This window comes from Anolis carolinensis, chromosome 1 (genome assembly GCF_035594765.1).
Source record: "Anolis carolinensis isolate JA03-04 chromosome 1, rAnoCar3.1.pri, whole genome shotgun sequence".
In the NCBI taxonomy this organism is placed as follows: domain Eukaryota; kingdom Metazoa; phylum Chordata; class Lepidosauria; order Squamata; family Dactyloidae; genus Anolis; species Anolis carolinensis.
The window spans coordinates 8828280-8900368 of NC_085841.1; the positions used below are offsets into that span (position 1 = coordinate 8828280).

At 39.6% G+C, this 72089-nt stretch overlaps 2 long non-coding RNA genes across 2 annotated transcripts; one reads left to right on the forward strand and one right to left on the reverse strand.

Moving 5' to 3' along the window:
* Nucleotides 1-3914: 3914 nt before the first annotated feature.
* On the reverse strand, nucleotides 3915-13985 carry LOC103280091 (uncharacterized). The gene is made up of 3 exons (XR_507164.3): nucleotides 13882-13985; nucleotides 4911-5070; nucleotides 3915-4132 (listed from the first exon to the last, which is right to left on the reverse strand). It is a non-coding gene; the product is annotated as an uncharacterized LOC103280091 (long non-coding RNA).
* Nucleotides 13986-29499: 15514 nt separating this feature from the next.
* LOC134296085 (uncharacterized) lies at nucleotides 29500-35251 on the forward strand. The gene is made up of 3 exons (XR_010002661.1): nucleotides 29500-29659; nucleotides 31663-31786; nucleotides 34881-35251. It is a non-coding gene; the product is annotated as an uncharacterized LOC134296085 (long non-coding RNA).
* Nucleotides 35252-72089: the final 36838 nt, after the last annotated feature.

Here is a 72089-nt window from a genome sequence, read left to right on the forward strand (position 1 = left end):
GCGCTTTAACACACTGAGCCACTAGGGGCCCCCTCTGGATACAGCTACAGTTCAGCAAATCTGTAATTTGTTAGCCAACCAAACTCATATAGAACTCTTCAATGGTTGTTCTTCATCCTGGAGAGAAGAGTCAAGTGAGGTGCCTCAAGGTTCCCTCCTGGTCCTGATGTTGTTTCAACATCTTTATAAATTGGGTGAGGGAAACTAAGGCATGCCTATCAAATTTGTAGGTGACAAGAAATCAAGGGGAGTCATTAAAATCCCACAGGGCCAGATCAAAATTCAAAATAACCATGACAGATTAGTGATCTGGTCCATAATTAGCAAAATGAATTTCCACAAGGAAATTCACTTGAACAGTAAAAAAAATGTCCATACACAAGCACATGATGGCGAACATCTGGCTTGAAAGCAAAACGTGTTACAGGCATTTAAGGATCTTAGTAGACCGCAAACTGAATATGGGTCAACAGTGACATGCAGCAACCAAGAAGCCAATGCAGTTTTCAACCAAATCAACAGAAATACAGGGTCTCATTTGAGAAGAACAGTAGTTCCACTCTATTCTACTTTGGTCACTTTTTTCTCACCTGGAATATTGTGCCCAGTTCTGGCACCACAGTTCAAGAAGGATATTGACAAGCTGGGACATGTCCAGAGAAAGGCAAATAAAATGGTTAAAGATCTGGAAATCAAGTCTTATGAGGAACACCTGGAGGAGCTGGGTGTTTTTAGCTTGGAGAAGGTAACATGATGGCTATCACTAAATATCTGAATTACATCAGTTGGAGCAAACTTGTCTTCTGCTGCTTCAGGGACTAAAATAACCCTGAGGATTCAAATTACAAGAAAAGAGATTCCACCTAAAACATTAGGAAAACCATGTTTACTGTAAGAGCTATTCAACAGCTTATTTATTTATTTATTTGTTTGTTTATTTATTTATTTATTTACAGTATTTATATTCCGACCTTCTCACCCCGAAGGGGACTCAGGGCAGATCACATTATACACACATACGGCAAACATTCAATGCCCATAAACACATCAAACAGAGACCGAGACAAACAGACGCAGAGGCAATTTAACCTTCTTCTGAGGGGATGCTCGATTCTGGCCACAGGGGGGAGCAGCTGCTTCATCATCCACTCTGACGGCACTTCCTCATTCCAGGTCGTAAATTAGTTAAACTTGCCTCCCCACTTTTTTATAAGTGGTACCTTATTTCCTACTTGATAGATGCAACTATCTTTCGGGTTGCTAGGTCAGCAACGAGCAGGGGCTATTTTTTTATTTTTAATTGATGGGTGCTCACCCCGCCATGGGCTGGCCTCGAACTCATGACCTCATGGTCAGAGTGATTTATTGCAGCTGCTCAACAGCCTGCGCCACAGCCTGGCCCCATGCAAGGCAGTTGCATTAACTACCTTGGAAAGTAATGGAAGCCTTTAAACAGAGGTCAGATGGACATCTTTCAAGGGTGCTTCAGTTGGTTCCATGGTGAGGAGTTGGACTAGATGGCCCTTGTGGTCTCTTCCAATTCTAAGATTACATGATTTGGCTGAGATGGAGTTTCACAACTGTAATTCTGTGATGATAAAATTATGCTCTTTCTCCTTGATGTAAGATTGCACCCAAAGCAACACTTGAAAGCTTCAATGTTAAGATGCAGTGGGCAGCTTTGGAAAGATAGGGGCCACCTAGGAAAACATGAAGAACCCTTCACTACACTATGTTGTATTTTTAAGTGTGGCATCTGAAAGGTATACTTTGCATGAAACGGGGCTTTTCTTTGTTCATAATATAAGAATGAATAAGTAAACAACTTTGACGCAAAAACATGAACTATTATTTAATCACAGAATCATAGAATTGGAAGAGACCACATAGACTATCTAGTCCAACTCCCTGCCATTCAGGAAAAGCACAAAGTACCTACCCCTGAGAGATGACCATCCATCATAATCATAATGAGATTAACCATGTTAGATAGGTCTATATTATTATTCCAGTATCAAAGCCTTGGGACTTTATCACATGATGCAAACAAACTGACATCACTGGTGGAATATCAGTATATTGAAAGACTCCTCATGAGGAAACCAAATTTATGAAGGCTCATGCTGGAAACTTTTTCTTCCAATAAGTCACAAATGTGCTACGAGAGTGTTTCTCATTCCTAAGAACCTCCGAACTTTGGGTGGCCATTATTAATCCCAAGACTTTCTATATAAAGCAGGAATAGAAATTATGCAACCTTTCAGATATTCTTGACCTGAAACTACTAGCCAATATAACCAAGGATAGGAGCTGTGATCCATAATCTGGAGAACTGCACTATTTCTATACTATAAAAATACTGAAAACTCCCCCATCATATCTCCAAATCAATAAATACCTAGCAGTGTGTGATGTCTCATGGGTCTCAGAGTTCTGATCCTAGCGCCATCATGGATAATGATGACGAAAACATGGGTTTTCTGCTGTCTCAGCAAGAGACGGATCTCTTCCAGATGCCTGTTGTTGACGAATCTACCCAGGACTTAATTAGAAGGGACCTTGAATCGGTTTCTCCCAGTGTTTCTCCCCCCTTTTCAAGAAAACATTCCTATGCGGCGAGTCGGGGCCAGAAAGAAATAACAAGGAGAAGTCTCCGATTAGCAGCCAAACAAGACGCCAATTAGCCAAGTTTCTCTTGGGAATTTGCTGGGAGGATTGCAGCTGCAGGAAGATGTGTTTCGCTTCTCTTTCCCTTGGGAAAGGAAGCTTTGAACACCTGCTTTGCAGGAAGATTGAAGCTCTTAAAAGTTACCCACACAGGGAAATCCATGCAGAGTCAACTGATCAACTTCAGGAGTAACTTCGGCTCCTTTTCTAGTGTAGACTGTGACCCCAGTTTCCTTGCCTTCGCCGTGCCTCGCTTTGCCTTGTCAAGTTTTCAAGAACTATCTCATCTTGTTTCCAGCCTTGGATTTTTGTCTCAAGTATCTAGTCTTTTCTCCAGTTCTTGCCTTGGACTTACTTTGAACCTCAGAAAACATTGTTGGACGTTTCCCCACTCTACGGCTTGAAAGTAGAGTGTGTTTCGGTTATGGGATTACAACTTTGAACTCTAATATAATATAATGGACAAAATATTTCTGGACTATATTTGACCTTCTTTGAAAGGTCTATTCCTGGACTACATTTTCTACTTGTTTTTAATTCTTCTATAATATTTCCTTAATAAAGATATTAGATTATATTTGGCCTCTGTGTCTGGTTCTTAGTGGTCCGCTGCCTGGGCGTGACACAGTGGTAGAAGGAAATGTGTTGCTTTTTACAGAACTATAGCATTTGGGAGGTACCCCCAAAGGATATCTAGTTCACCCCCACCATAAGGGCACAGCAAAGAGACCACATCCTGACAAATGCCCACCTGACAAATGCCTGTCCATCCTTTGTTTAATACCCTCCATAGATTGAAATTCCACTACACTCCAAGACAACAGCGTATTCCACTGCTGAACAGCTAATACCATCAGGAGGATCTTCCTAATATTTAGGTGAAATTCCTTTCCCAGCATTTGAATACATTCTTCCATGTGCTTATCTTTGGAGCAGCAGAAAACAAGGCAGCTCCCTCCTCACTATGACATCCTTTCCAATATTAGACATGGTTATCATGGCCCCTCTCAACTTTTTCTTCTCCAGGCTAAACATACCCAGCTTACTCAGCCATTACTCAGAGGGTATGGTTTCCAGACCTTTTTCTATTTTGGTTGCCCTTCTCTGACTACATTTCATTTTGTCAATATCCTTCTTGAATTGCAATAAAGTTTGCTAGAAAGTCCTGTGATAGACTTATTGTGATTGGGCACAATGACTTGTAGACAACTTGGAGGCACACAACAACAATAACCATGACAACAGACTAGTAGGACTCAATTTACTTTGATAGTCATTTGATAATTCATGCCTATTTGCGCTGACAGCATTTTATCTCACGGCTTTCTGCAGCAGTAGGCATCTCACTACTTTTTACAGCAGTAGGTGTCAGAAAAAACTTGGCATATAACTCTTGGACCCGGTCTCTCATCTTCAGCACATTTCTTCTTACAGGCACCAACGCAAAAAGCGGTGGAGTCATCTCCTAGGTATAGAAGAAAATGAGATTAGATCCAAGTGGCACTTATGTGGGATGCTAAAAAGCTACTAATTTCTTATCTCCTTCAACTATTATAGGTTGTGGACCAAACTGAAAATAACACGTCTAGCATGTTGGTTTCCATTTGACATCTGGTTGGGTTCCTCCTGAGATAGAGTTGTTGTATGTTTTCCAGGCTGTATGGCCATGTTCCAGAAGTATTCCAGAAGCTCGGAAAACATACAACAACCCTGTCATCCCAGCCATGAAAGCCTTCAACAACCTCCTGAGATAGTTTATCAGATTGAGGCAGATTATAAGAAGCACGTAACTGTCTTGTTGAAATGGCTTCCCTGGCTAATGATCAATTTCTGGGCACCATTCAAAATTCTAGTTATGACACACAGCTTCAGAAAAAGTTTAGCTTTGCCTTCATCTGAGGCAGAGAGAATGTGACGTGACCAAGATCACCCAATACATTTCCACGATTAAGTGTAGATTTGGGGGCGGGCTGTGGCGCAGGCTGGTGAGCAGCCTGCTGCAATAAATGTATATATATGTATATGTATATAATGTGATCCACCCTGAGTCCCCTTTGGGGTGAGAAGGGCGGAATATAAATACTGTAAATAAATAAATGAATGAATGAATTTGAAACCTGGTCTTCGAAGTCATAGTGCAGAATTCAAACCACTACAGCAAACTACTGTCATCGGCTAATGCATAGGAAAATCTAATGAAGTGGTCCTTCTCCAGGATATCGGTCTCAGTCTCTGAACCTTACCTGTGGCCTCCATGAGGAAGGAAGAGAAGAAGAGGATCGCAAAGATGAAGCAGAAGCACTTCATGGTAGTTGAGGTTTTCATGAATTTCTGAGATCCTCTAGTGATGGAGAGGGACCTTTTTATAGTTCTTGTTTATAGTTCACTGGAGGGTAAAACACCCTAGAAGGAAGTGAAGGAATATGAGAGGTAGGCTTGTAAAGAAAATGATGGCAATCAAAATCTAAAATCATTGAGGTCATTCTCATGGGAATGGCTTTGTGATTCTAGCATCAACCAATGCACAGACCCCTATTTTTTGTTCTACTAGCAGTTCGTCACAGAAAGTAGAGTCCAAGAATCAGAATTGTGTCAGAATTGTGAAAGGTAATTGTCAGGACCCAGGCTGCAGAGCACCAATAACCATGCGCAGAGACCAGAATCTATCTAATATCTTTATTAAAGGAATATATAAAGTCAATAAAAACAAGTGAAGAATATAGTTCAGAAGTAGACCTTTCAGGAAAGGTCATATATAGTCCAGAAAAACAATGTCCAATATGAGATATTAGAGTCCAAAGTTATAATCCAATAACCGAAACACACACTTTGCCAAGCAAAGTGTGGGGAAATGACAAGGTCCTTTAGTCCAATGGCTCGTAAACATTAGGACTTCGGCTCGTAAACATTGATCGATAAGTCTCTCAAGAGAGTTTGGAGGTTCCACCTTGGAGATTTCTTCCTGCATCTCGAAGTTGAGACCCTCACGAAACTGTCCTCTGAGGGCTATATCGTTCCAACCGGTGTTTTGGGCCAGCACCCGGAACTCGGCTATGTACTGGGACAACGGCCTGTCCCCTTGGAAAAGGCACCGGAGTTTATGGCCGGCCGCCTCCACGTTGTCCTCGATCCCCCATGTCGCCTTAAGGTGATTCAGGAAGTTTTGCGCGGAACTTAGGTGCATGGAGCCCGCATCAAAAAGCGCCGTCGCCCAATTGGCCGCTGGCCCTTCTAGGAGACTGTAAATCCACGCCACCTTGATTTCTTCTTGGGGAAACTCGGCTTGACGGGCTTCTATGTATGCCTGGCATTGGCGACGGAAAACATGAACCTTGGAGGCTTCTCCAGAAAACTTGGTTGGGAGCGCTAGACCAGGGAGCCGGATACCTCGTTCCTTCAAGCCCCGTATTTCTCCCTCCTGCGTATGGAGTGTATCACGGATTCTGTCCAATTCATCCTTGGAAATGGTGTAGCTGAGTGGTTGGGCTTCCGCCCCGGCTCCTTTAGACATCCTGGCCTAGGTTAATTGGTGCTTAGGTGGCGGAGTCAAACTGTCAGGACCCAGGCTGCAGAGCACCAATAACCATGCGCAGAGACCAGAATCTATCTAATATCTTTATTAAAGGAATATATAAAGTCAATAAAAACAAGTGAAGAATATAGTTCAGAAGTAGACCTTTCAGGAAAGGTCATATATAGTCCAGAAAAACAATGTCCAATATGAGATATTAGAGTCCAAAGTTATAATCCAATAACCGAAACACACACTTTGCCAAGCAAAGTGTGGGGAAATGACAAGGTCCTTTAGTCCAATGGAGCTTGACAACAAGGCTGGAAAACAAACTAGATTCTTGGCAAACAAGACTTGATACGAGGCATCAAGAGGCAAGGAGCAAGAACAAGGTCCGTGGCGAGGTCTGAGGAACAAGGCAGGCTTGGAACTAGAACAAGGTCCGTGGCGAGGACCTGGAAACAAGGAACTGGAGTAGCGTAGTCCACACACGATCTCACTCCTGAAGCTGACGAATTGACTCCGCAAGGATCTCCTTGCGGTAAAACACCTATATAGGATCCTGTTTTCCCGCCAAGGAACACTTTCCCTGGGGAACAAGAAGTGAAACCCAAACTGTGTCCAGATGCATGACTCCTTAAGATTTCCCAAGGGAAGCAGGCTTAATCAGCTAATTGTCTGGCAGCGATTCTGGCGCTTCGGCGATTCGCCTCCCTAGCGCCTCTATCTCGATTATAATTATCCTTGCGAGAGAACGGGGGAGAATTCTGCCCAAGGCTTGTTTGGCTGACTTCTTGAGGGCAAATATCCTGCAGGTGCAGGGGCTCCGATTCTGGCTGAATCGGTGGGAAACCCAAGTTTTCCTCCTCGTCTGCCACAATAGTACTAGGAACGGGACTACATGGCCCATGAGTTATCACACTAATGAACAATGACTAGTTGTGTGTGCTATAGGATGGATGGCAGTCTTGTCGAACCAAATACATGAAATGCACCAGCCCAATCTGTGTGGACATGAACATACTACATGGACATCTACATGTGTAATTGCAGCTTCTGCAACTTTGAACTCAATGCAGATTCTTCACATCAAACAAAAACGAGGCCTAGCAGAACTTGCAAATGCATAAGGTACCAACAAATCAATCTCAGTTCTATGACAATTTAAAACAAGGGTTGCCATGAATGGGGTCCATTTTTTCCCTGATGGGCTGTACCAGTGAGTTTCAGTGCACCCAAAATGACCCCGATGTCATTTCCATCCACAATTGTGGCCAGCTTTCAGCTGAGTTTTTAATTTTGTGTAGATTTTATTGCGCCAAATTGCTATGTGTGTGTGTGTAAAGAAATCCTTGCAAAGAAATCCTTGCAAAAGATCTCTGCAAAAGATAGCTGAGCTTTTTGCAGAGACTAGCCACACCTCAAATAATGTATCGGTTTGCTGGCAGATGGCTGTTTTGTCAGTTGGGAATTTGAGCTTGTAGGGAGAGCACAGAAAAAGACAGGCTCTCTCTAGCTACGGTCAAGTAGCAGTTTAAATATGCTATGCTAGATATATAGAATGCTGATTGATTAGTTATTGATCCTATGCAACTACAAGGACATTGTACGATTGCTGAACTGTTTACTTAACTTCAACTCAACAAGTAAAGTTCCTTTGTTCTTTCAATTCCTCTGCCTGGTCTGAGTCTTTTGCACATGGTGTTAACTGGATGCTGCTGGTTCCGCTATACACTCTCCTGGTAACAGATTTTGAGGGGTTGACATTGTTAGAGGAAAAAAACCACTGCACGTTAGGCAGTTTTAGGGGGAAATTGAGGATATTTTAAGAGAAAGAAATTGCCTTCAAATCAGTCCATTGTATGTCCATGGATTAAAGGGGCTGGGGTATCCCAAAGTGCCATACATAAGGGCCACACTTTTCCCATTCCTTTCTAAAATATTGTAACTTACTCCATTGTAGGGAGAGGCAAGTGTCCATTCTCATAAATTGGGAATCTGTCTCAATCCTGTAATCTGTAATCTTTATTAAAGAGAATTAGCAAATGCAAGCTCTCAAACTGAAAAGCATGCACAATGGAATTAATAATGCTCCCCTTAAACATCTCAGGAGGGGGAAAAACTTTGAGGAAACAGCAAGAACCAAGTACCTTAAGGAATAAGATGTCCCTTTGGATATCTACAATTCAAAAATTTATAGTGTAGTCAACCATGTTGTTCTAAGTAAAGTCACGGTCCAGGGGAAGAAAATGTTTTTTGCTGGATTGAAACCAGTCTGGATTTGGGTCAATCTGTCGTTGAAGCATGGCAAGACATCAAGAAGGAAGCATGTAACAAAAGTGTATACTCTGTTTGATATAAGTACATTTCATTTTCAAGCTTTTAATTTCTCTGCTCAATTTATGGAAGGACATACTATATTATGTTAATGTTTCTTCCAGATATTTTAACTCCGGCCTTGGAATCGTCAAGCCCCACACGTCGCATGATGTGTTCTGCATACAAGTTGAATAGGGAAGGTGAAAGCATGCAGCCCTGTCGTACTCTTTTCCCAATCTTGAACCAATCTGTTGTTCCGTGAGCTGTTCTTACTGTGGCTGCTTGGTCTTTATACAGATAGGTGAACTACAACTCCCAAACTCAAGGTCAATGCCCACCAAACCCTTCCAGTATTTTCTGTTGGTCATGGGATGAACATACATCCTGCCTATCAGATTTTTACATTACAATTCATAACAGTAGCAAAATGACAGTTATGAAGTAACAACAAAAACAATTTTATGGTTTGGGGGTCATCACAACATGAGGAACTGTATTAAGGGATCGTGGCATTAGGAAGGTTGATAACCACTGCTATTAGTATTAGTATTTATTTTTCTCTGTTAGAGACTCAAAGCAACTAAGATTAAAATCACAACAATGTGAAAATTAAGACCTAAAGCGTAAAGTCGTTAAGATAGGATTAAATATAAGACTGTTAAAATACATAATTAAGACTAATAAAGTCATTCAAACTATTAAACTAAATTAAAGCAGAGCACCCATAGCTCAGTCTTTAAATCTTTCTCCTTTAAAAGCCAGCCTGCTTTGATCCATTCCACCATCACATCTTCATAATTTTTGAAGTGGAACACTGAAGAATGGAAAAAAAATGTTCTACCTATAGGCACTGACAGTTTTGTTTGAAAGGTTTCCATGAGATAGCAGGAATTTTTTTTCTTCTGTTTTGTTTGCCAAGAGATGAAAATAGAAACTCAGTCAACCACTAAATTACATGGCCATACAGCCCGGAAAACATACAACAACCCACTAAATTACCGTTGAATAATAAAACCACAGAGTTACCACAAGTGTAGTTTTATAAGACAAAACCCCAAAGAATGCCAGGTTGAAATACAGAATTAAGAGGAACCAAGGAGAAAGTATTCAACAGATGTTTTATTTATGTTTCTCTGTTAATGCTAAAATTAAGGTCTCCAAAAGAGATCCAAGGAATGTTATGCAGTTATTAGTGGTGGCTGGAAAATCCAATATCTAAGGCCCCTTCTACACAGCTGTATAAAAGCCACATTATCTGCTTTGAACTGGATTATATGGCAGTGTAGACTAACATAATCCAGTTCAAATCAGATAATGTGGATTTTCTTATTTGATAACTGGGGGCCCTTCCACACAGCCATATAACCCAGAATATCAAGGCAGAAAATCCCACAATACTGGCTTTGAACTGGGTTAACTGAGTCCACACTGCCATATATTCCAGTTCAAAGCGGATAATGTGGGATTTTATTCAGCTGTGTAGAAGGGGCCCTGGATTATCTGGCAGTGTAGAGGGGCCTAAGGAAAAGCAAATAACTTCAAGGTGGGTTGTTCCTAGTTGAAAGATGCTGTCCAAAGTGCTGACGGAGGAGGCGATTCAGTGCAAAGACAGGTTTACATTTAAAACACTCAGAAAACAGAAATAATGATCACAAATTATTTACATTTCTTTAAAACTGGCAATGAAAATAGTGGAATAGCTAATAATTTTGCATGTCTTGGGTCAGCCATTAATCAGAATGAAGACTGTAGGCAAGAAATCAGAATACTAGCACTTGGAAGAGCAGCTATGAAGGAACTAGACAAGATCCTAAACTGTCAATATATATCAATGACTATTAAAATTAGGATTGTCCATGCCATTGCATTTCCCATTTCTATGTATGATTGCAAAAACTGGAGAGTGAAGAAAAGTGATAGGAAGAAAATCAATTATTGGGTTGCTGTGTGTTTTTCGGGCTGTATGGCCATGTTCCATGCTGCTGGAACATGGCCATACAACCCAAAAAACTCACAGCAACCCAGTGATTCCAGCCATGAAAACTTTTGACAATACAAAATCAGTTATACTCAGATGCTATACTAGGAGAAATGCAGAATAAAAGCATAATAAATAAAAATACAGTAGAGTCTCGCTTATCCAACATAAACAGGCTGGCAGAATGTTGGATAAGCAAAAATGTTGGATAATAAGGAAGGATGAAGGAAAAGCCTATAAAACATCAAAATTACGTTATGATTTCACCAATTAAGCACCAAAACATCATGTTTTACAACAAATTGACAGAAAAAGCAGTTCAATCCACAGTAACGTTATGTAGTAATTACTGTATTTACGAATTTAGCACCAAAACACCACAATGTATTGGAAAAAACATTGAGTACAAAAACACTGACTACTAAAAGACAAACTGTGTTGGATAATACAGAATGTTGGATAAGCAAAGGTTGGATAAGCGAGACTCTACTGTAAATATAAAAACAAACCTTTCAAAACATTAATATGCTTCTGGTCCCTGGGGGTCTGGAATTTATTCTAGGTATTTTTGCTATCCTGTCCATGCCCAACCCTATCATTGTCTTGAAGTGTGATATGTACTGTGTGCTTATCACAAGATGACTGCCTCAGTGAAAAGTGCCAACTAGCATGAGGAAAATCCCATGGGATGCTGTGTTAACTATATGGGGTCAAGTTATGACAAATTGGAGGTCTACATCCTGAGTTTCAAGCCTGTGGTCTCTGGAAGGGAGATCCAGATTCATACCAAGACATCCCAGTAGCTGCTCCACTGAAGATCCTTAAGCTTTATAAAGTTGTGGCCTTTTTTTGTTCAACTCTTGTAACTAGCATCAGCATTTGGGTAAGACGGCAAACATATTCCTTCAGCTTTCTGATGGTTTGCCCTCCCCAATCTATCACTCAAATGTCTCAATGGGGTATGCTTTCTTGCTGGTGTTGTGCCAAGATATGCTAGGTGATGTAAGGCAGTTTATCTTGACTCAACCTCTTCACCATTTCTGATCTTTATCCACCCTCATTTATATGTGAGTTTCCAAAGGCATTTCTGGTGTTGTGAACCAAAACTCCTTCCCATTTATCAACCTCTTTCCCATTGATAAATCCACTGACATGTGTTGGGAAACTTTCTGGCTTCCACTGATGAAATCGGAGCCATCGGCTAATGTCAATAACTCTCACCCCTCATAGGCATGGACCTTTAAATGTACAAGTACTTTGAACTAAACAATTGCAATTGTCCTTTTTTCTTGCCACTGGGGGAACTCCTACAGCCAGGAACATCAGGAGGAATCTCCAACCAAGAAAAGCCCAAACCCAACCAGGACAACTTCCTATGATAACAACAACAACAACAACTTATTTCTTATACCCCTCCTCCATCTCCCTGTGATGACTCATGGGTCATGTAGTCCCGTTCCTAGTACTGTTGTGACAGATGAAGAGGAAAACTTGGGTTTCCCACCGTTTCTGCCGGATTTGGAGCCCTTGCAGCTGCAAGATGTTTGCCCACAAGAAGTCAGCCAAACAAGCCTTGAGCAGAAATCTCCCCCATTTTCTCGCCGCCTTTATTATAATCAAGATAGGAGCGCTCGGGAGGCGACTCGCAGGAGCGCCAGGATTGCTGCCAGACAATTAGATGATTAAGTCTGTTTCCCTTGGGAAAGTTTAAGGAGTCCTGCATCTGGACACAGAATAGGTTTCGTTTCTTGTTCCCCAGCGAAAGTGTTCTTTGGCGGGAAAACAAGATCCTATATAGGTGTTTGGCCACAAGGATTCCTTGCGGAGTCAATTCGTCAACTTCAGGAGTAGATTGTGTGTGGACTACGCTACTTCAGTTTCCAGGACCTTGTTCCCGTTCCTGCCCTGCCTTGTTCCCTGGACCTCACCACGGATTTCGCCACGGACCCTGTTCTTGTTCCTCGCTTCTTGTTACCTTGAATCAAGCCTTGTTTGCCAAGAATCTAGTTTGCTCTCCAGCCTTGCATCAAGCTCCATGGACTAAAGGACCTTGTCATTTCCCCTCACTTTGCTTGGCAAAGTGTGTGTTTCGGTTATTGGATTACAACTTTGGACTTTAATATCTCATATTGGACATTGTTTCCCTGGACTATATTTGACCTTTCCTGAAAGGTCTACTTCTGAACTATATTCTACACTTATTTTTATTGACTTTATATATTTCCTTAATAAAGATATTAGATAGATTCTGGCCTCTGCGCATGGTTATTGGTGCTCCGCAGTCTGGGTCCTGACACTCCCCAAGGGGATTAGAGGTGGCTTACATGGGGACAAAGCCCTACAGGGCCGGGCTGTGGCACAGGCTGGTGAGCAGCCTGCTGTAATAAATCACTCTGACCATGAGGTCATGAGTTCGAGGCCAGCCCATGGTGGGATGAGCACCCGTCAACTAAAAAATAAAAAATAGCCCCTGCTGGTTGCTGACCTAGCAAGCCGAAAGACAGTTGCATCTATCAAGTAGGAAATAAGGTACCACTTATAAAGTGGGGAGGCAAATTTAACTAATTTCTGACATTGGAATGAGGAAGTGCTGTCACAGTGGATGATGAAGCAGCTGCTCCCCCTTGTGGCCAGAATCGAACATCCCCTCAGGAGAAGGTTAAATTGCCTCTGCGTCTGTCTCTGTCTCAGTTCTATGTGTATATGGGCATTGAATGTTTGCCCTATATGTATATAATGTGATCCGCCCTGAGTCCCCTTCGGGGTGAGAAGGGCAGAATATAAATACTGTAAATAAATAAAATAAATAAATAAATAAATACAACAGTTAACATATACATAAAAACACAATACAAATTACAAGATTAAAATACATAACAAAACAATTATTTAAACCTCTAAAATAGACACACAACATATCCTAGCCAATCCGAGAGGGTGTAAGTATTTTGAATGGCTGTGAAAGTGGATAAAATGCTTTGTATTTCTCTGTATACCTCATGTCAGTTCTTTTGGGCACAGACTCTGTACTGACATCCTTTCTGGCCAGAAACAATAAAATTTCTGTTCGTTGCTTTCAAACTCTGTTCATGTCTTGATCTGGTCTTTGGAGTAGTGAAGCGAGTTGGGCACCGAATCCACATTTGGTGTTTAGCTCAATGCTGGCTCAGTGGGCAGGTAAAGCTTTAGTGAGTGAAAGTCTGCTACTTAAACTGCAGTTTAAAACCAAAAGGCTTGAAATCCTACTGCATGCTTTTGTTGTAATTTGCCTCATTCGCACTTCAACACAGATTGAATCAAAGCCTAAACCTCCAATCCCAATGCAAGAAAGTCATTGTCCATATTACAAAGTCAAACAGGCCAGTAAGTAACAATATAACTAATTGCAAGACAGAAGCCAAAGTACTTGAGTTCAGTTCCAGTCCAGGGTTCACAAAGCTCATCACACAACGAGTTCATGATAACACCATCCAGGCAAGAGGCTGCCTCCAACAACATGACTGTGAACTCAAGAATCTTTCATGCTAAAACTACAGGTGTTACTCATGGATAGCCTATTTCTCAGCTAATTATGAAGACCTGCATAACTGAGCTTGCTCTCTATAAAATTGCACATGAGAAGCAGCAGTTAACCCTTCAGCAGCCTGCCCTGGAGTGCCTGCTTCTACTTGTTCCTTCTGCTGAGATGTGGTAGCTCTTGCTAAGGGTTCTCCTTCTGCAGCTACTACACTCTGCTGTGCAGACAGCTGAACGTTATTGGGCTGCAGCTCTGATCACTCGTCCTTGATGTCAGAGCTGACCAGGACAGCTTTCTCAAACCTGCTATTGCTCAAACAAGAGTGATTCGTGAGATGTGTGCACTATTATTATTAGTTGTAGTAGTTGGAAATACAAATAGGATTTGGATCTGTAGCTACCTCCTAGACCTCATGAGTTCACTTTTTGAGTAAATATTTCTCATTCTGAAACAATTACAGGTGCAGGGTTGTTGTATGTCTTTCGGGCTGTGTGGCCATGTTCCAGAGGTTCCTGACGTTTCGCCCACATCTATGGCAGGCATCCTCAGAGGTTGTGAGGCATGGATAAACTGGGCAAGGAAGGAAAAAATATATATCTGTGGAGAGTCCATGGTGTGACAAGAGTTCTTTGTCAGTTGGAAGCCAGCATTAATGTTTCAGCTAATCACCCTAATTAGCATTGGAAAGGTTTTTGTCTCTTGCCTGGGGGCATCCTTTGTTCAGTCATTAGCTGTCCTCTGCCCTCAGAGTGTTGGTTCCCATCTACTGTTTTGATTTTTGAGTTTTTTAATACTGGTATCCAGATTTTGTTCATTTTCATGGTTTCCACCTTTCTGTTGAAATTGTCCACATGTTCGTGGATTTCAATGGCTTCTCTGTGTAGTCTGACATGATAGTTGTTGGAGTGGTCAAGCATTTCTGTGTTCTCAAAAAATATACTGTGTCCAGGCTGGTTCATCAAGTGCTCTGCTATGGCTGATTTCTCTGGTTGAGTTAGTCTGCAGTGCCTTTCATGTTCTTTGACTCGTGTTTGGGCAATGCTGCGTTTGGTGGTCCCTATGTAGACTTGTCCACAGCTGCATGGTATCCGGTAGACTCCTGCAGAGGAGAGAGGATCCCTCTTGTCTTTTGCTGACTGTAGCATTTCTTGGATTTTCTTAGTAGGTCTGTAGATAGTTTGTAGGTTGTGCTTCTTCATCAGTTTATCTATGCGGTCAGTGGTTCCCTTGATGTATGGTAAGAACACCTTTCCTCTGGGTGGATCTTTGTCTTGACTCTCATGGCTTGTTCTTGGCCTTGCAGCTCTTCTGATGTCTGTGGTGGAGTATCCATTGGCCGGTAGAGCCCAGTTTAGGTGGTTTAGTTCACCTTACTGGTGAACTAAACTGGTAAGTTTACCGGTGCTTTGGCAGTGGGGGAGCAACCAGCCAACCAGTTCCTCCTTCCCCACTGTGATACAAAAGACAGGAGGCAGGAGGAGGAGGGAAATGGGGAGCCCCTGACTGTGCTTCGCAGAGCCCTAAGGGCTCCACAGAGTATACTTTGAGAACCATTGATCTAGACAATTGACGCCTTTGGATACAGGCCAAAATCTCATTGGCTTTTTAGATGCTGCATCACACCATTGGCTCATGTTCAACTTGTTGTCCAAGATCTTTTTTCACATGCAACTCTGTTGTGGAGCCAGGCATCACCCATCCTGTATCTGTGCATTTCATTTTTTCTGCCTGTGTAGTATTCTACATTTCTCCTTGTTGAAATTAATTGTATTAGTTTTGGCCTAGTTCTCTAATCTGTTGAGGTCATTTTGAATTCTTATCCTGTCTTCTGGAATATTAGTTATCCCTCCCAATTTGGTATCATATGCAAACTTGCCCTCTAAACTTTCATCTAAGTCATTGATAAAGATGTTGAGCAGCACTGCCCTTCTTTCCAGGATGAAGAGGAACCATTGAAAAGGAGCCCTCTTTGGGTTTGGTCACTTAACTACAGTAGAGTCTCACTTATCCAACACTTGCTTATCCAACGTTCTGGATTATCCAATGCATTTTTGTAGTCAATGTTTTCAATACATCATGATATTTTGGTGCTAAATTTGTAAATACAGTAATTACTACGTATGTAGCATTACTGCGTATTGAACTATTTTTTCTGTCAAATTTGTTGTATAACATGATGTTTTGGTGCTTAATTTGTAAAATCATAACCTAATTTTATGTTTAATAGGCTTTTAATTAATCTCTCCTTACTATCCAACATATTCGCTTATCCAACGTTTTGCCGGCCCATTTACGTTGGATAAGTGAGACTCTACTGTAATCACAATTCCCCTTAATAATAGCATTATCTAGCCCACATTTTGCTAATTTGTTTGCAATGGGGGACCTTGTCAAATACCTTGCTGAAATCAAGATATGACACATTCACGGCATTCCCTGCATCTACCTAGCTTGTTTTGTTGTTTATTCGTATAGTCACTTCCAAGTTTGTAACTCTATTAAAAAAAAGAGAGAGATAAGTTCAGTCTGGCATGACTTGTTTTTGAGAAATCCATATTTTGTCCCAAGACAGTGATCAGCACATCCTCCAAGAAAGGTGAACTTATTAAAGCGTGCAATGAAAGCTTAGCATAATTTCTTCTTCCCCTTGTATACTGATATTCTTGGGGAAAGGATTTGCCAATGTATTTACAAAACAGGACAAATTTCCCAAGGCTTCAAAGTTTGTAACATGGTGCAATCTCCGGAGTAGTATAAGCTAAAAAAAAAGGACCAGCGCTTCTCATATTTGCCTACTTTTTGTCCTCTGAAAAAAAGCAGAAACTCGAAGTGTAACATCTCCTGTGTTGATTTTCCCACTACTATGGAGATCTTTTATCTTCTCTTCTTCGCTCTCTACTTGATGGCCCTCCCTGACCCAGCTATGTTTATTCATTGGTAGGGAGAGATCTCATGTGGGAACAGAATCATCCTTAAAAATAAGCAGGGCAAATTCAACAAGAAGATTTTATTTTCCTTTCAGTCTTCCTCCCACCTTTCCCCTTCCCATACCCTCTATGAAGGGGGTGGCATTAAGAGAAGCAATTTTCCTGAAGATCTTAAAATTTGGGCAGGTTCATTTGAGAAAATTAATCCTTTGGATATCTGGCACATAAGTGCTATAGAGTTGACTAGCTCCTGTTTTAACCAAACTATGATTTATTATTTTAAAAGCTTTTGTACAATCAGCGTTCAAATGTACCCTGTTTGAATTGTTTGCAAACCACTGTGGATCATGTAGAAAGGTAGGATTATAATTCATTTATTGATAATTTGGTATTAAATTTATTTAAATTGAATTCCAAATTATCAATTGCCAATCACTGATATGAATGTGGAATGTTCTATAACCTCCCCTTGTCTTTCTCTGTACAGGGTCTGCCATAATCACAAATGAAAAACAGTGTAAATGTGAAAAAGGCTATTGCGCTTATATTCTTCCAAAACCTTGCACTTTTCCTTTTTCCTATGCTGGAAAGTGCAGCACCTGGAAGGCTTGCTGTAAAAAGTGAGTAGCTGCTAGTTCAGAGTTGGTGATTATGGATCCATACTTGCATTGCCATCTGTGTCTCTCAGCTTGGCCATTCTGTTTCTTTATCCTACCTATGAACTTTTACAACATGTATATTGTTTCTTGTTTTTAGGACCGCATCACACAAAGGGTGGCCTCCGTTTCTACAGACAGTAGAGTCTCACTTATCCAACATAAACGGGCCAGCAGAAGCTTGGATAAGCGAATGTCTTGGATAATAAGGAGGGATTAAGAAAAAGCCTATTAAACATCAAATTAGGTTATGATTTTACAAATTACGCACCAAAACATCATGTTATACAACAAATTTTACAGAAAAAGTAGTTCAATACGCAGTAATGTTATGTTGTAATTACTGTATTTACGAATTTAGCACCAAAATATCACAATATATTGAAAATATTGACTACAAAAATGGCTTGGATAATCCATAAGCTTGGATAAGTGAGGCTTGAATAAGTGATATTCTACTGTACTTCAAAGACGAAATCCTACAGATCCCATCAAATAATGGGATAATCAAACCTGTTCAACAGGTTGCTTATGGGATTCTGTCTCTACATTGTGTAGAAACTGGTGGATTTTAAAGACAGACAGGAATCAACTCCACTTGTCTCCCTGTGTCTAGAAATTTTTAGAAACTCACATTTTCCCATGGGATGGGAAATGGTGAATTTGTGTCAGGAAAATTGTTCACTGTTCTTATCTCAGCTGCTTTGACCTTCCAAGAAACTTCTTGAAGGCACAAAGTTGAATAAACAACTGACTTCATCAATTTAGCTTTCAACTGAAAGCGACACATTATCTTTATTTACAAAATATGTATACTGCATTCTCCGGTCATGTTTGTTCTCATCCAAGCACACTGGATGAAGAACACAACAAGCTTCTTTTGCTGGTCAGTCTCAGGTTATAATTCTTTATCAATAGTCCGTAGTCTTTAAGTATAGTTGTACTCGCTGAAGTCCATAATCATACTTGCATTTGCTTGCACTGAAGGCCAAAAACATACATGCATCCACCTCCACTGAGGTCTGGTGCAAGACTGAATACAAAATGGAGTCCTGAGTCTGAACATGATCAATACATGTCTATAACCCCTCCCACACCAAAGAGGTACAAACTGTCAAATCAACATACACATAGAATACAGGTTAGCAAATACATACATTAACAAATAAATAGTGAGAGGCTACCCATTCTGTCCATTCTGTTGTTTTAACTCTTGCATTACTGAAACCACACTGTTTAAACTATAAGCAAATTTCACACCAGATAACATTACATACTGACAATTTGCATGTTTTCAGTACGCTTTCTGACATTTCGGTGTGGGGAGTCTTTTCATGCCCCTCAATGCTCCTTCTGCCGCCATTCGTCTTTGGATGCAGGGAAGGACTAGCAAATAATTGTTTCTGCTTACTTTAAAAATATTGCTATAATTAAGCAATTTTGAACCTTTGAAATTTTGCAACTGCACATTTATTTTTAAAAAATGAAAAATGTCTGTGACATGTGCAATTGAGAGACAATGGAATGGGAGAAAACAAGAGCTGCCTCCTTCCATTTTATCATCTGGAGTGTGCTCACGTCATAGGTTTTTTGTCAATTTTGAAATTGCAGAAATTCAAAGGTTTGAATGTGTGCAGTTAAAGCAACATTTTTTTAAAAGGAGGATAGATGTGTGATGAGGAATGCTGTGCATGGCTTAACTAGATATGGACAGAGGTGCATCCTGTGTGATGGAGGTGAGTAAATTCTCTGTCTTCTTTCATGACGAGAAGCCACGAAGCATGACTAGAAGAAGATGCTACCACCTGCTTCCCCTCCCTCCCCCCAGTGTGACGAGTTCTTTAGAGATAATCACTGATATCCTACATTGGCTACTTGATTACAATGGTCTAACTATGGATTTAACCCAGGGGTCCCCAAACTAAGGCCCGGGGGCCGGATGCGGCTCTCCAAGGTCATTTACCTGGCCCCCACCCTCATTTATAATATAATATTTTTATATCAGTTTTAATAATATAATATATTGTATATACATATGGGGAGCCCCGGTGGCGAAGTGTGTTAAAGCACTGACCTGCTGAACTTGCGGACCAAAAGGTCCTGGGTTCAAATCCCGGGAGCGGAATGAGCGATCGCTGTTAGCCCCAGCTCCTGCCAACCTAGCAGTTCGAAAACATGCAAATGTGAGTAGATCAATAGGTACCACTCCAGCGGGAAGGTAATGGCGCTCCATGCAGTCATGCTGGCCACATGACCTTGGAGGTGTCTATGGACAACGCTGGCTCTTCGGCTTAGAAATGGAGATGAGCACCAGCCCCCAGAGTCAGACATGACTGGACTTAACGTCAGGGGAAACCTTTACCTTTTACTATATACATATGATATTGATAATAATATTATCATTTTATACAATATAATACTAATAATAATACCATATAATAATATTAATTATATGTTATATATTACATATAATATTACAGTATAGTAAATTAGTTCAATATAGTAATATATAATGCTAATATTGTGCTATGTTAATAATATAATATACTAGCTGTGCCCGGCCACGCGTTGCTGTGGCGAAGTATGGTGGTATGGGAAATAAAGTATTGAGGAATTGGTGGTAGTTAAGGTAAAGGGTAAAGGTTTTCCCCAGACATTAAGTCCAGTCGTGTCTTACTCTGGAGGTTGGTGCTCATCTCCATTTCTAAGCCGAAGAGCCGGCGTTGTCCGTAGACTCCTCCAAGGTCATGTGGGATGACTACATGGAACGACGTTACCTTCCCGCCGGAGCAGTACCTATTGATGCATTCACATTTGCATGTTTTCGAACTTCTGGGTTGGCAGAAGCTGGGGCTAACAGTGGGGGCTCTCTCCGCTCCCCCAATTCAAACCTGTGGCCTTTCGGTCCAGAAGTTCAGCAGCTCAGCGCTTTAACACGCTGCGCCATCAGGGGATATTATTTCCTAAAGGTTGTGAATATACAATATTTCTGATTGGTTTTTTTTTGTTTGTTGGAGGCAAGTATGAATGCTGCAATTAGGAAAAATGATTAGGGTGTAATGGCCTTGTAGCTTTAAAGCCTGGCTGTTTCCTCCCTGAGTGAATTTTTTGTTGGGAGGTGTTAGCTGGCCCTGATTGTTTCCTGTCTGGAATTCCCTTGTTTTCAGAGTGGTGTTGCTTGCGATATTTTATGTGCTTCTACTGTCTGTGGCCCTGAGAAAACAGAGGATTTTCCAGACTTTGATGATGGGAATACTTTGTTGGGAGGTGTTAGCTGGCCCTGATTGTTTCCTGTCTGGAATTCCCCTGTTTTCAGAGTGGTGTTCTTTGCGATATTTTATGTGCTTCTACTGTCTGTGGCCCTGAAAAAACAGAAGATTTTCCAGACTTTGATGATGGGAATACTTTGTTGGGAGGTGTTAGCTGGCCCTGATTGTTTCCTGTCTGGAATTCCCCTGTTTTCAGAGTGGTGTTCTTTGCGATATTTTATGTGCTTCTACTGTCTGTGGCCCTGAGAAAACAGAGGATTTTCCAGACTTTGATGATGGGAATACTTTGTTGGGAGGTGTTAGCTGGCCCTGATTGTTTCCTGTCTGGAATTCCCCTGTTTTCAGAGTGGTGTTCTTTGCGATATTTTATGTGCTTCTACTGTCTGTGGCCCTGAGAAAACAGAGGATTTGCCTGATTTTGATGATGGGAATACTTTGTTGGGAGGTGTTAGCTGGCCCTGATTGTTTCCTGTGTGGGATTCCCCTGTTTATTTACTGTCCTGGTTTTAGAGATTATATTGTTCTGCATTATTCTATCCCAGTAATTATTTCATATTAAAGAAGAATCTCACTTATCCAACATTCGCTTATACAATGTTCTGGATTATCCAACGCAGTCTGCCTTTTCATAATCAATGTTTTTGTAGTCAGTGTTTTAAATTCATTGTGATATTTTAGTGGTAAATTTGTAAATACAGTACAGTAGAGTCTCATTTATCCAACATAAACGGGCCGGCAGAACGTTGGATAAGCGAATATGTTGGATAATGAGGAATTAAGGATAACCCTATTAAACATCAAATTAAGTTATGATTTTACAAATTAAGCACCAAAACATCATGTTAGACAACAAATTTGACAGAAAAAGTAGTTCAGTACACAGTAATGCTATATAGTAATTACTGTATTTATGAATGTAGCACCAAAATATCACGATATATTGAAAGCATTGACTACAAAAATGCGTTGGATAATCCAGAACGTTGGATAAGCGAGTGTTGGATAAGTGAGACTCTACTGTAAATACTACATAGCATTACTGCGCATGGAACTACTTTTTCTGTCAAATTTGTTGTATAATATGATGTTTTGGTGCTTAATTTGTATAACGATTACCTAATTTGATGTTTAATTGGCTTTTCCTGAATCCCTTCTTATTATCCAACATATTCACTTATCCTGCTGGCCTGTTTACGTTGGATAAGTGAGACTCTACTGTATATTTCTAATCTTATATTATCTGCTCAGAACTGGATTATCTGAGGCCCCTTCTTCACAGCTGTATAAAATGCACACTGAAGTGGATTATATGGTAGTGCGGAGTCAAGATAATCCAGTGCAAAGCAGATAATATAAGATTATAAATGGGTTATATAACTGTGTGGAAGGGCCTTGAGTCTACACTGCCATATAATCCAGTTCAAATTAGATAATCTGTGGAAGAAGCCTAAGTGAGGCCTAAATCGGCCTGTCCCCTAACTGAATCCTGGCTGTCCCTTGGTTGCTAGGCAACTAAGTGGGCAGAGATTAGCCCTCTAAACTGGCAGCAATTGGATAAAAAAAATTATTGCTCTCCCTCTAATTAGGACTTTATTTTTCTTTTCTTTTTGTTGTATCAACCTTGAGGCGTGGATGATGGGTTGTGTTGTCAAATTTTGAGGTTGGGGGGCCTGTACTTTTGTTGTTTTGTGAATTGCCGTGATGCCATCACTCTTTTATATATATAGATTGTATGTACATACAGCTGCTCTGAGTTCCCTTTGGGGTGAGAAGGGTGGGATATAAATGTAGTAAATAAATGTAGTAAATGAATAAATAAATAATTTTGGACTTAGGCTTGCCCAAAGTCTGAAATGACTTGAAGACACACAACAACAACAATCCCAATTAACCTGACTATCTCATTGGCCAGAAGCAGGCTCACACTTCGTATTGAAATCCTGATAGGTTTATGTTGGTTAAAATTATTTTCATTTTTAAATACTGTATTGGTCTTTCATTGTTACTGTTGTTGTTTTGCACTACAAATAAGATACGTGCAGTGTGCATAGGAATTTGTTCAGTTTTTTTTTCCAAATGATAATTCGGCCCCTCCACAGTCTGAAGGATTGTGGACCGGCCCTCTGCTTTAAAAGTTTGAGGACCCCTGATTTAACCAAACACAGTTCAAAAAATCCTCAGGCAAAACATCCAACAAACATACCTTGATTTTGCTGCATTAGGTGCACTACGCTCACCTATAGGCATGTCCTGCCTAATTTAGAACTGGCTAATTCAATAATTCTCAAGTAAAGGTAAAGGTATCCCCTGACGTTAAGTCATGTCTGACTCTGGGGGTTGGTTCTCATCTCCATTTCTAAGCCGAAGAGCCGGCGTCGTCCGTAGACACCTCCAAGGTCATGTGGCCAGCATGACTGCATGAAGTGCCGTTTATATATCTCAAAGCAGATATATAATAGGAAACTAACTTTAGATAAAAATGGGGAAAAGATATATATCTTAAGGAAGACACAGAAAAGTCACTAACCAGAACTGCAATGGAAAAATTTTGGATGGCCCAGTGGCGAAGCATGTTAAAGTACTGAGGTGCTGAACTTGCAGACCGAAAGGTCCCAGGTTCAAATCCTAGGAGCGGAGTGAGCGCCCGCTGTTAGCTCCAGCTTCTGCCAACCTAGCAGTTCAAAAACATGCCAATGTGAGCAGGGCCGTAGCCAGAAAAAAAATTCAGGAGGGCTTTTGAAAATTTCGGGGGGTGGGATGAACCCCAGACCCACCCGCCCCCCGGGTTCAGACCTGTCAATATCTGTTTTTTTTAACTTGAAAATTTTCAGGGGGGGGGGAGTTGAACCCCTAACCCCCCCCCCCCCCCCGGCTACAGATCTGAATGTGAGTAGATCAATAGGTACCGCTTCGGCAGGAAGGTAACGGCGCTCCATGCAGTCATGCTGGCCACATGACCTTGGAGGTGTCTATGGACAACGCCGGCTCTTCGGCTTAGAAATGGAGATGAGCACCAACCCCCAGAGTCAGACATGACTGGACTTAACGTCAAGGAAATCCTTTACCTTACACTTTGATGAGTGAACATGAAGTTACTTAGGCAGAAAATTGTCTCACTTATTAAAAAAAAAACTATGATTAAAGTGCCTGAAACATATGTTTTGCTTTGCAGAATATTTGGATGAAAACAGAGAAAATATTTTTCCCAGGACCTAGAAAAAGATGGTTGGCTTTTGAATAAAAGCAAACTGCCCAAATCCGCACACCTAAATTAATACATTGAGACATGACATTTGTGTTTTCACACATCATAAACTCTTGCTTCCAGGAATAACTGTGAAAGGCAATGTTTCAAGGCAGCCAAAGGGAAACCTGTAATTGCCAGACTCTGATGGTAAACACCTCTGTGTCACAAGGGGTTGGACTGAGCCCAAAGAAACCTGATAATTTGGTGTGTTTGTTGGCGTGTTTGCATAGCAGCTGCTACTATACACCTTTCAGGGATTCTCTGCAAATGAGGCTGCAAAGCTCACTCGTTATATTTGAAGCTGTTTTGCCAGGTTGCCCTTGTTGCAAAACACTGGCTTTGAAGATTTAAAGGTGTCCTAGTTTTCTAGCACTGTTTAGACTTCACCTTTTGATCCTTTGGCATTCTGCTGAAAATGTCAGAAGATCAAGGAACTCACACATTCGGTGATCTTAAACCATTGAGGAATACTTTTCAAACTTTTGGTGTGTTTGTGGGTTTTTTCTTTCTAGAAGTCAGTAAAAGCTTGCTTGCTATCCTCTCTACACTACAGCTAATATGGGTATTTCTCACAAACACATATACACACTAAGTGCTTGTCTACACTGGCCATATATAAGTATGTTACTGAGAACCAGTGTGATATTATTGTTTGACCATTGAACTAGGACTTCCTCATTGACCATGGAAACCAACTGGGTGATCTTGGCCAAGTCATTCTCTCTCAGCCTCAGAAGGAAGCAATACCACCCCCTTAATAATAATGATAATAATAATAATAACTCAGCCGCTATCAGGACCTCAAGATTGAACTTCAAAGACTCTGGCAGAAACGAGTACAGGTGGTCCCAGTGGTGATCTGCACATTGGGTGCCGTGCCAAAAGATCTCAGCCGGCATTTGGAAACAATAGACATTGACAAATTACGATCTGCCAACTGCAAAAGGCCACCCTACTAGAATCTGCGCACATCATCCGAAAATACATCACACAGTCCTAGACACTTGGGAAGTGTTCGACTTGTGATTTTGTGATATGAAATCCAGCATATCTATCTTGTTTGCTATGTCATACAACATCATTGTGTCAATAATAATAATAATAATAATAATAATAATAATAATAATAATAATACTTTATTTATAACCCATCTCCATCTCTCTGAGGGGACTCAGGGAGGTTCATAGGGACTGAGCCCAAGAAGAAATCCAGTAAAAAAAACCCTCTGATAAATTCACCTTAGGGGCTTGTCGTAAGTCAGAGGTCACCTGAAGGCATGCAACACAACGACAACAACAACAATAGTAAACAGAGTAAGATAGAGTTTCATTGAAAACACTAACTAGGTTCCATTCTGCAGGTGATGGCCAAGATCTCACATGAGAGTTATGTACCCAGATCTCTGCATTCACACTTTTGCACCAATTACTTTGCGGTACATGAAAATGTTGTACAACAGAATAAACACCTGATTGTGGAACTGCATGCAAATGCATATTTCTATCTTCATATGCCTGCACTGCATGTTCTGAATACCGACATTCGGCACTAGACAAATCTGTCTAGCCATTTCTACAGCAGAACAAAGACATTCAGAAGATGCCGATATATTCAAGCTTGCATGTGTGAAAACAAAAATCTGCTTATTCTTCACTTTTACTTATGTGTTAGTATTTACTCTCGGGTTTGTAGTTTAGTGAGGCTGAAGAGCTCTCTGGCTGAGAATTTTAAACTTCCCTTTCCTAAACTGCTAATCCAGGTTTTCCATAGGATATTGCCATGGCAGAGAGGAACATAGCACAATAACTGTGTACTATGATAAAGATATAATAAACTCACACTGGATTGTTGCTATTCTTGCGTATCTTTAAGTTTTGAGTACTTCCCCGTTGCTGCAGAATTCGCACATGCCCAGAAACCTGAAGGTTATCATTAGGTGCATAGTTACACCAATGGACCTGCTAACTCTTGTATGGACCAGCAGATGGCATCAAGGTTCACTATGTAGATAAATAATCTTTTTTGAAATCTGCAGAAATAGGAAATGAGCTAGGACACTGAGTCCTAACATTCCCTGAATGATACCAATCCCTATTCTGAGAAGGAACGGCTAGCCCATTGAAAGCAACATAGTTTCATTATTTATAGTACCGTTCTGGTCCCTATCAGCAGCTGTTCCATAGCATCTAACTGTCCTGTTTTGTCTTTCAAGAACAGCCTTAAAACACTGTGGTAAGTAAATGAAAACTGCTGTACTTCAGCAAAACATAAAGTACAGCACACTCACTGGAATAATGCAAAAGGAAGCAAGGAAGTCTTAGGGTAAACACAGTTCTTAGTCTCTGTTAAATTCCCAAATCAAATAGCAGTCTTACTTCAGACAAAGAAACAGTAATAAATCCTTAGGAGCAGTTTCCCAGATGCAGACTTGAAGCAGGCACCAGGGGAGCGAAGTCATTAGAGTCAGTTTGTTACTAGCAAGAGCTGGCCTCGCCTGCTTCTGCTTTATAGCCCTGAGCAGCTGTTCTAGCTGAACGACGTCTCTGCTCTGTTTCCTTTCGCCTCTCCTGAAATGTGGGTACTTGCAAAATCTCCTCCTCAGATTCCAACTCACCCTCAGATTCATGACCACTTTCCTGCTCCCCTTACTTTTCTGAAGAAGAGGTATCCCTAACATTTACATTTCACAGATTTCAACCATGAGATGTGTGGCCAAGCAATATCAGAAAGAGGTGAAGTTGATGAAAGTTTTAAATGAGGAAGAGCACTCCAGCTAAGAGGGATTGCGGCAGTTTGCTGTTACCTGAGCCTACTGGGAAGGGAAAGATTTTACTCCCTTCCTCTGTTCTTCCCCTACTGAGTTAATGGAGTGCAAACTATTTTGACTCTTTGAACTCAGTTTGAAGTAAGAGGAGGATACAGTTTGAACATGGGAGGAGTGGAGAAAAATTGTGACATTTTTTCGGAAACTTGGGTTTTTTCCCTCTCTTTCCTGAAACCCTTTCCTCTTTGGTTAAATCTTTTGCAGGTTGTAAACCACACAGTTTCATGTATGAATGCATTGGAATCCTCTAATTGCAGTATAAGATCTGTTTCACATTACACAACTATAACATTTTGATGTTACTGTTGATGTCAGAAATCTCCGGGTTTGCGTTTCCTGGCATAATGGATCCAAATCTGCTTCCAAAAAATGACACGCAGAGGCCAACGGCAGGATCAGAAGTCAGTTTATCTTTTTTCTAATTTTAACTATTGCCATATGAATCTAAAAATTTAGTTCCATTTGTTAGTAAATTAATATTTTGTAAGTGAGAGTTTATTATGTTACACTGTCATCTTGACTGCTTTTTAGTTTTGAAATATCTAAATACAGCAGAGTCTCACTTATCCAACGTAAACGGGCCGGCAGAATGTTGGATAAGTGAATATGTAAGATATTTTTAAAGATGTTTTAAAGATGTTTTAAGATGTTTTTAAATTGTTGATTTTAGCCGGTTCTTGTAAGCCGCCCCGAGCCCTAGGGGAGTGGCGGCATATAAGTTTGAAAAATAAATAAATAAATAAATAAATGTTGGATAATAAGGAGAGATTAAGGAAAAGCCTATTAAACATTAAATTAGGTTATGATTTTACAAATTAAGCACCAAAACATCATGTTATACAACAAATTTGACAGAAAAGTAGTTCAATACACAGTAATGCTATGTAATAATTACTGTATTTACGAATTTAGCACCAAAATATCATGATGTATTGAAAACACTGACTACAAAAATACGTTGGATAATCCAGAACATTGGATAAGTGAGTGTTGGATAAGTGAGACTCTACTGTATTGCCATATGAATCTAAAAAATTAGTTCCATTTGTTAGTAAATTAATATTTTGTAGGTGAGAGTTTATTATGTTACACTGTCATCTTGACTGCTTTTTAGTTTTGAAATATCTTAATAACAAAGCATGCAAACATTTCTATTCTAATTAAAGAGTACTAACCAATCAGTTATCTAAAGTCTCTTGAATGTAAAGTATATAAATATTAGATTTGTGTATGGAATTTGTTTCTACTGTTTCTTTCATTTGTTCGGAAGCACAAAACAGGAAATCTCCTCCCTGTACGAAAATCAGCACAACACAAAAGCAAACTGGAGCCGATCCTGGCTCAAGGCCTGCTTTCGTCTGCAGCTGAAACTTTTAAACTCTTTAAATAAATCCATAATAATATGTGATGTTCAGCATGTCATTTCTACTCTTCTATAAACATTTCTGCCCCATTTTGCAGAATATGACATGCACAACTCAAATGTAAACTTGCCTGGAGGACCTAAACATTGGCCCAGATTTGTGTTTTATATTCCTGTTTTTAATGTTTTATCCTGTAAGATTGTCTTTTATGATTGTTTTACTGATATTGTTGATTTATTGTTGTAAACTTGTGTTTTTTGTTTTGTTTTTATATTGTGATGTTTGGGCAAGGCCCCATGTGAGCCGCCCCAAGTCCCTTCGGGGAGATGGGGCGGGGTACAAGAATAAAATTATTATTATTATTATTATTATTATTATTATTATTATTATTATTATTATTATTATTATTATAAACATTCCTAGAGAGAATGTATTAATCAAATCCACAAATATTCAAATGTGCAAAAGTTAAACCAGCAAATGTGGAGAGCCAATTGGGATCACATAGCAGCTGAAGACAGCGTCAGTAAGCCAAGGGGGCATCTACACTGTAGAATTAATGTAGTTTGAATCATTTTAACTGCCATAGGTCAATACTGTGAGATCCTGAGAGCTGTAGTTTGGTGAGGCACCTGCTCTCTTTGGAAGAAAAGGCAAAAGAGCTTGTAAAAGTACACCTCCTAGGATTCCATAACTTTGAGCCGCAGTGGTTAAAGCGATGCTAAAATGCATTAGTTTTGCAGTGTAGATGCACTCTAAGTCATCAACAGCCCTGCTCACATGTTGTAAACTCAGAATAGTGGCCTCCTTGTTTAAACATCCACCTATAATGGAGCTTTCCTCTTTTCCTGGTGTCTTTGACTTCGCCAAGTATCATCTTTTCCACTGAATCATGTGAACTCACAATATGTCCAATGTACAATAGCCTCAGTTTAGGCCATTTGACTTCCAATGACTTCCAATGAGAATTCACACACGATTTGTAGTCAGACCCTTTATTTTATCCTTTTTGGGCATACTGTGATAAATGTAGAAGTGTCTGGCAGCACCACTTTTCAAATGAGTAGACTCATTTTTGTCCTGTTAGCTTTTGTCCAGTTATAATATCCACTGAGAGAAATGAGAAATACCTTAGCACAGATGATCCTGACTTTGGTATTCAGTGAAGAGATTTGTGTGCATGTTGATCTTCATGTTGCCAATGGGCAGCATACATTCTTCTGAAGAACACGTTGTTCTTCTCCCACGAGATTTCACCTCCTCCTTCTCGAGTTATTGCCATTCCTCATCTTCTGGCCCCAAAGAAACTGTGGACGTTCTGAGGTTCAGCCATGAAGATCTTGTTCTGCTTATTTTTTGTTCTCATTCTTATGCTGCCAGGTAAGCTAACCTCTAATTCAACCTACAAGTAGAAAGGAAATAAAGGGGTTCCTCACCATTTTGATCACCATGGGAACATATGCCTTGTATTACATCCCAGTTGGGTTACTATAATATATTCTGAGTGGTAAGCCTTCTGAAAAGATTCAGAAAATTCAATGCATTTAAAACAGGCTGGTGACTGGATCTAGTTACAAGGAAAATATAGTCTATCTGTTGAAAAAGCTTCATTGTCTACTGGTTCACCAAACAGCTGTATTGGTTCTGTCTTTTAAAGCCCTAAACAGCTTCAACACTGGGTTGCTGTGAGTTTTCCGGGCTGTATATCCATGTTCCAAAAGCATTCTCTCCTGATGTTTCGCCCACATCTATGACAGGCATCCTCAGAGGTTGTGAGGTATATTGGAAACTATTCAAGGGAGGAGCATGTCTGGAATTCCCCTGTTTTTAGTGTGTTGTTCTTTATTCACTGTCCTGATTTTAGAGAGGTTTTTTTTCTAATTCTGGTAGCCAGATATTGTTCATTTTCATGGTTTCTTCCTTTCTGTTGAAATTATCCACATGCATGTGGATTTCAGTGGTTTCTCTGGGTCTCCTGACATGGTGGTTGTCTGTGTGGTCCAACATTTCTGTGTTCTCCAATAATATACCAGTATTAAAGAAAACTCTAAAATCAGGACAGTCAATAAATAACAACACTCTGAAAACAGGGGAATTCCAGACAGGAAACAATCAGGGCCAGCTAACACCTCCCAAGAAAGGATTCCCCCAGCCAGAAAGCAGCTAGACCTAGGCTGGCTACACCATAATAATATTTATTGGCATATTCCTTCAGGTTATTTTTGAACAAGGCAAATCTAGTACAGGATTTTATTGGCAAGATTTATTCGGAAGGGGTTTGCTATGGCCTCACTGCCGGGCTGAAGGAATGTGACTTGCCCAGTATTGCCCAGTGGATTCCCATAGCCAAGCAGAAGTTTGAGCTTTGCCCAGTACTTAAAATACTGCAACACACTGGCTCTTTATTGGGAGAATACTGAAAACGACATATATTTTTTCTATAGTGGGGTGAAAAAGGCACTATAATTATTCATAGAGGTAAAGATTTTCCTTGACGTTAAGTCTAGTTGTGTCTGACTCTGGGGGTTGGTGCTCATCTCCATTTCTAAGCCAAAGAGCCGGCGTTATCCATAGACCCCTCCAAGGTCATGTGGTTGGCATGACTACACGAAGAGTCATTACCTTCCCGCCGGAGTAGTACCTATTGATCTACTCACATTTGCATGTTTTTGAGCTGCTAGGTTGGCAGAAGCTGGGGCTAACAGTGGGAGCTCACCCCACTCCCCGAATTTGAACCGCCAACCTTTTGGTTAGCAAGTTCAGCAGTTCAGTGGTTTAACCCACTGTGCCACCAGGGGCTCCATAATTATTCATATTTCCATGCAAATACAGTAGAGTCTCACTTATCCAAGCTAAAAGGGCCGGCAGAAGCTTGGATAAACGAATATCTTGGATAATAAGGAGGGATTAAGGAAAATATCAAATTAGGTTATGATTTTACAAATCAAACACCAAAACATCATGTTATACAATAAATTCGATAGAAAAAGTAGTTCAATACGCAGTAATGTTATGTTGTAATTACTGTATTTACGAATTTAGCACCAAAATATCATGATATATTGAAAACATTGACTACAAAAATGGCTTTGATAATCCAGAGGCTTGGATAAGCGAGGCTTGGATAAGTGAGACTCTACTGTATGACATTATTGTTTATCTACCTCCATACTTGCGAATAAAGATGGCTTTATTCGCAAGTCCTTTCTTGGATTACAATTTTCAAAACATCCCAGGCATTCTGGCCACTGGAAATTATGGTCCAAAAAGTTAGATCAGTTGGTTGCTTAGGAACTGCCAACATTATCCATCTTTTCCTTATTGGAATGTCTTCCTACTCGGAAAGATCAGCTCTTGTTTAAGGTATTTTTATTTGTTCACAGGCTTTCTTTTCCACTCTCAAGGAACATGCTCAGATGGAGTTTGCAGGCGTAGATGGTGCTACAGGGAGGAACGACACTGGGGACGTTGCCGATATGATCGTAACCAGTTGTATTGTTGCTTTTGGTAAGCTGGTTCTCTCTGGAGGGGAAATCCATGATTGAACCTAAGTCAGAAACAACTCATGCCCTTTCATTCACCTACAGACCTGGAATGGCAGCTGAACCTACCATCTAAGTGACAATGGGATGCTCCACTGCACATGAGACCAGCCTAGGCCAGTTGATGGGGTATAGCATAACCACAGCTTACTCCTCTAAAGCCTCATCTACACTGCATTATGAAACTACATTATATGGCAGTGCAGAACTCCCATGACCAAATACTAGATAATAGCCACAAATTCAGGATGGAGAACTCAGAGCAGAGGCTGGGTGAGAAAATGGCAGACAGGGATAGTTATCCTCCAGCCACTTTCCCCTCTCCAAGTATAGAGCAAAATCCATAATTTTGGTCTCAAAGTCTGCCCTTCACTTATACATTAGGTTGATTTATATAGAGCACCTATATAAGAGGGGCCCCTGGTGGCACAGTGTGTTAAAGCGCTGAGCTGCTGAACTTGCAAACCGAAAGGTCCCAGGTTCAAATCCTGGGAGTGGCTTGAGCGCCCACTGTTAGCTCCAGCTCCTGCCAACCTAACAGGAGCATGCCAATGTGAGTAGACCTATAGGTACCGCTCCAGCAGGAAGATAACGGCCACATGACCTTGGAGGCGTCTATGGACAATGCCGGCTCTTCGGCTTAGAAATGGAGATGAGCACCAACCCCCAGAGTCGGTCACGACTGGACTTAACGTCAAAGGAAACCTTTACCTTTGCTACCTATATAAGATTTGTTGCTTGGCATACTGCATTTTCATTAGGGCTTTTTAACCTTGTGTTTTGGATCTGAAACTGCTCCATGATCATTAGAAAATTGCCATTATCATTTTTTATTTTTATTTTTCATGTCAGGAGCAACATGAGTTGCTTTTGGTGTGAGAGAATTGGAAGTCTGCAAGGACGTTGCCCGGCGGATGCCCGGATGTTTTGATGTTTTTACCATCCTTGTGGGAGGCTTCTCTCATGTCCCCGCATGGAGCTGGAGCTGATAGAGGGAGCTCATCCGCGCTCTCCCCGGGTGGGATTCGAACCTGGCAGCCTTCGGGTCAGCAACCCAACCTTCAAGTCACAAGGCTTTAACCCACTATGCCACCGGAGGCTCCTTGCCACTATCATAAATACCCCCTTAGCATCCACGTTAAAGCCAAAGAAACCATTCCAAGTGATAGTTGAACTGATATATGTGGTGCTTCAGGATGATGTAGTTATCCCCCTCTCACCCATTACCACCATCTTCCAGACACCATGCAATGAACATAAGCGACTAGTGCTATATGAAGCAGTTGGCTCACTCTACCTAATGTTAGGATTGATTTTGAGTTGATACAAGCTTTGCATAAATTCCATGACCCACAGATGTTTGAAAACATTTTATTTATACAGTGGGCCCTCAGTATCCACTGGTGTTTGGTTCTAGGGCAGATAAACGCCATAGATACTACGAGGGTTGAATGAAAAGTAATGCCTCCGTAACTCCACAACAAATGGCAGTACTGGTATGCTGCAGGTACTGGCTTGTTCAGTAGACTCTCCTCTACAGTTCCATTTGGCGGGAAGCCTTAGCGTTCAACGGTTGTGTTGTTAAAATGTGAAGTATGGAATGCTGCGCAGACGGTCGGTCAATGCGACTTAAGCAACGTGCAGTCATTGAATTCTCAACAGCAGAAGGTGTCACCCCAAAGGAGATTCATCAGAGAATGCAAGCTGTTTATGGCGATTGTGTCAATGTGAGTACTGTGCATCATTGAATGAATAGGTTTAAAGATTTGAGGTAGGAACATCTGACTTGCATGACAAACAAAGAGTTGGACGTCCTGTGACAGCAACCACCAAGTTTCACAAGCAAAAGGTTAACAGATTGATTCAGAACGATCATCATATCACTCAGAGTGAAATTTCAAGCATCTTCGGCATTTCATAAGAACGTGTGGGCCCCATTATTGCTTGGCTTGGCTATCAGAAGATCTGTGCACGACAGTTCCTGTGAGATGCTGGTTGCGGAAACAGAGTGTCGACTTCTTCGGTGATGGCTTCAGAAAACTTGTTCATCATTGGCAGAAATGTATCCAATTGTCTGGTGATTATGTGAAAAAGTGAATAGTGAAGAGCACATTCTAAGGATTATTTCTGCATTTGATTTATTAAAATATTCCCATCCAAACCCAAGTAACGAAGGTGGAAGCTTTACTTTTCATTCAACCCTCGTAAAATCCACAGACTCCCAAATCCAATTATATACAACTAGCTGTGCCCGGCCACACGTTGCTGTGGCGAAGTATGGTAGTATGGGAAATAAAGTATTGAGGAATTGGTGGTAGTTAAGGTAAAGGGTAAAGGTTTTCCCCTGACATTAAGTCCATTATAAATGGGTTATATAGCTGTGTGTCTACACTGCCATATAATCCAGTTCAAATCAGATAATCTGTATGTTATAGGCAGTGGGGAAGAGGCCTAAGTGAGGCCTAACTCTGCCTGTCCCCTGGGCTGAGTGGGTTGCTAGGAGACCAAGTGGGCGGAGCTTAGCCTTCTAACTGGCAGCAATTGGATAAAAACAATTCTTCCTCTCCCTCTAATTAGGACTTTATTTTTGTTTTCTTTTTGTTGTATGAACGTAGAGGCATGGATGACGGGTTGTGCTGCCAAGTTTAGTGTTTCTGGGATGTGCAGTTTTGTTGTTTTGTCCTAGGCCGAAATTTCATTACCCTTTTATATATATATAGATGGTGTAGTAAAACGGTGTCACTTATATAAGATAGCAAGATCAGTTTTGCTTTTTGGATTTTTTGCGGGAAGGGTGGGGATATTTTCCAGCGATGGGTAATTTAATCCATAGATACACAATCTGTGGATACAGAAAACTGAATGTATTTTGAATCCCCCTAAAATAAGGAAGTGGCCAAAATGCATCTGAATAGACCGATGCTCCAGGAGTGATTAACTATTGGGAAGTGCAGATGGCTGCAGGAAGGGTCAGGAGAAACATATGATCCATTGACCACACTTTATTCATTCCTGATTCAGGTTGCCGTGTTCTATTCTCCTGTTTGTATCTTCTTTAGGATGGTGCCTATTTTCCCGCAGGGAAAATAATTCAAGACCGTCCATGAACCTTGTAAACCTTGCCTCTTCCTTTGCCTGCAACTGTTCTTCATGACTGACACCAAAGATTCATTCGTCTGAGTTCAACAAGGCATTCATACTTTCCAAAAGCACCTTCTTCTGTGGTTAAAAGAAAAAAATAGTTCAATTCATAAGAAGAGACATTATTGTTTATTTCCAAAATAATCTCTCCTTCTCTTTCATAGCTATTGATTTGTAACCTAGAGTTGTACATCCATAACTGATCTGTAATCATAGTCATTACATATTTACAACTGTGGCTCTATCACCATAATTATAAAAGTCCCTCAGTCCTGGTTTACAGGTTGAACATCCCTTTCTGAAATATTTGGAACCAGAACTGTTTTGGATTTCAGATTTGTTTCTCATATTTTGGAATAGTTGCAAATGAATAACAAGATATCTTAGAGATGAGATACAATTCGAACATGAAACTCAGTCATGTTTCATATACACCTTACCCACATATTCTGAAGATAAATCTATATACAATGTTTTAAATAGTATTGTATACGAAACAAAGCTTGTGTACAGACATTTATTTATTTACAGTATTTATATTCCGCCCTTCTCACCCCAAAGGGGACTCAGGGCAGATCACATTGTGCACATATAAGGCAAACATTCAGTGCCATATAACATAGAACAGAGACAGACATAGAGGTAATTTAAACCTTCTCCAGCTTCCAGCTTCCTGAGGGTATGCTTGATTCCAGCCACAGGGGGAGCAGCTGCTTCATCATCCACTGCGACGGCAACTTCCTCATTCCAACGGCGGCTGGGTGATTTTTATGGTGTCATAAATTAGCCTCCCCACATATAAGCGGTACCTAAATTTCCTACTTGATAGATGCAACTATCTTTCGGGTTGCTTAGGTCAACAACGAGCAGGGACTATTTTTTATTTTAATTGTCAGGTGCTCACCCCGACATGGGCTGGCCTCAAACTTATGACCTCTTGGTCAGAGTGATTTATTGCTGCTAGCTGCTAACCAGCGTGCACCACAGCCCGGCCCCCATCTCTGTCTCAGCTATCCATGTGGACAAATTCAGAATTTGGAGTTTCCCAGACAATGCATGCTCAACCTATACCAAGCAGCAATGATTGTAAGCAATGGTGATCTATTCTCTATCAGTCAGCACACTGCATACAGACATTTCCACAAATACCAATGTGAGGACGACTTGTGACAAGGACCATCTGTCTGTCTATCACACAGAAAATTACAGGATGGGCAGGTGAGTGAGTGAGTTAAGCGGTGGGCAGGTAGGCTTTGGGGGATGGATGTTTAACTATTTTTTCTGGATGTTGTTGTCAGTACAAAAAAGTACAGTACAAAATCAGTACAAAAAAGGCACCTTCCTTTCCTCACATAATAGTCGCACCCCTTTTGTCAGTACAAAATCAGTACAAAAAAGGCACCTTCCTTTCCTCACCTAATAGTCGCACCCCTTTTTTATGAAAAATGGGGAGAAAGTATGATTACAATGCAATAAAATATGGAATTCATGCCAAATCATCATGGATCAGTGTGACCCCTAGTGACCCCTGAACATTAAAAATGGGATTAAACCATGCACAAAATTAAAACAATTCAAACCTACACTCGAAAAAATAAAATGCAATTTGAAACATAAAAAGCTACAGTACGTTTCAAAACAATATAGAACCCCCGGCTTGAAATCTCTTTGTGTTAAAAGCTTGTTGGAAGAAAAAAAAAAGTTGCCTGCCAAAGGAAAGGCAGTAAAGAAGAGAGCTCCAAGGAAGCCCTCTTCTCTCATCTCCAACCAACTGTGTTTGGTTCATGCTGGCACTGAGATAAAGACCTTCTCCCAATCTGAGCAGGTGGATATGAGGAGATACATTCTTGTCGTACACCTTGCATTGAGACATTTGTGTCCTACAACTTACACTAGGACCTTCTCGCTCTACATCTTGCACTGTCCTACACTTTACCTTGAGACATTTGATAGCGTGGAAGTTTTTCTCTTGACTTAGTATGAAACTGCCTTTGTCTATCCTTTCCAGCCCTTGCTTTCAAATATTGGCTTTCAGGTTGTTTTTATTTTTCTGACTCTTTCTGAACCTGACCTTGGCTGTGCTTCAGCCACCTTGCTTTCACACCTTCCTTATTTACTTCTTTTCTTACTCACTCCGCTTATGACTGACCTTGACTCCACTTCCTAGACCTAGTTTTAACATATACCTTAGTAGGTTTTGGCTGACCTGAGATTTTCCTCTGAAATTTTGTTTTCGGTGACTCCTTAAAGCAGTGGTTCTCAATCTGTGGGTCTCCAGGTGTTTTGGCCTACAACTCCAAGAAATCCCAGCCAGTTTACCAGCTGGGTTGTTGTATGTCTTTTGGGCTGTGTGGCCATGTTCCAGAAGTATTCTCTCCTGACGTTTCGCCCACATCTATGGCAGGCATCCTCAGAGTCTGTGAGGCATGGATAAACTAGGCAAGGAAAGGAATATATATATATATCTATGGAGAGTCCAGGGTGTGGCAAGAGTCCTTTGTCACTGGGAAGCCAGCATTAATGTTTCAGTTAATCACCCTAATTAGCATTGGAAAGGTTTTGTCTCTTGCCTGGGGGGCATCCTTTGTTTATTTATTTATTTATTTATTTACAGTATTTATATTCCAACCTTCTCACCTCGAAGGGGACTCAGGGTGGATCACATTACACATATAGGCAAACATTCAATGCCTTTTAACATAGAACAAAGACAAGACAAACATAGGCTCCGAGCGGGCCTCGAACTCATGACCTCCTGGTCAGAGTGATTCATTGCAGCTGGTTGCAGCTGGCTTGCTCTCCAGCCTGCGCCACAGCCCGGGCTTGTCTGTTGAAGTTCAACAGAAAGGAGGAAACCATTAAACTGAACAAAATCTGGCTACCAGTATTAAAAAAAACCTCTAAAATCAAAACAGTAGATGGGAACCAACACTCTGAGGGCAGAGGAGACCCAAGGGCAGCTAATGACTGAACAAAGGATGCCCCCCAGGCAAACTTTCCAATGCCAATTAGGGAGATTAACTGAAACATTAATGCTGGCTTCCCAGTGACAAAGGACTCTTGCCACACCCTGGACTCTCCACAGATATATATTTTTTCCTTTCCTTGCCTAGTTTATCCATGCCTCACAGCCTCTGAGGATGCCTGCCATAGATGTGGGCGAAACGTCAGGAGAGAATACTTCTGGAACATGGCCACACAGCCTGAAAGACATACAACAACCCTGTGATCCCGGCCATGAAAGCCTTCGACAACACAGTTTACCAGTTGTTAGAATTTCTGAGAGTTGTAGACCAAAACATCTGAGGATCCACAGGTTGAGAAGCATTGCTTTAGAGGCTAAATGGATTTCCATGGCATTTCCCATTGGAGTAGAATAGGCTTTTCCTGGGGCTAAAATGACCTAGAGAGGACCAAAAATGTGTCAGAAGTGATCCTTCTGTCCTCTGGGATTTGGGGAACAAAAACATCAGTTGGGATGGATGTGATACTAAGCCCTTAGCAGCAGCTCCCTGACTTCCGATAGTTACCTACATCTGCCTTATTTGTGTGCTCAAATCTTCTGTCTATTTTGAGAATTTCATTTAAAGTATTAAATGCCATCTTGCTCACACTCTAATGTTGGTTACCACATGTGTACTAATGTAGCTTATTGGCTATGTGTGAGGATTCATCAAACTTAATTGAAATATTGCTACTACCACTTGATGCTGGGAACCGTAAAGGTTTGCCGTCCCATGTGCCCAGAGCCGGTCCAACAATGAGGTGAATTCAGCGGTCGCTTGGGGCGCAAAACATACGGGGGCACAGTCGAGACTGCTTTTTCTGTTGATTTGTTGTAAAACATGATGTTGTGGTGCTTAATTTGTAAAATCTTAATGTAATTTGATGTTTAATAGGCTTTTCCTTAATCCCTCCTTATTATCCAACATTTTCACTTATCCAATGCTTTTTATTTTTCAGTAATTCTGTTTGCCTACACTTGAAAATTACCTAGGGCCGGCTCTGCATGTGCCAATAAAAGTATTCATGCAACCAATACATATGTATTTCCTATGCAAAGCATATAAACTAAACAAAGTATATATCTGAATAGGGATACCAATTTTCTCAATAAATGCTACATAATATCATCTACTACCTCCATAACAATGAAAACAAATTGGCAAAGGTCCTAAACATTCAAACAGCTACGCAATGTTTACATTACACCAATTTTATGCCAAATAGTAATACCAACATTGCGTAAAATAGTCAAACATCTGCCAATGTGCAATCTTACTACAGTGTAAAATACGAGACATGCAATGGGTGTTTCTGAAACCACAATAAATTAAATATTATACTGGAGGCAATGACAAATAGTTATATAACATCCAAGCATACATTCAACTGCATGACTCATATCCTGTTGGTTAATCCCAAGTGTAACTGATTTATTAAATCAATAAACGAATGTTAAGACAATATGTAAGTAAATTGAATTAATTCAAAGAATTAATTATAGGGATGGAGAAAATATCTAAAAATATTTGAAAAAAACTTTTCTGAGTTTTGGGAAACTCTGATTTCACAAATCCAGGGGCAATGAGAATCTTCATAGCTTGAGATGCATTCTGCACAAAAATTTGCACATGGTTTATATGCATGTAGAACCATTTTTTTCAGGCAAGTAAAAGCATTTTCTGGGCAGGAAAAAGGATTTTCTGCGTCAAAAATACTATTTCTGCACAAAAAATGCAACTTTCTGTGCAAACAACCACACAGAATTTTTTCACAGAATTAGTTCCAAATTGTGAAAGAGTTTTGAAAATTGTGTGCAGTTCAAGATTTTCCCACAGCATAAAGAAAATTCTTAAAATGCCAAGAAGGGAGAAATTTAGGGACATCCCTAATGGAGTGACTTTAATAAATGACAATCTCCCATCTTATTATCTTCCTCTTCAGACCCAGTGAGACAATCCATCAAAGAAGATGACAATGGAAAAAAAATCATGAAAATGAGAAATAATGCTTAGTTTTGTATGATGATGTTTTGATTGACCAAAATACAATCATTTTTGTAAGTATCAGAGCTTAATATAGTATGTCAGACCTACTATATTAACTAATTTGGAGATTCAGAGCCCTAAGAAAAAGCAGAAAAAATTAATTATTTTATTTGTTTCCACAGGAAGGAGAAAAGGTGATATTTTTCTGCCTCATGCAGTAAAAATAAATGAGCAACATAGGCCCTATATTAGATTGACCATTTAATGCAGCTTAGGCTATATCTATGGAGCCACTGGTGGCACAGTGGGTTAAACTGCTGAGCTGCTGAATTTGCTGACCAAAAGATTGGCGGTTCAAATCCTGGGAGCGGAGTAAGCTTCCGCTGTTAGCTCCAGGTTCTGCCAACCTAGTAGTTCAAAAACATGTAAATGTGAGTAGATCAATAGGTACCGCTCCAGCAGGAAGGTAATGGGGCTCCATGCAGTCATGCCAGCCACATGACCTTGGAGGTGCCTATGGACAACGCCGGCTCTTTGACTTAGAAATGGAGATGAGCACCAACCCCCAGAGTCGACACGACTGGACTTAATATCAGGGGAAAACTTTTACCTTAACTTAGGCCATATCTACACTGCCATATAATAGAGTTAGAAACTGTGTTATATGGTCAGTGTAGAAACATATAATGCCGTTCAATGCAGTTAAACTAATTATATGAGTCTTTACTGCATTATATGAGTTTCAAACTGCATTGTATGGCAGTGTAGATAGAGCCTCGGATTCAGCTTCAGAGTGCAGTGACTATAAAACACACGCTGCAAAAGCTTTACACTTTAAACCCACGAAATAAGCAAAGTCAAGGTATACTCCAAAATAAAACTCATAATGCACATCAGCATGCTCTATTTTGGGATGTATTTATTTATTTACATAAAGCTTTATTTCTTTAGTGCTAGAAAAAATTCATTGGGGCACAGAATTTTGATTTGAAGAGCCCTTTCCCTTCCATAGTTACAACCCTGTATCTGCCCTTTACCACACAAAAACTGCTTCTTGTATCTTTTTGGAAAACAAGGTCATTAATAGGGAGTTCCCTGCTTGTACACAGGGTGAGTGCTTGTAACAATGGATGTGTGACCAAAGCAAGCAGGCTGCCAAAACACATATACTCTAACATATCATACACAAAAACATGGGCACATGTAGCCAAGTAACATCAGAGTGTGAGCAAGCTGACAGAAGTTACTGGGAAAAAATACACAAACTTTGGCTGAGTCTACCCCCAACCATAACATTATTTTCGTTGCTACTTCATGACTTAATTTTGCTACAGTTATGAATTGCAATGTAAATATATGATATGCAGGATGTGTTTTCATTCACTGGAACAAATTTGGCACAAATACCCAATACCGGTGGGGTTGGGGGTTGATTTTTGTCATTCTGAATTCCACCAACAATGGAATTGAACCAAACTTGGCACAGAGAACTCCCATGACCAACAGAAAATACTGGAAGAGTTTGGTGGGCATTGACCTTGAGTTTTGGCGTTGTAGTTCCCCTACATCCAGAAAGCACTGTGGATTCCAAACAATGATAGATCTGGACCAAACATGGCACGAATATACAATATGCCCAAATCTGAACACTGGTGGAGTTTGGGGAAAATTGACCTTGACATTTGGGAGTTGTAGCTGCTGGGATTTATAGTTCATCTACAATCAAAGAGCCCCTTGAACCCCACCAACGATAGAATTGGGCCAAACTTCCCACACAGAATCCTCATGACCAACAGAAAATACTGGAGGGATTTGGGTTCCTAAGACCATCAGAAATGTATGTTTTCTGATAGTCTTTGGTGACCCCTCTGAAATCCCTCTCGTGACCCGCCCCCCCCAGGGGTCCCCCAGGTTGAGAAACGTTGGTCTACGGTAAATATTCTTCTTCCATCCCTCTCCCCAATGATTTGAGTGCAAAATATTTTTGCACTTTCAATTTGGTGTGCAGCAATTGCAATAGGCTGAAAACAAAGGAGAAAAGGAGAAAGAGCTCCTTCAAACTACAATGGCTTCAAACTACAGGAAAGGAGATTCCACCTGAACATCAGGAAGAACTTCCTCACTGTGAGAGCTGTTCAGCAGTGGAACTCTCTCCCCGGGGCCGTGGTGGAGGCTCCTTCTTTGGAGGCTTTTAAGCAGAGGCTGGATGGCCATCTGTCGGGGGTGCTTTGAATGCGATTTCCTGCTTCTTGGCAGGGGGTTGGACTGGATGGCCCATGAGGTCTCTTCCAACTCTACTATTCTAGGATTCTATGATTCTATGAGGACAGAGAAACTGGGGGCTCATCTCCATGGGTTCAATAACTTGCAGTAAATGAGAAGTCATTCCTGGATATCTATGTGACATCTAAGGACTTCTGGTCTTTATTACAAAATAAACCGTATTTTGGAAGGAATTTGGTTCAAACTTTAATAGATTCACCTCTCCATTATGCCAGTACTTCTCCGATTATAGATGCCACTATGCCAGCACCAGATATCAGCACTTAGAATTCTCCACTAAAAGTCTTGAGTAGCTATAATTCTGAAAAACAAGCTAGAATTCTTCAGCAGAGAATCCTAAGCACCTCACCAGACTACAAATCCCAAGATTTATTTATTTATTATTTATTTACAGTATTTATATTCTCACCCCGAAGGGGACTCAGGGCAGATCACCTTATGTACATATAAGGCAAACATTCAATGCACATCGAACAGAGACAAACAGACAGACAGACGCAGAGGCAATTTAACCTTCTCCTGAGGGGATGTTCGATTCTGGCCACAGGGGGGAACTGCTGCTTCATCATCCACTTTGATGGCACTTCCTCACTTCCTCATTCCAACGTTGTAAATTAGTTAAACTTGCCTCCCCACTTTTATAAGTGGTACCTTATTTCCTACTTGATAGATGCAACTATCTTTCAGGTTGCTAGGTCAGCAACGAGCAGGGGCTATATTTTATTTTTAATTGACGGGTACTCACTCCGCCACGGGCTGGCCTCGAACTCATGACCTCATGGTCAGAGTGATTTATTGCAGCAGCTGCTCACCAGCCTGCGCCACAGCCCAGCCCCGATTGCCTACAATGGCATCATGATAGTTAAACTGGTCTCAGAATAGTATAATTGTGCAATGTAGATATTTTTTGGCAAAAACAGTGAACCTTTGGCCTCCTGGTTATTTTGGGCTACAACTCCCAAAACCCCTTTCTAGGCTGAGTGAGTCTTATAGGAATCATAAACCAAAATATGTGAAAACGCAAAGATTCTACACCCCTGGTTTAAGCTTTTATGGTTAGAAAGACTTTATTAAAGGACTACAGTTCTAGAGTCCCTGGGAAGAACAAACAGTGGCATTATTACTAATACGCCATTTAATCTGGTGTAAATGGAGATTCTGTGGGCAACATTAAGGATCTAACTGTGCAGTCCTTTCACTGTGGAAAAATGTCAATGTGCTGTGCAAACAAATTCTAAATTAATCAAAAGTGTATCTAAATTAAACTGTATCCAGTGTTTGAACAAGAGTGATTTATTTCCAAATGTTCAACAATGCAATCCATGTAGGATAAATATTGCAACAGGAACCTGCTTCCTGCCACCTCACTAGGTAAAGCTGGATAGAAAAAAACAAACAAAACAAAAAAAAAAAACAAATTCAGCCCAGATGAGAATGCAGTCACTCAAGCAATGGGAACTGGTGGTTTCCCTGTCAATGCAGTGGAGATTGCAATGTGCCCAAAACCACCCAGGAAGTTTCCATGGCCAAGTAGCAATTCAAACCCTGGTCTCCAGAGTTATCATGTAATGCTAAAACCACTGTACCATAAGATAATGATCCATAACAACCTGAAGAACTATCATTCATTTGAACAATATTGATATGATAGGTTCACCTTAGGGCAGTGTTTCTCAACCTGGGGGTCGTGACCACTGTGAGGTCACGAGGGGAGGTCAGAGGGGTTGTCAAAGACCATCAGAAAACACATATTTCTGATGATCTCAGGAGCCCCTTTGGCAGAGAAGGCTGAAGATCTCTCCACCTGTCCTCTTCCTTTTTTGGAAACAGACAACAAATCCTGTTGATGTAGGTGAACTATAACTCCCAACCTCTGAGGTCAGTCAGCTCGAAACCCCACCAGTATTCCAGGTTTGGCGTGTTGTGTATGTGTGGCAAGTTTATTAGTTCCATCGCCAGTTTGGTACAGAGTGCTCTCTGAGTGTTGGTGAACTACATCTCCCAGAATTCAAAAACAGCCTCCCCAACCCCACTGATATCCAGTGTTGGCCATGTAGGTAGTGTGCCAAGTTTGATTCAGATCCATTGTGGGCTGGGTTCAGGGTTTGATTGTAGGTTAACTATAAATCCCAGCAACTACAACTCCCAAATGACAAAATCAATCCCCCCAAACCCCACTAGTATTCAAATTTGGGCATATCAAGTATTTGTGCCAAATGTGGACCAGTGAATAAAATAAAACCTGCATATCAGATATTTACGTTATGATTCATAACAGAAGCTAAATGACAGTGATGAAGTAGCAACGAAAATAATTTTATGGTTAGGGGTCACCATGAAATCAAGCTAGAATTTGGAAGGTCTCGCCCAGTGGGAGAGAGCCCACAGACCCATCAAAAAAAGGGTTCGGTACTCTGGCAAGAAAAGAGAGCCTCTAGAATAAGAATTTCCCTTGAATTTCCCTAATAAATCTCACCAAAACTGAAGTAAAGGCCACCGAGTTGTTTATTGCGATCCAGCTGGAAAAGATGTCAAAGCCACGATAATTCATCAAGCAGACATGCCATATAATACATTACAGTACATTTTATAGTAAAAAAAACAGGGGGTCAAATTTGAATTTTACACCCCCGCCCCCTCTGCCGGCTTTGCGCTGATTGGTTGTAGTCATCAGCTGGAGGGGAGGTGTGGACGCCTCCGCCAATCAGAAAGCCAGCGCCGCTTCGGCCTCTCGGCCAATCAGGAGCGAGGAGGTGGTCCAAGCAGGAAACAAAGGACCGGGAGTGGAATTTGACTGGATTAAAATGGCTTAATGGGTGTCTGATGGCTGGCGATAACCTGAAGGGGTCCTCTAGCCAGCTAGGTATTATTTCCAGTGGTGAGAATATACATCTGAGTCTGATGGGGCCGCCAGGATCCAGATTTCCCAAGGACTGGATATGGAAGAAAATAGACAAGATCTTGATAATAGTTTCGGCCAGAGTGTGGAGACAAAGTAAGAAGTGGTTGGGACAATCACAGCTTTCTGAATGTGGGTTGTCCCTCATTGGAATATGACAGGCATTTTCTCCAGGTGGTCCTGCTCCGAAGCCTGGAGGGGTGTGCCCATTGTTCTTGTCCATGCAAGGAGTTTTAGTTGAGTCCTTTTTGTTAAGGGATTATTCACCCTCACAGACGAGAAGGTTTCCCTGGGGACTGGGGGGCTGGGGTCACACAGGGGTGGCACTTCATATTGTATAGTTCATATATGGGGCATTTGGGAAAGGGAGACATGCAAGGGATATTCATGGAGGAGAAAGATATCATATTGACCCATCCCACCCACCAAAAAGTCCAAGGTAAGTTCATATATCACAGGGGAAAACGTGGGATCCGGGGAGAAAAAAGTTCCAAAAAAGGTTCCCAAATAGCTGGGCAAAGTTGGCCAACATCCTGAAGGGGTTGATGAGTATGGGGAAACATCTGGATGAATTCATCGAGTTCCTTATGAAGTCCAACTTCCCCTGGGAGCGAGAAATGGACGGCAAGGCAGCACGGCAGCGGAGAAATCACGGATGACAATCAGCTGTTCTTTAGAACAAAGGTTATTTCCCAACACGTAGGAGTCCAGAGTGCAGAAAGTGAGATAGCAGTTAGTCTTAGAATTAGTCTAGGGAAAATATGATACAAAAATGGAGCTGATCTGTTGACCCGCAGATACCGGGGTCCTCTGGATTCTTGGTATCCACGGTTCAAAAAAATGCAATCTCGGCCCGAGCCGGCGGCTGCCCGCAGCTTGGGGGAAGGAGAAGCCCATGTGGTAGAAGGCTAGTGTCAGTAGAAAGGAAAAACCCATATATTGGAAGGATAGTATCAGTGAAGAGACACACAGTATCACTAAGAGAGGAGAAAAGTTAAAATGCAATGATACTTTATTTGGGATTAGTTACAATGTTAGAGTTGGGGAGAGAAAGCAGAGAAAAGGATGGTCCCAGCTCATTGAAATGGCTGCTGGGGTGCACATTTCATGGTTGGCTGGCCCAATGGGGCTTTCCGAAACCATGGAACTCCCTGCTGCAAGTCAGATCAGATTGAACGCAGGGGGCTCCCAGGGGGCAGGGGCTCGACCTCAACCACAACATGAGGAACTGTATTAAAGGGTCACGGCATTAGGAATGTTGAGAACCACTGCCTTAGGGTTACTATAAGTCCGCCCTAAGGCACTTGAAGGTGTCAAGAGTTTTTACATTATATCATTTCTTAAGTGACGACAAGCATTAAGAATCAAATCATCTGGCTAGCATTGGCCAATCTACAGCCAGGGTGGAGTAGCTGTAAGTGTACTAAAGAAGCACAAGCTTCTATGTTGTTGGTGTTGATGTGTGCTATTGGAAGATGGAGTTGCAGAGAAACTGAAGGATTGGCAAAGGAAACCAGAGAGAGCCTTTTGACAAGAAGAAGGTATGGCTTTGAACTCCCAACACAAAATAAAGAGCCGGACACAAGAAAATGGATCTAAAGGGCCATTCTCTGACCTATTTATTGAAAGAACTAGTAATAACCTGTAGAGGGAAAATCTGTGAAAACACAAAAACATAATTCATGGCAACTGAAAATATCAGGAAGAAGAGCTGGAGAAGCGACAATATCTTCTGCTACACATGTGTAAATACTTCAGTATAAACTTTTCTACTGACAAGACAAGTTGTATTTGCTCCTTAATCAGAGGGGGAGTTTTCCACCAAACAAGGGGATTATTTTGTTGCTATACACAGAACTCCAAAAATTTTGCTGCGACAGAAGGCACTCAACAGCAGTCTATCTTCCTCCTATTGCTCATGCTTGGACTTTGTTTCCAGCCCTTTTTTCCATTTTAGCCACCTTCCTCTGGATATGTTCCAGCTTGTTGATGTTTGTCTTCGTGCTCAGAAGTGGTTGACAAAAGCAAAATAGAGTTTTACTGTCATTCCGTAGATGGAGCTTGAGAATTGTTCCATCTTTTCTCCTTCCTATATAACATTGTTGACTCATGTTAAGGTGGTGGTCTAGACACCTTTCATAAATATCACGCTTAATCTAGGTCAGGGGTCCCCAAACTAAGGCTCGGGGGGCGGATGCGGCCCATCGAAGCCATTTATCCGGCCCCCACAGCACAAGGGCAGAAGGGGGTTGGGCTAAATGACCCAAGGGGTCTCTTCTTCTCTTACAACCCATTATTATTATTATTATTATTATTATTATTATTATTATTATTAACATTGATTCTGGGTGGCCATCTGTCAGGGATGCTTTGCTTGTGCTTATGGTGCACAGAGGCAGAAGGGGGTTGGACTCAATGGCCCAAGAGGTCTCTTCCAACCCACATTATTATTATTATTATTGTTATTATTATTATTAACATTGATTCTGGGTGGCCATCTGTCAGGGGTGCTTTGCTTGTGCTTTCGGTGCACAAAGGCAAAGGGGGATTGGAGTCAATGGCCCAAGAGGTCTCTTCCAACCCTCTTTATTATTATTATTATTATTATTATTATTATTATTATTATTATTATTAACATTGATTCTGGGTGGCCATCTGTCAGGGGTGCTTTGCTTGAGATTTCGGTGCACAAAGGCAAAGGGGGATTGGACTCAATGGCCCAAAGGGTCTCTTCCAACCATCTTATTTATTATTGTTGTTGTTGTTATTATTATTATTTATTGCTCGGTGGCCAACTATGGTCCGAAGGATCGTGAACTGGCCCCCTGTTTAAAAAGTTTGGGGACCCCTGACCTAGGTGTTTCTCATTTTATATTTCCATATCTGGTTTAATTTTTTTTCCCCTACATGTAGCGCTTGACCACTTTATCCTTGTTGAAATTCACTTTGTTAGCTTTGGATCAGCTTTCCAATTTGTTAAGGTCAATGGTAACATGAAGCAAATACCTGCCACTTTATCCGTTGAGCAAGGTCATTTGGTCAGCATGACGTTGGAAAGAGAAAGACTTGGAAGTAGGTCAAACCATGTGGAGGTCAATGTAACTCTTATAATTCTTATCAAAATGGAACCATTGCCTTCTCTGAGTCAAATGCTGAAAGGCAACCGCTATGTGTCTATCCTAAAGAAGCATTGACACCATCTGCTGTCTATACCACAATGCCACCTCTGGACTTATTGAATCCATGGATATAAAGATGGCAGTGGCAGTGACAATGACTCTTTGGCACTTCCCCTCAAAGGAGCATTAAGAGACTTCTTTTAGGTTCCCCTACTCTGTTTGGCCTGATGAAAGGTCTCTTTGAATGTCTGGGTGGGAAAATAGCTAACCTTATATACGATCATAAATGGTACTTCTTAAGATTGATCATATTGGCTGAGGGATTCTGAGATCTGTAGTCCAAAAACAGATTTTTTCCAATCAGAACTAGAATGAGCCCCTTGATATTCTTTCCTATCAACACATGTTGGCCTCCCATCTATGAAGCATCTTGAAAGTATCGAACACCATCATATTACTTTTCATAACATGGTGCCATGGTGGCACAATGGATTAAACCCTTGTGCTGGCTGAACTGCTGACTTGAAGGTTGGGTTGCTGACCTGAATCTAATCCACAAGATGCGGTGAGCTCCTATCTGTCAACTCTAGCTTGCAGGGACATGAGAGAAGCCTCTCAGCAGGATGGTAACACATCTGGGCATCCCCTGCGCAACATCTCTGTAGACAGCCAATTCTCTCACACCAGAAGCGACTTGCAGTATGTTCTCAAGTCACTTCTGACATGATAAAAAAATTAAGATTCCCAAGTATTCTTTTTTTGTACAGAAAATCCCATTTGCAGTCTGGTCCAGTACTAAGGCTGCAAAGAATGTCTCAAATCCCAGATCCCTTGAGTTATTGCTAATTGTGCCAACCCTGATCCTAACAGATCAACTCCAAGCATTTGGTGTACAACAAAAGGGTCTTTTACCTCCACCATTTTACACTTTTTTGGTCTGAGACATGCCTTGAAGTCAGATGTGCATTCATCAACAAGGGACACTTGTAACGCTTATAACGCTCTGACTCCACATTAATTCTCACAGCAACATTCTAGGGATTCATGGGATGTGAAGGTTCAGGAAGTGTATTTAAAATTCTAAACCCCAGAGAGCTAAGTCAGAGGAATCATAGTGCTATAATTACAAGGTGAAGGAACCCTGCCTATTGTTTTATTTTCACCTCAGCTGAAATCCTATATTGGATTTGCAGAGCACATGGAGATAAGCACTAATTGTTCTATGTTATCCATACACTGAGAATGTATCTTGAAAATGTATCTTACAAATCATATATTTAAAATCATATATATAAATGAAATATTTTCATGAGATATGGATCCGGATGGATTCCCGATATCTCTTGGGGATTTTCCTATCATGATGGCAGACAATCATGTCAATGCCCTGGTCAATCTCTCTAACTCAGAGATGGCCAGGGTGGTAGACACGATCGCCCCTGAACGTGTCCCCCCCCCCCCCCCATCTTGCAGACTCAAGTCAGCTCCTTGGTTTACTGAAGAGCTGGCGATTATGAAGTGGATGAGATGGAGGCTAGAGTGCTACCCTGTTTCCCCTAAAATAAGACATCCCCGGAAAATAAGACCTAGTAGAGGTTTTGCTGAATTGCTAAATATAAGGCCTCCCCCGAAAGTAAGACCTAGCAAAGTTTTTGTTTGGAAGCATGTTCAACGAACAGAACACCAGAGCATGCAGGATCGGTAAATGTATGTACTATAGAGTGTTGTACATGGAAATAATGGTAGTAACAAGAAATTATTGATAGGATTCACGGTTTGTCTGATTATGCTGGTTTGTGATAACAACTACTGTACAGTCTATATATATAAAAGGGTAATGAAATTTCGGCCTAGGACAAAACAACAAAACTACAAATCCCAGAAACACTAAACTTGGCAGGACAACCCCTCATCCATGTCTGTACGTTCACACAACAAAAAGAAAAGAAACAAAGTCCTAATTAGAGGGAGAGGAATAATTGTTTTTATCCAATTGCTGCCAGTTAGAAGACTAAGCTCTATCCACTTGGTCTGCTGTCAGTTAGAAGGCTAAGCTCCACCCACTTGGTCTCCTAGCAACCCACTCAGCCCAGGGCCACTTCAATCAGGCCTCTGCCACACTGCCTATAAAATACAGATTAGCTGATTTCAACTGGATTATATGGCAGTGTAGACTCAAGATGAGCCCCAACCCCCAGAGTCAGGCACGACTGGACTTAATGTCAGGGGAAAACTTTTACCCTTTACCTTAACTACCACCAATTCCTCAATACTTTATTTCCCATACCACCCATACTTCGCCACAGCAACGCGTGGCCGGGCACAGCTAGTATATAATAAATGTTCATTTTTTGTTCAGCAATAAATGTGGATTCTTCTTCATTGAAAAATAAGACATCCCCTGAAAATAAGACCTAGAGCATCTTTGGGAGTAAAAATTAATATAAGACACTGTCTTATTTTCGGGGAAACACGGTACTAGCAGAAGACTCAGAATGTATCCGACCGAGCACGGGCTAGAGCCTCACTTAAGGCCTATTCCACAGCAATAACAGCAGCCAGGAAGGTTTTCTCAACTACCCACATTGTGTCTGCAACAAACAGAACAAATGAGTTGCTTCAGGTGGTCAGGGAACTCCTTCATCCTAGTGATCAGGAGGAAACCCCTGACCACTTGGCATCTCGATGTGGCGAGTTCATCCATCATTTTGCAGATAAAGTCACTCAGATACGTTCTGACTTTGACACGAGTTTTATAACAGCATCAAGGGATGTAACTGAGGCACTTGTCAGTCCTGTTTTGTTGGATGCATTTCAGCTTGTTCAGCCTGGTGACGTGGACAAGATCCTTGGGGCAGTGAGAGCGACCACATGTGTTCTAGATCCTTACCCTTCCCAGTTTATCAAACATGCCAGCGGGGGACTAGCCAATTCGTTTGTGAAGATAACAAATGCTTCGTTGGAACAGGGACAAATACAATCTAGCCTAAAAAAGGCAATTGTAAGACCAATTTTGAAAAAGTCATCCCTAGATTCCTCCAAACTCAATAACTCCCAGCCTATTTCCAATCTCCCCTTCTTGGGCAAGGTTCTGGAACGTGTGGTGGCCTCTCAGTTCCAGGGGTTCTTGAACAACACCAATTATCTGGATCCATTGCAGTCTGGTTTTAGGCCTGGCCATGGTACAGAGATGGCTTTGGTCACCTTGCTGTATGACTTCCGCAGAGAGCTGTACAGGGAGAGTGTGTCCCTGTTGGTTCTCCTGGACATCTCAGAGGCTTTCAATACCACCGACCATGGTATCCTTCCGGGACAGCTTTCGGGAACGGGTATTGGGGGCATTGTTTTGCAGTGGCTCCGCTCCTTCCTGGAGGATCACACCCAGTGGGTGAAGCTGGGGGACACCTGCTTGGACCCCTGGCCATTGACCTGTGGGGTCCCGCAAGTTTCCATTCTTTCCCCCATGTTATTCAACATCTACATGAAACCGCTGAGTAAGGTCATCCAGAGTTTTGGAGTTGGGTGCCACCTGTACGCAGATGACACTCAACTCTACTACTCCTTTCCACCGAATTCCAAGGAAGCTTCCGGATCCTGGACCAGTGCTTGACAGCTCTGATGGACTGGATGAGGCCTAACAAACTGAAGCTTAATCCAGACAAGACAGAGGTCCTTCTGGTCAGTCACAGGACCAATCAGGATATAGGGTAGTAACCTGTGTTTGATGGGGTTACATTCCCCCTAAGGGCACAGGTCCGCAGTCTGGAGGTCCTCCTGGACTCCGCGCTGACTCTTGGTGCTCACTTTAGTTCTTTTTTGTCTTTGTGTAGAGAGGAGAAACTGCTTACCTTAAGAACTGCTTTCCAATAATGCCTTAGAAGTATACTGAACATCTAAGAAGATATCTATTTCTAGGTGCAAAGATTACTCCAGACACAGACTGCAGCCAGGAAATCAGAAGATGTTTACTTCTTGAGAATAGAGCAATGACCATTCTTGATAAAAGAGTGAAGAGTAGAGACATCACATTGGCAACAAAGGTCTGCATAGTTAAAGCAATGATATTCCCTGTAATCTATGGATGTGAGAGCTGGACCATAAGGAAGGCTAAGTGAATGAAGAGAGAAGCTTTTGAACTTTAATGTTGGAGGAAGATTCTGAGAGTGCCTTGGACCACAAGAAGATCAAACCAGTCCATCCTCCAGGAAATAATTATCTACTGCTCACTGGAGAGAAGGATATTAGAGGCAAAGATGAAGTACTTTGGCCACATAATGGGAATACAGGAAAGCTTGGAGAAGATAATGATGCTGGGGAAAATGGAAGGAAAAAGGAAGAGGGTGTCGACCAAGGGCAAGATGGATGGGTGATATCCTTGAAGTGACTGGTGTGGGCTGGTCCATGAGGTCACGAAGAGTCGGAAGTGACTGAACTAATAAACAACCAACAAAAAAGATATAAGCAAATATTCTCTTACCAAGCCAGGTTCTTCACTCATCTAGCACAGATATTTTTCACCACCTTCTATTGACTCTTTTTATATAGAAATGTTAGAAATCAGATTTGAAAACTTCAGAATTCAAAGCTCAGAGATAATTTGATTTTTTTCAAGTAGTGTATCTATCTAGCTCAACATTGTCTCATTCAAGAACTGCTTCTCCAGGGTTTCTGACTAAGGCCCCATCTATACTGCCATATAATGCAGATTGAAACTGCATTATATGGTCAGTATAGACTCCAACTGCATTATATGACAATGCAGATGGGGCCTTAGAATGGGATATTCCATCCTTATCACATGCTGGAGATCAGACTTGAGAACTTCCAATGACAGAACTAAGAAATGTTTTTTTGCGGGACACCAGCTTACTTAGTCATTTCAAATCAGCAGGAAAGGATGTAGGAGCTGTGTGGAATAAGTCTGAGATGTCCAAAAAGTAACTTTTCAAAAGATCTAGGCTTCACTCATTGGCGATCAGAGTATCCTATGGGAAATAGAAACCCATAGCCCAGAAGACATACTGCTACAGTGAAGAGCTAACCTGTCTTCAACTCTGTCAATGACTCTGGAATTTGCCATAAATCGAGCTGGAAATCCCAGAAGGAACCTTAGATGTACTTATCTAGCTTAGATGTACTTATTTTCTCAATATAGTGCCCTTTAAAGGGGTTGGATTTCAGCTTAGATAGGTATGGCCAATGGAAAGGAAAGCTGGAGTCCAAAACTGGACGATCTGTGGAGCCTCACTTTTAAGAAGACTACTTTGTTCTGACTGGAAGCAGCTCTCCTGAATTTCAGTTGGAGCTCTTTCTTAGGTCTTCCTATAATTATTCAGGACTGAGCATAGTAGTTTACCTACTAATTTACCATCTTGGATCCCAAGCTTTAGCATGCAGGCAAATCATGTCACATACCCAAAGGTATGGCCCTTGGCCCAAAAGTATATAACCTCTACATCTATGTTCCTCAATGGGTTTAACAAGGGTCTTTTCCAGCCCTAAACGGAAATGACAGGGATTGGATCCAGGGCATTCAGCATTCAAGGCATGCTCTATACAGTAGAGCTCTGGCACATCTCCATCCAATTGCCCTTGAGATATATCAGGTCTTCCTCTGTATGCAACCTGTTTCAATATTTGATTACTTAATGATAACATGCGTGAAGGAAAATCAATAAAAAATTAAAATACACCCCGTATCACAAGGACTGGTATGACGCAATCCTTAGGGCACTATAAATGCAGGGGCATGGCCCATTGCAGATCTACTCTTGGTTCTGAAAGCAATAGAGACATGAAGATCCTTTACCTTCTCTTTGCTGTTCTTCTTCTTGGGCTCCTGCAAGGGCCAGGTAAGAGTATAGTTGAACACAAACGTACAATTGAAAAAAAAATATTCAACAGCAAAAAAATATGCAGTTGGGAAACTGGTAATAGATATTTGGAAAAATGGCCTAAATATGATTGTTAGTCTCAGCTAGATTAGAGACCCTGAATCCATTGGATTTCACATCCATGTTAACCGCTATTGAACAAATGATTCAGTGAACTCAAGAATGGGAAACGGAATGTTGGAGGGCAGGAAAAGAGATTTAAAGATGGGCTCAAAGCCAACCTTAAAAACTGTGGCATAGACACTGAGAACTGGGAAGCCCTGGCCCTTGAGCGCTCTAATTGGAGGTCAGCTGTGACCAGCAGTGCTGCGGAGTTTGAAGAGGCACGAACGGAGGGCTTAAGGGAGAAACGTGCCAAGAGGAAGGAGCGTCAAGCTAACCCCGACCGGGACCGCCTTCCACCTGGAAACCGATGTCCTCACTGCGGGAGAATATGCGGGTCAAGAATCGGTCTCTTCAGTCACCTAAGAACACACGCCCAAGATACCAAGGTTGGAAGACCATCGTCCTCGAACGTCGAGGGATCGCCTAAGTAAATACACTGGAGAATTAATGAAATTTAATACTGCTTTAATTGCCATATCTCAATGCTATGGAGTCATGGAACCAGCATTCTTTGGCAGGGAAGGCTCAAGACCTTGTAAACCTACAATCCATGTCATTTAAAGCACTGCCAAACTTCAATAATTGAACAGTGTATATACTCCCAATGTCTCTGCTGTATGTCTTTCAACAATAGGGTTCCTGTCATTAAATATTTAAGAACTTTTGTAACAGAAAATCATCACAGAAAGAAGAAAAACCCAGTCTGAAGAGGTACCAATGTTGGTAGTACAAAAAAATTACAATTTGTCTTACTGACATACACAATTTTTTACATATTTAACAGCATACAAACTAAAGATGACTGAAAACAACTGCAAATTAAAATAACATTTTATACTAAATTAAATAAAACCTATCTACCATAAAGGGGGGAAAGGACAAGACAAATTGACAAATGATTTCCAGTGCTCCGGCTAATGCAGTGATTCCTAATCTGTGGTCCATGGACCAACAGCGGTCCCCAAGAACTAAAATATGGTCCGCAACCTCACTGTTACTACACTGTTGCACCGAGAGTGACTAGTCTCGCAAAACCCTCTTATAGTGCCAAGGCAATGAGGATATCAGGAGAAGAGAGGCTGACTACCCATGAAAGTCGTCACAACAAGCCTCCTGACTGCTGCTTCTCCTCCTCCTCCTTCCCCCTGAGCGGAGCCGTTCCATGTGGCACCTGGAAGCGGGGGTGTCTTGGGGTCTTCATTTTTAGGCCCGTTCCTGGGGTTATTTGGGGTGCAGATTCAGAAAATTGCATTGGATAGACCACATCAGCTCTAGATTATTAAATATGGTTTTCTGTGGGCGAGCAGATGGCGACTACTGGATGGCATTGTTCTTTATCATAAACAAGAGCTGATGTGGTCTATCCAATGTATTTTTCTGAATCAGCCCTCCAAATAACCAAACCGAATCTAAAGTTGAACAAAAACTGATTTGTAACCTTTTTGGTACTAACATTTGAGAGTGGTCCCTGGCAAAAAAAAAGGTTGGGAACCACTGGGCTAATGGTGGAGGTACTTCCCACATGTGATACCTTCTCTAATCTATATTTAACATGAACTTCTATGTATTATTCAAGAATACTATTCTTTAAATTCTATGTTATGATAATTTTCCTATACAGTGTTCCCTCACTTACCTCTGGGGTTAGGTTCCAGGACCACCCACAATAAATGAAAATCCGCAAAGTAGAGACATTGTATTTATTTTAATATTTATATATTATTTTAATAGTTATACACTATTTTAAGTATTTATCATCCAATCATGTGTTGATAAATCGCCTCCTTCTCCTCCTGTTGCCGCTTGGGCTCCTTTTCTCTCCCTTTGGCTTCTCCTTCCTCCCTTCCTTAGGCTGTAAATTATAATTTTTTATGATTTATAATAGTCTTTTAGAGTTTATTGAAAAACCGCGAAACAGCGAATCTACAAAAAGTGAACCGCAAAGTAGTGAGGGAACACTGTATTAGCTAAACATAATATCATAATAGTATTGGGGTTTTTTTAAAAAAAAAAGTTAAAAAAAAAACAAATCAGAAAAAAGTAAAGGAAATAAATAACCTCACAAAAATACACTTAAGTTAATGCTTCATCAATTTGTCAAAATAAATGCTCCTCTTTATATTTAATCACCCTCAAAATTTCAAAAACATCCCTCCAAAATCCCACTATTTGCAATCTGTTTCCTTAACATATTATATCACTATATTAACAAAGTAGGTGTCTCTTTTTATGTTTAGTCATCCTCCAGCCATCCCCAATTTTTTTATGTCATTATTTTTTATTTTGTAAAGAAACATAATACAGTAGAGTCTCACTTATCCAACATAAACGGGCCAGCAGAATGTTGGATAAGCGAATATGTTGGATAATAAGGAGGCATTAAGGAAAAGCCTATTAAACATCAAATTAGGTTATGATTTTACAAATTAAGCACCAAAACATCATGTTATACAACAAATTTGACAGAAAAAGTAGTTCAATACACAGTAATGTTATGTTGTAATTACTATATTTACAAATTTAGCACCAAAATATCATGATATATTGAAAACATTGACTACAAAAATGCGTTGGATAATCCAGAATGTTGGATAAGCGAGTGTTGGATAAGTGAGACTCTACTGTACATCGAAAGTGGTGGAACAATATATTGATAGGAAAGTGAGGAAGGTGAAAGGGTTCTGAAAGTAGGTGAAGAGAGAAAAACGGAGGGGGGGGAGAAAGAAAGAAAGAAAGAAAGAAAGAAAAAAAGAAAGAAAGAAAGAAAGAAAGAAAGAAAGAAAGAAAGAAAGAAAGAAAGAAAGAAAGAGAAAAGAATAGAAAGAAGAAAAAGAAAGAAAGAAAAAATAAAAAAAAATTGGTTGACTTCCCATCTTGACCTTGGAGTTTTCTCTTTCATTGATTACATATTGGTATTTTCCCTTTGTCTCTTTTCGCTTAAACAGTTTTATATTGTAGATAAGTCTATCGTGAAGTCCATTCTTCTTTTTATCAAGAATTTTATGAAGTTTGTCCAGTCTGTTTTATTTTTACCCTCTCTTAATTTTTGTATTAGCTTATCCATTTGTATCATGTCCAAGATTCTGATTAACCATTCCTCGGGAGTAGGAAGTTTTTTTCCCTTTCCAGACTTTCGCTATTGTTAGTCTGGCCGCTGTGCTTATGTAGAAAAATATTCTGTCCTCGTTTTTTAAAAATTTTGAATTTGTAAAGCTTAGTAAATACATTTCAGGTTCTAATTTAAATTTGATTCCTATGATTTCCTGTGTTATTTGATGTATTGTCTTCCAAAATTCTTTTAATTTCTCACAGGTCCACCATTGGTGATAAAATGTCCCAATTTTTTTCCCCACATTTCCAACATATATTAGATTTTTTTATTAAATTTTGATAATTTTTCTGGGGTGTAATACCATCTGTGTCGCATCTTGTACCAGTTTTCTTTAATATCTGTTGCAGCTGTATATTTTAGTTCTCTTTCCAAATTTTTTCCCATCCCCAAATTTGATATACCAAATCTTAAAACCTCCAAGTTGACTTGATTACAAGTCAATAGGGACAAGTACTCGGTTAGCATTTAGGCGGGGCCAAAGAGGATGAAAACCTTATAATTGAATTTTCATTGTGCATTTCCATCTGTTTTGTATCATTTACTTGTTCACTTCTTCTCACAGGAATTGCAGAGGCAAAGATCAAAGACCATCAACAATGTCGCTACGCTCATGGCAACTGCTACTCCTTCTTCTGCCCTCGTGGTACTGTTACCATCGGGAAATGCAGTTTTACACAGAAATGCTGCGAAATGTAAGCAGATGCTCTGAGACCTGTATCACTTCTTGGCTAATCCTCACAATCCTCAGAATAATCAAATGCAGGAAACACAATCCAAAATATCAAAATAGATGCAAATTCATATATGGGAGCATTCTAGATTATTTAAAGTTGGTTTGGAATAATAAAGCCATAGCATTACAGAGTTGAGAGGGAGCAAATCAGGCCTGAATTCTCCCTAGAAGCCAAGATCACTAAACTGGGATAGTCGGACTTGGACATTTGATGTTAAGACATGTTTCACTAGAAAAGAAAATAATGCTTGGTAATGTAAAAGGAAGTAGGGAAAGAGGAAAACTGCATAAGAGATGGATAGGCTAAATCAAAGAAACAACAGACCTTTAACACAATTTAAGATTATCATATTTAAGATGATGAGTGAACAATTATAGTCTAGTTTAAGGGGAAAGAGACTAGAAAATATTTATTTAAAATCCATTAGGGTTGAATTATAAAGAGTTTAGTGAATTGGATATATAGGAAAAATAAGTTTTAAAAAGTTAGTTACAGTAGAGTCTCACTTATCCAACACTCGCTTATCCAATATTCTGGATTATCCAACACATTTTTGTAGTCAATGTTTTAATAAATCATGATGTTTTCGAGCTAAATTCGTAAATACAGTAATTACTACATAGCATTACTTCTTATTGAACTACTTTTTCTGTCAAATTTGTTGTATAACATTATGTATAACATAATGTTTTGGTGCTTAATTTGTAAAATCATAACCTAATTTGATGTTTAATAGGCTTTTCCTTAATCTCTCCTTATTATCCAACATATTCGCTTATCCAACGTTCTGCTGGCCCGATTATGTTGGATAAGTGAGACTCTACTGTATGTGATAAACTGATAAGTGTTTATTTGGTTGAAAACTGTCCAGATAACCTTTGCCATTAAATACAGTAGAGTCTCACTTATCCAAGATAAACGGCCCGGCAGAACATTGGATAAGCGAAAATCTTGGATAATAAGGAGGGATTAAGAAAAAAGCCTATTAAACATCAAATTACATTATAATTTTACAAATTAAGCACCAAAGCATCATGTTTTAAGAGAAATTGGCAGAAAAAGCAGTTCAATACACAGTAATGTTGTGTAGTAATTATGAATTTAGCACCAAAACATTGCAACATTTACTACCAAAACAATGACTACTAAAAGGCAGACTGTCTTGGATAATACAGAACCTTGGATAAGTGAAGCTTGGATAACTGAGACTCTACTGTATTTTTATAGGGATAATAGAGGAAAGGATAAAAAGAAATGGTATAATAACTTAAACAACTCCTTTTAAAAAAAATATTCTGGAGATTTGGGGAAGATACAAAAAAACTAATACCAGGTATTTCTCCTATCAGTTCTAATGACAGTAAATTTGGAAAAGGACTTTAAGCAGAGTTTAAAGAAAGAGGTATAATGAAAGTAAAAGATTGGGATCTGAAGGATAAAAGATGAATTAAGAGGAAGAGACTTAGAGTGGTACAAATATTTACAATTGGGAAAATGGTCATGTGATTTAAGGAAAAAGTATAATGGGGCAGGGAATATATGAAAATAGAAAAGAAGATAATTCAAAGGGAGATTAAAGAAGAGAATGTAACATTAAAATGTACAGTAAAAGATATCTATAAACTATTATTAATGGGAGAACAGGAACAAGTTCATTTGAAGGAAATATGGAAAGTAGATAATCAAGATATGGGCAAGGATATGGAGTATGAGATTATTAAAAAATATGTCCATAAGAATTAAGAAAAGTTATTACAAAATGGTATGGAGGTGGTATCTAACTCCAATTAGATTAAATCAGATTGATACAAATAAACACATCAGTGTTGGAGAGGCTGTCAGGAAATAGGGTCATATCTTCATATGTGGCGGTCGTGTAAAATTATACAAAAAAATTGGGAAATGATATTTTAAGAAATAAGAACAATAATAAAAATGGAGATAGAGAATACATCTAAATCTGCATTATTACTTATGCATGACAATACAATCCCATCACAAGAGGAGAAAGAACTGGTTTCTAATTTGATAACTGCAGCAAAATTGTTAATAGCAAAAAACTGGAAAGAAAAAAAAGAAATCCAGTTAGAAGAATGGTACAGGGAAATATGGAACATAACTATTAATGACAAGCTGACTTGCAATATTAAAATTAAAAAGGGAATATCAAAACAAACAGATTTTTGGAAAATATGGGGAAAATTTATTGAGTGTATTGTTAATGAGGGAAAGGGGTATAAGCCAGCAAACAGAGGCAATGAAATTTTGGACTTGTGAAAAAATATGAGTTGGTTGGTCCTGGTAAAGGGGGCACAAAGTAAGGGGAAGGGGGGAAAGGTATAATAATAATAATAATAATAATAATAATAATAATAATAATAATAATAGACATTGACAAAATCATGATCTGCCAATTGCAAAAGGCCACCTTACTGGGATCTGCTCGCATCATCCGAAAATACATCACACAGTCCTAGACACTTGGGAAGTGTTTGACTTGTGATTTTGTGATACGAAATCCAGCATGTCTATCTTGTTTACTGTGTCATAAAATAATAATAATAATAACAACAACAACATGATGTATAAGTAGATAAAAGTGTGTAGTAGAGAGATATGTAGTAAAGTTGTAATTGAAAAGTTAAAAACTTATAAGAAATATACTTAAAGAAGTTTTTGATTTTTCTTTACTGTTGGATTGTATACAATATGATATGTCTAAATTATTATAAAATGAGGACAGAACATATACTTATACATTTTGATTGCTATAATAATAATAATAATAATAATAATAATAATAATGATAATAATAATAATACATGTATAATGTGTAGTAGAGGGATATGTAGTAAGTTGTAGCATCCATGCCTGCCATAGATGTGGGTGAAACGTCAGGAGAGAATGCACAACAACCCTGTGATTCCGGCCATGAAAGCCTTCGACAACACATTAAACCACATTATTTAGTCGGGCATCATTGGTTCATGACAACACTAACAATGCCACTGATATTGGTTGGCATCATTAGTCATGGCATCAATTGCCCTATAAAGGAAAAAAATGAAGGAAAAATCAATGGGAGAACATCTAATATGATCTGCAGAAATAATGCCAATAGATGAAAAGGGCAATTCAGATGGAGACCCTAAGACTCACCACTGCACTCTGACCTCAGATGTTGATGATGTGTTGTATGCCACAATATCTGCTTATATCCCTTTGATAACTTGTTTCATTGTTTTCCTGCAAAAACATTAGAAAGTGATGGCATGATCCCACCAAAAAGTGAGAGTTCTAGTGTCTACATCCTTTGAGATTTCGTGGAACGTGGACAACAGAATGGCTTGCAAATGCTTCATCCTTTCTTTCACCACCGCTGGAATCAACATTCATCTGGCTTCAAAAAATGTTTCGCCGCTGGGCAGAAATTTGGCAAAGTTTTCCATCCTCTTGACTCTTTCTGAATGCAAATAAACTATCAGTGAAAATTTTGTATGTCTTATTTTAGAGCGACTCAGAAAGAGCCTCACTGCCATTCATTCAGAATCATTAACATTTGGTCAATATTCACACAAACACATACAAAACCCAACAGGATTTTTAAAAAACAGAATTTGTGCTATGCAGTTACCAGTATACTTTTAAAAGAGTATTCATGCTGTTTATCACTGCATATCTAAAACATTTTCATAGGGTGGATATCCTTTATACAGAATTCCAAATTCCAAAATAATCCAGTTAGGCTAAAATGGTGACACTTTTATTTTCGGATGGATAGACATATACAAACTTTATTACATGAATAAAACTATCAAAATGTTATGTATAAATGACCTTTAGATTATGTGTACAGTAGAGTCTCACTTATCCAACATAAACGGGCTGGCAGAATGTTGGATAAGCGAATATGTTGGATAATAAGGAGGCATTAAGGAAAAGCCTATTAAACATCAAATTAGGTTATGATTTTACAAATGAAGCACCAAAGCATCATGTTAGACAACAAATTTGGCAGAAAAAGTAGTTCAATACGCAGTAATGTTATGTTGTAATTACTGTATTTATAAATTTAGCACCAAAATATCACGATATATTGAAAACATTGACTACAAAAATGCGTTGGATAATCCAGAACGTTGGATAAGCGAGTGTTGGATAAGTGAGACTCTACTGTATTTAAATTAGAAGATGCTCTAGAGTCTGATATGACCAAAAGCCATTAAATTACCTTACTTCCATTGGAACCACAGTGACGCAAAGGGTTAAACCCTTGTGCCGGCTGGACTGCTGACCTGAAGGTTGGGTTGCCGACCTGAAGGTTCCTGGTTTGAATCCACAAGATGGGGTGAGCTTCCATCTGTCAGCTCTAGCTTGCAGGGACATGAGAGAAGCCTCTCAGCAAGATGGTAACACATCCGGGCATCCCCTGGGCAAAGTCTCTGTAGACAGTCAATTCTCTCACACCAGAAGCGACTTTCAGTATGTTCTCAAGTGACTTCTGACACAATTTTAAAAAACCTTACTACCAGTCACAACATATCCTCACATGGTGTTGTAAATCTAAGATATTCCAAGAGATGTATTCTCTCTAGAAATGTACTAGGCCTTCCAATATCATCAATTCCAGAGAACGTGTTCTGTAGAATCACCTAGAGGATCTAGAAAATGCTAAGAGAGACCAGTTTACTCTAGATATTGGTATAGGTTAAAAAAAGTCTTGTTAGAGTTTGTATCATTTCTTAAGTAAAAAGTAGTGTAGGGATCAGGACAGCCAGCAATGGGAGCCAGATCACCTGGCTAGTGCTGTGTACAGCCTGGATGAAGTACCGTATATACTCGAGTATAAGCCAACCCGAATATAAGCCGAGGCGCCTAATTTTACCACAAAAAAACTGGGAAAACGTTGACTCCAGTATAAGCCGAGGATGGTAAATTTCAGAAATAAAATTAGATACCAATAAAATTACATTAATTGAGGCATCAGTAGGTTAAATGTTTTTGAATATTTGCATAAAGCTCAAGTTTAAGATAAGACTGTCTAACTCTGATCAAATCATTATTCTCATCTTCTTCAATGTAAATGTGCTTATGTATCCTTTTAATAATAATAGAGTAAAATAATAAATGCAATAATAATAATATGATCAGAGTGAAATAATAAATGCATTAATAGTAATAGTGATAAAAATAGAGTAAAATAAATGTAACAGTAGCAACAATAATAGAGAAAAATAATAAATGTACCATATATTCTCGAGTATAAGCTGACCCAAATATAAGCCAACCAGGAGTACCAAGAAGAATTGAACTACAAAACCAGTTTGCTGCAAGTAAGAAGTCTCCAGTTATCTGGAAGTATCAAGAAAGAAGGCTGGAGAAGTATTCCAGTCTTCAGCCACTGTAAATTGACTCTGTATATATATTTTTGCATAAACTCTGCTGCAAAGATAAAGGTATGAGTTTACTCCTTAATCGAAGAGGGAAAACATCTGTGGTTGTTTGTGATTACTACACATATTATTCTTCAACATGACTAGTCTTACTATTTCAGTTAACTCTATTGGTGGTAAAAGACTCTTGCATGAATGTCTGTGAGGACAAACTCTTGTAGCTGGAACGCCAACAGTTGCAAGACACAATGAGCAATTTTTAGCACCATTAACTTGTATCAAGATGGTTATGTGAATAATCTTGCCATTAAGGTTTTTTAAAATAAAAAAATAACTTGTCTTGATCATTAAAACATGGGTTTTTGCTTAGCCTTCTTTTTACAAGGAAGGATTGATAAATTTAGCAAGTTTCTGCTGAATCTGTAGCTTGGTTGGCTTCCCTCTACCTGGTGAAGGCTCCTGTAAGTCGAAAACAGTTGTGAGTGAATGCTGGAGTCTACTCTTGTGTAGTAAAGAAACCAGAACATTTACTGTGCAAGGATTTGGAGTCTACTCATCTGTGGTAAAGACACAAGAACTATTACTATACACATGAAGAGGAATTTTTTTCATCTTTTGAGAAAAGAACAAATTATTTTTAATGTGACTGTAACTATCCTATGTTTTACTGGCATCATTTGTGTTTGTATGTATGCATTGAGCTTCTACGTGTTTAAATACCAGTAATTGCATTACTGCAATTAGTGGATACTGGTCTTTCTAGTTCTAAGGGAACCCATTTTCTTTTTCAGCCTTCCATAAGAGTCACAAGAAGGAAGACATAGTCAGAAAAAGATTGTGAAACTCTTCCGAACAACAGAAAACAATCTTATCCCATCTTTGACAAAGCAACCTTTGGATATTTAAAGATGGATATAATATCTCCTCCCAGCCTTCTCTTCTCCAAACCCAGCATTATTATCATTGTTTGTGTTTATTGAGTCTCCTTGTGAAAAGAAAAAGTGGGATATAAGTAAACACTGTTGCTACTAGAGGTTTACAATAGGCTTTTTCTAAGTAACAGGGAGGATCAGAACCTTTTCTGTTACAGCTGCCACAAGTTAATTGGGTGTGTTATCAACTTCTGCATAAAACAAGGCACTAAGTTTGCAAGCTTTGAGCTTTGCATTTGGTTTAGCTTGATGGCTAAGCCGTTTGGAGTGCCAAGGAAGGCAAGATAAGAACATCGTACTAAAAACAAAGTTGCAGTTTGTTTGAATGCTGTTGTTTGAAGGCGAAGACTCACCAGAGATATTGTTTGTTATTGGTGAGACAAAAATGATCTATAGTTCACTAAGAGATCACAAATATATATGATTTTTTTTCTTTTTATTAAAAAGTCCTTTCCCGGAGATCGGGAGTTGCACAAGTTTGAAGCTATAGAAGATCAGGAATACATCCAGCAGGGACTTGCTGCACATGCGTCGGAGAGAATAGACACTCCACAAACCCTCTCCTCAGAACCTTAAATTTATAGCCCAACTAAAGGCAAAAAAACAAAGTGAAAGCCATCTACTTAATTGGGCAATAAAAGTCAGACAAGGGAGACTCTGAAGCCTGGAGGAGGACTGATTTACAACTGATTTATAACTCCAGAAGAGAAACAGAGATCTTTGCCTACTATCTACTGCCGGAGGGTAAGATAAGATGGCGCGCAGCCTAAAAGAATTGGGACTATTATTGAAAGATATGGAGAAAAATATCAGATCGGACATTAAACAAATTAATAATCAACTTCAGGAAATGAAACAGGAAATACATGCAGTAAAAAAAACTGCACAGTCAGCACAGAAAAAGGCTGGTGAAAACCAATCGAGGATTGATGAGATGGAGAGACAACTCACTCAGCTGAATGACAGGTTTCGCCGGAGAAACTTGAAACTGGCTGGAATTCCTGATGCGGTCCGAGCAACACCAGAAAAATTGGAGCAAATTTTGGTGAGCTGGCTAAATGAAAATAAATTAAGCATTAAACTTGAGGACATTGTACGTGCCCATAGAATTTATAGACCTATGGGCAACTATCGTCACCCAAGAGATGTGATAATTGCCTTTGCCTCTGAAAAAATTAGAGACTATGTATACAAAGAACTAAGGAAAATTAAAGACTTGCAATTCAGGGGCAGCAAGATCTGGGTTAAGCAGGACTTCTCAGCAGGAACCTTTCAGCAGAGGAAAGAAATGAATCCATTGGCTAAAACATTGTTTGAGAATGGAATTAGATTTTCGTGGGCATATCCAGGTACCATTATCGTCTTTCGGGATGGAAAGAGATTCATGGCAAGTAATGCAGAGGAGGCTGACAGAATGCTGGATGACCTTGGACTCACCACGCTGCAGGGAGATCGAGAGGGAGAAACTCAAAGCAGCCGCGATCCAGAGGAAGTCTTATCTAGCCCTGAAGAAGGAACTGCACTTCAGAGAAAAAAGCCTCGCATGGACCGATCAGGGGAGAGCCTTTAAATTTAAGACTATCAAAAGTTGAATAAGATGAGGTGTAAAAAGTAAATGGTAGATGTTAAAAAGATGTACAAATGTTGGGCTACAATGAATCTGTAAATGAGAACAAATCATGTTAAGGAGGGGAGGGGGGAAAGAGGAACGCAGCAAGTCAAATGTATGGGAAGGGACAGGGAGGGAAATTCCTCCCTAAAACAAGGTCGCTTTCTAGGAGGGGAGGGAACCACATAGACATAATAAAGTATAATCCACATGAGCATACAAATAAATTCGTTGTAAAAGGTGATGGGTAAGATTATCAAGTTGATATCTTTGAATGTGAATGGCTTGTCGTCAAATCTAAAAAAGTATAGATTAATTAAATTAGCTAAGGCAGAAGGAGCTAGCATAATTTGTTTGCAAGAATCGCACAAAGATAAACGGGATCAATGCCCATTATTGAATTCTAGTACTTGGCAAACAGTTATTGAAGCTAGAGGTACCAAAAGAGCTAGAGGAACAGCAATTCTTATGAATAACAATATTAATTTTGAGATATTGGATCAACTGATAGATACAGATGGAAGATATGTAATGCTGAAATTTAGAATAGACAATAAAAAATTTACCATAGCTAATATATACTCCCCCAATAAAGGTCAGCAACGTTTTTTGAGAAAAATCCTGAAGAAACTTCAGAATTTCTATGAGGGAGAAATTATTCTAACAGGGGATTTCAATTTAGATATAAGCCAACAGAACTTATACAAATTAGGAAACTGGGGACTAAAAGACGCATTTGAGATAGCCAACAAGAAAGCTAATCCTACATTCTATTCCAATAGGTATAAAAAATATACTCGCATAGATTATATAATGGTCAGAGAATCTAATGAGATGGAAATAAGAAATATATACACACAAGGAATTTGGCTCTCAGATCATGCTCCAATAATAATGGAATTAGAGTTTAATATAGAACATAGAAATAAGATATGGAAATATAATAATATAATTACAGGGAGAAAGGAAGATAGAGAGTATATGATCAAGCAAATTGGGTATTATTTTCAAGAAAATAGGGGTTCTTCCTCAGAAAGCATAATATGGGATGCAGCAAAAGCTGTGATCAGAGGACATTGCATCCTCAAAGAGAGATTAATAAAAAAGAAATGGTATGCAGATAGATAAAACAAAATTCAGAAGATAAAAAACCTCCAAGGACAACAACAGATTAAGTTTAAGGCTCAAACACAGAGCCAGATTGAAATGCTAAGAAAGGAACTAGATGAATTGGACTTTTTTTCAATTTGGAAAAGACAAAACTTAGTTAAAAATGAAATTCATAGATCTAATATTAATTCTATGAAGAGATTGGCAAAATATCTGAAAAATAGAAAGGAAAAACAGAAGATTAAGGCTATTAAGACTCAGGAGAACAAAATTACTCGTAACTCTGCTAAAATAAGAGAAGCATTTGCCTCATTTTATCAAGGATTATATAAGGAAGATAATAAAGGTCATATGGAGGAAAATTTAAATATAAGGTTAGGAGAGGAGGAAACACAAAGATTAAATTCGGAAATCACAGAACAGGAAATAAAGGAAGTGGTTAAGAAATTGAAAAATTCTAAATCCCCAGGACTGGACGGTTTCACAGCCGAATTTTATAAGGAATTTATAGAAATATTAGGCCCAGAAATGCAAAGATTATTTAACAACATAATGAGGGGAGAAAAGGCCCCTAATACTTGGAGGAAAGCAGAAATAAGAGTCATATTGAAACCACAGAGAGACTCAAAAGATATGGGCTCATATAGACCAATTAGTTTATTAAACCAAGACTATAAAATATTCGCAAAAATTTTAGCAAATAGATTGGAAAAAGTATTACCTAAAGTGATAGAAGAGGATCAATATGGATTTGTGAAAGGGAGGCAAATTGGACACCCAATCAGAAATATAATAAACATAATGGAGCACAGACAAGGAAAGAAATTAGCATTTTTAAAATTGGACATATACAAAGCATTTGATACAATAAATCATGAATTTCTATGGGAGACAATGATTAAATTTGGAATAGGAAATGCATTTATAAATGCAATCAGAGAATTATATAGGGAAAGTGAGGCTGTGGTTAGAATCAATGAGGACTTGTCAAATGAGTTCCCCATTCAAAGAGGAGTCAGGCAAGGCTGCCCGCTATCGCCACATCTATTTATAATGGGTATTGAGATCTTGGCAGACAGAATAAGGAACAGCGTAAGGATAGAAGGCTTTAAATTTGATGGCGGGGAAATTAGGCTGAATACTTATGCTGATGACATTATGATAATATTATCCCATCCTTTAATAGGAATTAGAGAATTAAAAATTATATTAACAGATTTTGAAAAAAATACAGGATTGGGGGTAAACATAAAGAAATCAGAAATTATGTATTTTGATGTAAACAAAAAAGAAAAAAGAGAAATAGATAATATAACAGAAATGGGTATGGGTAAGAAGAAAATAAAATATTTGGGAGTGATTATACATAAGAATATGGGAAAGATGGTGGAGATTAATTATAAACAGGCATGGAAGAAAATCTCTAACAATATGGAAAATTGGAAAAACAAAAATCTGAGCACCTTAGGGAAAATAAAAGCAACTAAAATGTTTCTGATACCTAAATTATTATACTTATTCCAAGTTCTTCCATTGGAAATTAAACAAGGACAATTAAATATTTGGAATAGGACTATCAAGAAATGGATCTTAGGAGAAAAGAAATCAAGACTACCAAATAAAATCTACTTTACACACCAGGAAGATCTGGGGTGGGGCATCCCAAATTTAGAACTATATTATGAAGCGTGCCAAATAAAACCATTATTCGAAAATATGAGAGAGAAAAGAGATAAATGGTTTAAGATAGAGGAAGGAGTTAATAAGAGAGAGGCAAGTTTTGGAATTTTTACAAGGAACTTGGAAACAAGTATTAAAAGAACAAGAGGCCCCAGAAAATTGTCATTAAAAATTTGGAAAAAATGGAAATTTAAATGGATGCCAGGAATATCAAAATGGACCCCAATTGAAAGCCTTTACGAGAAGGAGTTTGATTCCAGCTGGTGGAGAGAAATGAAGGCCAAAGGATACTATAGGATTAAAGATTTATACGATATGAACGGCCATCTTATCCCCATAAACAGAATAATAGATAAGATGGGAGATAAAAATTGGATTAAGATATTGGGACTATATAATAAACTGAAACAAGGGAAATATGGAGAATGTATAGTTAAGGAGAGTATGATGGAACACATAATTAAGAAAGCACAGACTTCAGAGAAAGGGCTGGTGGGAGTAATATACAAAGCGATGACCAAAGATGAGGAATATATCATAAGAACATTACAAGACCGATGGCAAAAAGAGGGGGTACTTACAAGACAAACAATAGAGAACTTAAAAAGAGAGGCCACAAAAATTAAAATCGAGAAGTACAAAGAAATGGAAAGGAAATTCATATGGAAATGGTACCGCACCCCAGCACAATTAGCAAATATGATCAGGGACAAAAATTCAACATGTTGGCATTGTGGAGTAAGCAAGGGATGGTATGCCCACATGTGGTGGGAATGTCCAAGGGTAAAATCATTTTGGGGAAAAATAACGAGGAAAATAGAAGAATTATTCAGAATATCACTCCAAGTAAACATGGAATTAATGTTGATGGGGATATTAGGGAACAATAAGATTAATGTAAAACACCAAGATCTATTCAAAGCTATGATTCTTGCAGGGAAGGCAGTAATAGCATGGGGCTGGAGAGATGAAAAAAAGTGGAATATGGTGAATTGGAATAATTATTTGTTTGACCAGGTTCAATCAGAAATTATTGCAAATGTAACCTCTGAGGATAAAAAGGAAGATAAAATGAGGAAAGTTAAAGAGAAATGGACAATATATTCAGATTGGATAAAAAGAGGCGAAGCCAATGTAAATATTGTACAGAAATGGGAAAAGTTGTGCTCATGGTTGGAGTTAAATTTCTAATGGAATTGTGGTATGGGGTAGGGGTGGGGGGAAGGGAGTGGGGTGGGAGAGGGGAGGGGGAGGGGAGGGGGAAAAAGAATGAATAGAATGATGATATATTAGATATGTGAGTAGACAATATAGATGGGAAGATGATTGAGAAATGTGATAAGAGATAAATGATGTGTAGGTATGAATGTTTGTATTAAATGTGCAATATACTCACAACATGAAATATGAGATAATATCAATAAAATATATTTTTTTTAAAAAAAGGAATACATCCAGCAGCAGCTCTACCCCTGAAACTCTATCATATCTAACCCTTTAATGAATATATATATATATATATATATATATATATATATATGAGTGATGGAATCCCGGCGACCAACAAAACAACAAAACTAAACACCCCACAACCTCGAAAATTGACAACATGACCCCATATCCACGCCTCTAGGTTGATACAACAAAAAGAAAAGAAAAATAAAGTCCTAATTAGAGGGAGAGGAATAATTGTTTTTATCCAATGGCTGCCAGTTAGAAGGCTAAGCTCCGCCCACTTGATTTCCTAGCAACCCAATCAGCCCAGGGGACAGGCAGAGTTAGGTCTCACTTAGGCCTCTTCCACACTGCCTATAAAATGCAGATTATCAGATTTGAACTGGATTATATGGCAGTGTAGACTCAAGGCCTTTCCACACAGCTATATAACCCATTTAGAATCTCATATTATCTGCTTTATGAGCACCAACCCCCAAAGTCAGACACAACTAAACTTAATGTCAGGGGAAAACCTTTACCTTAATTACCACCAGTTCCTCAATACTTTATTTCCCATACCACCAGACTTCACCACAGCAACGCGTGGCCGGGCACAGCTAGTTGCTTTATAATTCTGTGCAACTTGGATCTTTCAACTTTGTACTGTATCTATACATGAAATGCATATAAACTGCTTCTTAGAAATGTATCAAAATGTAACTTGGAAAAAGCCACCCCTCTGTGACCGTGTTCAGATCCTCTGGGAATGGAAAAGGCTGGGAAAATCCTTCTCGTTCATTCCCAAACCAGATAATCAACAGATTCATTGTGTATATGCAACTATAGGTGACTACTTTTTTCAGATAATCCCCAAATATTGGTACAAGTCACAGAAAGCTGAGAATCTGCCTCTCCTTCACAGAAATAGCTTACGGTATGTGCATTCGTTAACTCTTTTTTTATTGACAGCCAAGCCCTTGATTACCCAAGAACAGCAGCTTTGTCCCTTGAGTCCTACACCTTTTTCCTGAGATATATATATGTAATATATAAATATTGTTATAATTCATTATTTACCGAGGGAGGTTTGATTTTTTTTATAACATTGACAATGAAGCATGTGATTTAAATAAAAACAAAATCAACACACATCAGTCACAGCTACACTGTAAAACTTTTTAAAAATATTTTTTATTGTTTGCAAAACTTATGATTAACATTAACATTCATGTGACTTGCTGTTAGGATGGGGGTTATGGGGGTGGGGGAAAACGAACAAAAGGGAATGAAAAGGGGGAAGAGACAATAGAAATAGAGAAGGGGATAAAGAGAAAAGAAGAAAAAACACAAAAAAGATTTGCCATATATACTTGAGTATAAGCCGAGGCACCTAATTTTACCACCAAAACTGGGGAAACTTATTGACTTGAGTATAAGCCGATAGTGGGAAATACAGCTGCTACTGGTAAATTTCAAAAATAAAAATAGATATTAATAAAATTACATTATTTGAGGCATCATTAGGTTAAATGTTTTTGAATATCTCTATAAAACTGTAATTTAAGAGCATAATAAGACTTTATTAAAACAAGATTGTCCAACTCTGATTACCTATATACAGTGTTACCTTCGCGGTTCGCTTTTTGCGGATTCGCGGTTTTTCAATAAACACTAAAACAATATAATAAACCAATAAAAATTCTGATTTTTCCTCTCTCTTTCTCCTTCCTAAGAAGAAGCCTAAGGAAGGAAGGAAGGTGAAGCCGAAGGGAGAGAAAAGGAGGCTGAAGCAGCTTCGTGAGATTGTAAACAACACAAATATAGTATCC